The following is a 72,089-nucleotide window of genomic DNA, read 5'->3' on the forward strand; positions in this document are numbered from 1 at the left end:
TCATTTCCTCCACAGCAAACTGTTCCTCTTAGTGCAAATTAAATGCAGAAGAGTGTGCCACCTTATTTATTCCTCTACATTTTCAAAGATGAAGTCATCTCTGTAGAAATTAAAGCAAGTTTTGCAACTTGGGATGTCTATTTACCAAACTATTTTCCTAAATTTTTCCATTCCTTTCTTGGAAAATTTTCAAGGCCCTCAGTTCAAGGTCCTTTTGTTGCTCTCACAATCTCAGTTTGGAGTCAAGAAGATCCAATATAATAAGACGTCACACTTTCTGTTGTGTGTATCTCATACTGGTTGGGTGAAGGCAGTGTGTTTCCATGATGGTCAGATACTGAACCACGCTTGACAAGGAGTTGAGGAGAAAAGTCCCAGTGGGTTGGATTCAGGTGAGACTACAAAGAAGAAAGTACAGGAACTTCAAACTATATACTACAAAGACATGTCATCAAAGTATACACACTTTGAGCAAATCAAATTCCCCTCAACTTGCAGTATAAAGTCCCTCAAATTTTGTCAGGATGAGTTTGTGGTGAAGAATGATGATGTCATTGTAGTGACCTACCCCAAATCAGGTAAGAAACAAGGATGGGTCCAAGGGGAGGTGTTTGGGGAGAAAATCCCATAATGCTTGTCCTGCAGGGTTTTGCTTTTTTATTTTTATTAATGAATATATTTTTAGCTTTTAGCATTCACTTACAGAAAACTTTGGGTTCCAAAATTTTCTCCCCATCTTTCCCCTCTCTCTTCTCCAACATGACGTACATTGCAATTATTTCTTTCCCCAATCTTACCCTCTCTTCTATCACCCCTCCCTTCTCTTTTTCTGTAGGGTAAGACACAGTTCAATACTCTGCGGCCTATACATCTTTTTTCCAATTTGCATGTAAAAACCATTTTTAATATTAATTTTTCAAACTTTGTGTTCCACATCCTCTCCTTTCCTCCCTTTTCACCCACCTTCATTAGGAAGGCAGGAAACTTGATATAGGTGATACATAGTTAGTCATGCAAAACATGTCCAGAATAGTCATGGTGTGAAAGACTCACTATATTTCCCTTCATCTTATCCTGCCCCCCATTTGTTCTATTCTCTCTTTTGACCCTGCTCGTCCTGAAAAGTGCATTCTTCTGATTACTCCCTCTTCCCATTTGCCCTCCATTCTATTTCCCTCCCTTTCTAATCCCCCTCTCTCTTGCTTTCCAATACAGTAAGAAAGATTTTCATACCCAATTGTGTGTATATGCTATTACTTCCTTAAGTCAAATCTTATGAGAACAAGGTTCACTCATTCCCTGTTACCTACTCCCTCTACCCCACCACTGTTAAAATTTTTTCTTGCCCCTTTTATGTGAGACAATTTACCTTGGTGAACCTCTCTCTTTTTCCTTCTCCCATTACATTCCTCTCCCTCACCCTTTAATTTTATATTTTATATATCACCCTTCATATTCAAGTCACCCCATGCCCTCTGTCTACATATGTATGTACATATGTATAAATTTATGTGGATATAACATATAAACACACATATGTCTACATATACACTTATGTATGTATGTATGAATAAGGACCTTCACTGCACTAATTCTGCCTTAAAAGTTTGTCTGCTCTTTTGACCCACTATAATTATGGGAAGTTGAAAGTTCTCCACATTTCTTTTTCTTTCCTACATTTTGTTCCACTTCTCATCCACTTTCAGAACCTTATTCAGTTGCTAAGGACATCAACTATCTCCTCCAAAAGTCCTTTGTTTATATTTGTTGTTGTAGCTATCTATTCAATTTTCAGTTTTTCCCACTTTTTATGACCCCAGAGATCCTGAAGGAGTTTGTCATTTCCTTTTCCATCTCATTTTGGAGAGGAGGAAAGTGAGATAAACAGGGTTAGGCGAATTTCCCAGGGTAACACTGCTACAAAGTGTCTGTGACCAAATTTGAACTCACGAAAAGTACTGTTCCTGCCTCCAGGCCCAGCCCTTTACCCACTGCACCACTTAGCTAGCCATGTTTGTTTTAACTCTCAATACCCTTTGACAACTTAAAAGTATGGAGAGACACTTCTTTCTTCTCCTTATATCTTCTCCTTTTATCTCCCTATATCTTTACATGGGTTGGATGTTGTACTTTGTTACAGAAGACCAAAGTCCCACCACCATGCTGGGGTCAATTTTCAGTGTTTCTGACTGTGACTGAATAATCCAAAACAAGCTAGGAATACTCTAACACAGGTAGAGAACCAATAGACCATGTGAACATTTGGGGTGCATACTGTAAATTCATGCATCCTCCCTTTCCTTTGAGTTCTTTCAATTCTGGTTGGGTCACAGAGTACAGTGCTTTCTCAGATGTGGGTATGCCATACTAAGCAATCCTGTGCCAGTGTCCCCCATGTCACAAATTCCAGAGTTCTGAAGAGAGACCTTGAGAGTGTCCTTGTGTCACTTCTTCTGAGCACCATGTGAACACTTGACCTGTGTGAATTCTCTATAAAATATTCTTTTTGGCAATTGTACATTTTGCATTCAAACAACATGGTCAGCAGAGTTTGAATGCTTAGGAGTGGAGTTCCAGAACACATCTCAACGTCTGGCAGCTTCCCCTGTCATGTGATCTTCAGAATCTTCCCAAAACCAATCAAATGGAAGCAATTTAGTTTCCTGTCATAGCACTAGCATACTGTCTAGCTTTCATAGGCATGCACTGTTTGTTTCCAATGGTCACTTTTTTTCCTGAAATGAGAAGTTTTACAGCAGTTGTAAAGAAGTGGACAAAAAGCAGAAAGACATTCAATTTAGCAAACATGCATTCAGCCTGGCCATCTTTCTGGTACCCTGGTGGGGAGGACAGTTTTGGTGAAACTGAGTGAAATGAGCAGGAGCAGTAGAATAATTTATACGATATTAAAGCATGCTAACATTGTAGAGCATTGAGAGACTTGAGAACAGTGTTGAATGCAGTGACCACCATGACCCAAGGGAATCGTTTACAGACTTGGCTAGCAACCTCTGTTCAGGGGTCATGGACTCAGGAAGAAGGAGGAGGTGTCTATTTGGGGGCCAGAACTGTGTGGGAATTTGTTTAATGTGATTATGTATACATGTTGTAAAGGGTTTGTTTTGCTTTCTTTAAGTGTGGGTTAGAGAAGGTTTGAGGAAGGAAAAAAATGCTCATTAACTTCATAAATCATATCCAAATTAATTGGTGAATTCCATTGGAAAAAAACTTCCATCTCTTTAGAAAATTCCCATTTCTCCTCTTCATTACAATTGTTCCCCCTCTTTTGTTCAGAATTAAATTCATGGACATCTTCTTCATTTGTTGTATTTCCTTTGAAGCACTTTACTTAATGGGATTAGTCTTTTGTCTCTTCCCTTAGAATACTTTGAAGTTTTGCTATGCCAAAATCTAGGAGATTTATCCAACTGTGCCTTGATTTCTCTTTCCTATAGAGGAGAAAAAATCGTCCTGTTTACAAGTTACTTCTTTCCTCCAAAAATTCTCATAATGTCTACCAAAACAACTAGCTTTTCCTGCATTGTTTCTTCTATCTTTAGGAGAATAATATTGTCAAAAAGCAATTTAGCAAGTTATTTCCTTCTCTGTTCTTATTGTCTTATTATCTCACATCTCCCATTGATACTGTATCTTACCTTTCTGTCAATCCTAAGATCTGTTTCTCAATAGTCTTATCTATTTTCTTTCTCTTTGCTGGTGGTCTGTAGAATGTAGAGTTTAATGACAAACATTTTCTTTTTCTCATTCTTTTGTGGCTTTATCTGAAATGCCCCTAATGATGCTTCCCCCCTGTTCAACATTCGGTTGCTGCATCAACTCATATGTGTAAATATTCTCGGTATACCTTATTACTTCATGCTCACATTTTACACACACTATTTCCCTTAACTAACCAATATTCATATAGAGCCATGGTATGATCTTGAGTTTCCTCCAAAAAACTGTCAAAGTCATCCATGTGTTCCATTTTGACCTCTCCTATCATGGTCCTTCCTGCTTCTTGACTGAATTTTGAGAATTTTTATATGAACTCATGAAGCCATGTATTTTTCTATTAGTTCCTGTCTTGGCTTTGTATCCTCCACATTTATGGCTATTTCATCTACTATGCTTCTCTAATGCTACTACTATGGCATTTACCTTAAGGGTATATAGACTAAGTCTTTTTCCCTATCCTCTTTATTAGAAAGTCTTTTTAATTAGATTTATGAGACTCATGGCAAATACAGTCTGGCTTCCTTTGTTTAGGTACACTTCATCTCTGGACAGTAATCTGTTAGCCCTATGTTAAATGCTGTGATCCAGAGCACCAAATTTTATTCTTCTAAGCCAGGGATTCATTTTGCACATTAGTTTTTCTCTTTAGGTCCTCTTAACTTAAATTTTCAATCACAAAGGAAGGACAGCCAGTGCTCCTCTCATCTTTATATTCTTGCTTAAGATTTCCTAACAGTTGGACATGTTGTTTAGGTTCATTCTGGCAGAATTCCCAATTCCACTTGAACTCCCTTCACTGAGTAGCTATCACCGATTGGACAAGTCTTAGGATGTTCTCTGTCATGGTCCTAAATATGTGACCTAGGCTGGTACTCTGTTTTTGCTTTCAGTTTTCCAATCAAGTACTTCAACATATCTGAGCAGAGAATCCACAACTTTTATTAATCTTCTCTTCTGTGGCTTTCTGATGACAATATTGGGAAGACAACAATCTTCTTCTCCCATGGAGCATTCATTTCATGAGACTCAAAGTCATTTTTTCTCTCTCTTCACTCCTTCCTACCCTTCTCCATCTCCCATGGAAAACAGCCTCTGGACTTAAATGTCATATGCAAAAGAGCCCCTATTAACATACTTTCTCTTTTCTCATCTCTCCATTAGGAACCCATTGGGTCATGGAGACCCTCAGCCTGATTCAGTGTAAAGGGGACAGCACCTGGGTTCAATCTACCCCTATCTGGGAGCGGTTCCCGTGGATAGAAGTAGAACATTTACAGCATTTGATTTGCACAAAAGAAGAAAATGGACCCCGGTTTTACACCACCCACCTGCCCATCCAATTGTTCCCTAAATCATATTTCCACAGCAAGGCCAAGGTGAGCAAATTATAATTCTACTCACAGAGCTGGATACTGGTATGATAATATCTAGATGGCTAGAAGGTTCATGTCTGATTGGTCTCTTTCAAGGACTGAGAGTAAGTGGGGGCCACATCACTTGAGAAATGACATGCATTTTCTTCCCCCACCTTCCTATCTATCATATGTCAATATAGCCCTTTAATTCTGTTGGTCTTTTATTTAAGTCCACTCTGTAGCTCCTCACTGCTTATGGCTTAAAAACAGGAACATATTGTTGCCTACAAAGTTATCCACAATCTGCTTTTAGGCTTTGAATGCCACATTAACTCTCTCTACTCACTATCATACATTAATTCAACCTTCCAGACATCACTCCAAACAGCTTTGCAGAATGACTTGGGGAATTCATAGTGACATCAACAATGCATTTAAGGCACCTGGTTTCCTAGACCCCTCTGACATTTTTCATCTTCTAGGAAAATTAAACCATTTCCAATGTATCCTTATGTATCTTGTATGTTCACCGCTGTTTTTTATTTGTGTAATGACCATGTTGAAAAAAGAGCAAGAAAAAGAGCATGAAAAAAGTCTTTCAATGTACATTGAGATTATATCTATTCTTTCCATAGACAAAAATTTTCATCCATAGTGCATGGAAATTGTGTGGAATCAATGTGTTGTTTGGAACAGCTAAGCCACTCAGAGTTGATCATTGTTTGAAGTTGCTGTTAGTGTATAAAATGTTCTCCTGGTTTAGCTCACTTCCCTTAGAATTAGTTCATATAAGTCTCTAAACGTTTATTTCTGAAACTATTCTGTTTCTCATTCCCTATAGCTTAATAATATTCAGTTCACTCATCTACAATATCTGGTTTACTCATTCCAAAAAATGATAGACATCCTCTCAAATTTCCTAATCTCTGAGACTACAAAAAAAGAGCTGCTATAAATTTTGTACATAAAAGTTCTTTTCCTTATTATTTGATATCTTTGGGTTGTGCACCTAATAGTGATATTGCTGTATCAAGGTATATGAACAATTTCATTGTCCTTTGGCCATTGTTTCAATTTGCTTTCCTAAGTGGTAGAATCAATTCACAACTCCTCCAACATTAGCTCAGTTTTTCCACATCTATTGTATTATATTATTTTCTTTCTGTTATATTTTCTAGCCTGATACATATGAATTGTCATGAAAAAGTTGTTTTAATTTGGATTTTCCCAATCAATAGTGATTTGCAGTCTTTTCTTTGATTATTTATAACTTTGATATTTTCTTATGAAAACTGCTTATTTCTATCCTGTGAACATTTGTCACCTGGAGAATAAGTTGAATGCTTATAAATTTGACTCAATTCCTGTATTCAAGAATTGAGACTCTATTTGGAGAAATAAAGCAATTCCCTTTTCCTCCACTTTTCTGTCTTTTAATATTGGCTGCATTGTTTGGCATGTGTAAAACCCTTCTAAATTTAATAAACCAAGAATTATTTATCTTGCAGCCTGTATTGCTCATTATCCCTTCTTTGATTATAAATTCTTCACTTATTCATTCCCCTAGGAAGCAAAATTTTCCATCCTTATCTAATTACCATATGACTAAATTTCATGCCCATTGTGATCTTATCTTGGTATGCAGTGTGATTTGATTATGACATCATCTTTTATGTCTAAATCATGTACCCAATTTAACCTTACATTTCTATAGAATGTGAGATGTTGGTCTATATTTAGTTTCTGGCATAGTATTTTCCAGTTTTCCCAGCAGATTTTGTCAAATAGTGTAACTCCCAGATTTGATACTGGAAGTCTGTATCACCTTTTCTAAATGCCTTCTATAGTTCCCCTCAAAGGTAGTTCTGTGCTTGACTCCAAAGATCACTACTTTTAGAGAGTCCTGAATTAGTACTACTCTGTTGTGAGGTAGAGGGCAAAGACCCTGAAGCTGCCTTTCCTAGGATGATCATCACTCCAAGCTAGATCCATTGTTTTCTACTGATGCATGCTGTCAGTTGCTACTGGAGTACGTTGTTTGCTACTAGTGTAATGTCTTTGATGAAATGGTCAGTAGAAGTGGGTGGGAGGACAAAGAATGAGATAGAAATTATAGTGCAGCATACTCCTCTTAAGAATAATTTCTTTTGGTAACAGAGCTAAGGTCATGGAGCAAAGAGAGGTAAAGACCTGAGCTTTTCCAGATTTCTGTCCAAAAAACTTTAAAATAACCCTTCAAAAGAAACCAAGAAAAGGACAGACTGAAACAACTTTCCTGGCCAAGAAAACTTAAAAGGTCAGCAGCAGCAGACTATCTAACAAATATGAGAGTAAATCAAATTCCAGATTAGTTAACACCCCAGGAAGTGAGACGTAGGCTCATCCTTAGCAAGCCAACAGCAGGTTTTTGGGGAAACTGAATCAACAACAGTGGCCTCCAGAGTCCTTCGCCTACAGATATTACAAGTGTTGACTAACTCGGCAGAAGGAAACTCTAGCATTTCTCTTGATGACTGGGTGCATGACTCTGTTGCATTACTTATATATGGTCTTGGTGTGCATGACTCTGTCGCATTCCTTGTATGTGGTCTTGGTGTTATCCTAGGTTGTAGGTGAAAATACATACCTTCCTATCTGGGAAGATTTTATCATAACTCTTAAGAATTTTATCATTTTATAATAGTTGCTTCTGGACTGATGCTACAAGTGTAAATCCACTATGTTGGAATATCTTAAAAAATAAAATTCAACTTTGAGAAATAGAAATATACTCACGCTGGGAGAAGGGGGAAGACTGAGATAAAAATTAAGCTAATTATCACATGTAAATGTTGGGTTAATAGTGATACAAAATATCTTCTTTAGTGGAAGAAATGAAGCTGTAAGTTGTGGGGTGGGGGGCTAGTGCTTGAACCATACTCTCATCGGAATTGACTCAAAGAGGGAATAACACATTCACTTGGGTATAGAAATCTAGTTGCTTTATTGGAATGTTTGAAAGGAAGGAAATTATTTAAGAAGGGTGCTGATAGAAAGTGGTTTGATTGAGGGAAATTATAGTCTAAAGCAAAGTACTTTTGAGGATGGACAGGGTGAAAAGAGTGAAAGTTAAACAAATAGGAAAATGGGATGGAGGGGAAATATACAATAATGTGAAAAAATTTATGACAAGTTCCTCTGACAAAGTCTTCATTTCTCAGATATATAACTAAGTTAAACTGATAAGAATACAAGTTATTCCCTAAATGGCAAATGAAGTCATCAAAGTCAGGTATAATCATAAAAATGCTTCAAATCAGTATTCAAAAGAGAAATGGAAATTAAAACAACTTTCAGGTACCTCCCCATATCTATCAAATTGGCTAATATCATAGAATGTAATGGACTGATAGAATGAATATTGGAGGGGTGTGGAAAATTGAGATATTAATGGTTTAGCAACATGAGCAGATTTGTGAACTGATTCAAACATACCGGAGAGTGATTTGCAACTATGCTCAAAAGGCAATAACACTGTGCATGCCATTTGACCAAGAAATACCCCTACAAGGTCCCAAAGAGATTAAAAAACAAAAAAATGGGAAGCAACCCATGCATACAAAAAGATTCATTGGAGCTCTTTTTTTTTTTGTGGTGGCCAATAATTGGAAAATTAGGAAATGCCCATTATTTGGGGGACGGTTGTGGTATGGGATTGTGATGAAATACTATTGTGTTATAAGATATAATTAGCAAGATGCTCTTGGAAAAAAATGAAAGACTTACATGGACTATTGCAAATTGAAATTAACAGAACCCATAAAACATTTTACACAGCAATAACCACATTGTCTGATGATCAACTGTGAATGACATAGCTCTTCTCAGGAATACTGTGAAACAAGACAACTCCTAAGAACTTTCCAATGAAAAATACTATCCATCTCCATGGAAAGAAGTGATGGAGTCTGATTGGTGATGGGAGCATACCTTCCCCTTTGTTTTTCTTTTATTCTGTTTGATATCTTGTTTTCTTTTATAATAGGACTAATATGGAAATATGTTTGTCATGTCTGCATGTATAAAACCTGTATCAAACTGCCTGCATTAAAAGGATTAGGGAAGGAAATGAGGAATGTAAGGAGTATGTAACTGCAAATTTTTTAAGAAACAAACATCACAATTGTTTTTTACATGTAATTAGAGGAAAAGCTAAAAAAGAAGAGAAAGGTTTTTTTTAAGGGTTGTAAGAGTTTGTTTACAACTCTTGAGTTTCAAGCATCTGACTTAGGGTATTTGTTCTACATTTCTTCAATTGCATTTATTGCCTGCCTCTATCTTTTTATCTCGTATACCTAATTAGGGATAGGAATTGAACGAATGAAATGACTTAGACATTCATATCAATATTTTTTTCTTAATCTAATCAGAGTTTCAAACCTCATAAAGTGATATAAGGGAATAAATCATTTTCTTTACATCTTTATTTACACACATTCCATTGATTTAATTGAGATTTCTAATCCATCAGTGATTCAATGAGTTGGGGTAAGGCTACTCCCAGCCTTATATTTCAGCAAGGAAAAGTTCATATTTATTGCTGTTTTCAAAATTCATAACAATAGAAAGGAAATTTTGAATATAAAATGAAAACAGATAAGTTCAAGGCCAAGTGAATAATGAAAGATTTAATTTAATGGGATAATGTCAAATCTAACACCAATGGATATGCCTAGGGGAGTGTAAGAAAAGTCACCAGTTCCTTTAGAGATGAAAGAAACTAGGGGAAATAAGAAAAAGATTGGTAGAACCAGTTAGCCAGGAAGAGAGAAGGTGCTGTAGGTGGCGTCAGGGTGAAAATTAACTGGATAAGAAGAAAAGACAAGTGGATGGGCAAGATGAGGTCATTCACCACCCCATTAGGAGAAGGACAATTCTGAACCAGAAAAATAATAAAATGTAGTACACTGTGGCAGGACGTAGGATAGGAATGTATGCATGAGAAGTGGAGATGGTGATGGTAGAGTTCCTGTTGGAAGAGAGTAGTGGTAACCAGAAAGAAGGTGTTAAGTAAGCAGTTCAAAGCAACCAATCTGGTTTTTTTAAAAATTGGGTTGTATGAGAAGGTGTAATTGCTTTGGCTGCCTATAATAATCCTGATTTCTATTTCAGATAATTTATGTCATGCGGAATCCTAGAGATGTGGTTTCTCTTTGTCATTACTCCAAGGTGTTAAAATTATTTGAGCGTATAGACAATTTCTGTGAGATGTTGGAAATGTTCTCTCAAGGAAATGGTAAGCACGTCAAGAGAGAGCTAGAAGCTCTTCATCTTTAGAATAGGAGTCATTTTTGTTTCTAGTGCGTTTTTTTCAAGACAACACATGAGGGAGGCAACTACACGACTAGCCCCATTTTATTGATAGGTGAGCAGGCTCAGAAGTTTTTTTCTCCCTCTTGTTAGAGGCTCCTTTATATGGATTTGCCTTTCCCCCCCAACACACTCTATGTCAGGGTATATGCTTCTACGTATTCACCTGAGGTAATCCCCCCAGTCGCAGGTAGTCTAGCATATGTTCCCTTTGTTTCTCCCTTGGGGTTGATAAGCCATAGAGCCCTAGGTATGTAGAGCCCCTAAATCAGGAATGACTTGTCTAGAACATACATGGGACACATCTCTGGCTGAAAGATCATGCTCAACAGCCCTCAAAGCTGAAAGATTTCCTGGAGTTGCAGTAATTAATTCACTTAACTTTACCTAAAAGAAAAGCATGGTCCAGAAAAGGGGAGGGACTTAGAACCACAGAACCTCATTGTTGAGGGGGGACCTTCAAGTCCAAGTCACTCATTTTTCATGTGGATAGACCATGGTCTACTGATAGGAAGAGATTTTTCAAACTTGAAAAGCATTCATTAAATGCTTACTATGTGGCAGGCACTGTACTTAGCGCTGGAAATACTGAGAAAAGCAAAAAAAAAAAAAAAAAAGATACTCCTTGTTTTCAAGAGTCTTACAATCAAATAAGAGAGATAAAATGAAAACACCTATGTACAAGTGAACTATAGACAAGATAAATGGGCAACCAACATCCAGAAGGCACTGTCCCCTTAAAGAGGATCTGGAAAGCGTTCTTTTACAAGATGGTGTTTCAGCTAGGACCTGATGGAAGCCAGCAAATCCAGGGGACAGGGATGAGAAGGGGGAGAATTCCCAGCCTTGGGGACAGACTCTATAATAGCATGGAATAGAGAAATGAAAGGTCTTACCTGTGAGCTGCAAGGAGGCCAGTATCATTGCATCACAGAATATGTGAAGAGAAGTAACTCATAAATAACTTGGGAAGGTCGAAAGGGCGTAGGTTATGAAGCCAAATACAATGTTTCATGTTTGATCCTAGAGGAAATCATGAGCCAGGTACATATTGAATGGGGTGGTATTAGGTAGGATGATGGATTGTTGAAAACTGGACCTGATCAGGCTTCTGCTCTAAAAAGAGCCATTTCATAGATTTTCAATATTTGTTGCTGTCTAAAAATATTGTATTACGGTAGACCTGCAGAATCCGGTCCATGCCTCATGACTCTTAAATCCAAGGCTCTTTCTCCTAAAACATGGCAGACTTCAAGTTCTAACCCCTACTCTAGACCTCAAAAGTCACCTTGTCCTGTAAACTTTCAGTGAGGCTCCTTCCTTTAAGTAGAAGTCATCACATAATTAATGTGATCTCCCACATTACTAATTCTGTGCCTCTCTTGTGGAAATCCTCAATTTTTTTATTGCTACATATCTCTTCATTCAGTCCTCCCCCATCTGCAAACCAGAACCATGAGGGTAGTGTTGCCTCATTTTTCTTTCTATTTCTCAGATTTAACATGACATATCAAAATGTTACTCTGGTCATCTATATGCCTTTTATTAACTGAAAACTTGGACAAATAATTTTACCTTTCTGTCCCTCAGTTTCCTAATCTATAAAATGTGGTTAGATTGTATGATTTTAGAGATCCTATTCAGCTCTAGAGATACGTTCTCATCTTTGCATTTTGTCACAAAAAACCTGATCAGTGTCAGCCTCAAGCAAAACTTTATTTCTGAGTAGTCCCTGAGTCAATATTTGGTGAATGAATGAAATATTATTGAATGGGTAAATGAAAGAATGCACCTTCAAGGGACCTCTCTTTCCTTCTGCCTCTGCAGTCCCATATGGATCTTGGTTTGACCACATCTGTGGCTGGCTGTCCTTGAGAGAGAATGACAACTTCCTAATCTTAACTTATGAAGAACTTCTGCATGTAAGTGCTCAATCTTCCCTTTCATTCACCTCATCTTCATCTTTTCTTCCCCTTATCTTCATCTGTCTTTACCCTTGTCAACTTTTTTCTTCTACCCTTCCCATCAATTGGTCCATTCATTCTTCTTAGATTCTGCCCTCTCCTTTTCATATCTATCCTACTTTCTGTTTCCATTTCATTGCTCTTACGGACCTTTGACTTGTAAAACAAAGGACCAGAGAAACTGGTAAAGTACTCCTATTTCTCACAGATCAAATGAATTAGAAGAAATGAGGTAGAATGTTTTAACTTTTGAGTATAATTCCATAAATACAAAATACTTTAGAAGGAAACATAATAAACATAGAAGCTAATGAGAATCTGAATAAAGTTAATTTTAAAAAGTTCATTTTAGAGTAATCATTAAATAAATACAATCACTTAGGTACAATTTGATAGCTTTCTCACTGACATTCAACTTTTGTCAATCAACCAGAAGACTAATTCTATCATTAAGCTTTCCTCCTGAAGACAGACCCTTCTGAGGTTGACCAATATGCACAAAGTATATATATGTACACACATATGCATATATGTATATGCACACATATGTACATATATACACACATATGTCTGTGTGCATATATGTAAATTGCCAGTTCCTTCTGCCTAACCCTAACCCTAAGTTTTTAATCATTGTTGCAAGTAATTTTATTCAGTCTTCCCACCATTTCTAGTCAGCAAAAGCCCCTTTCTGCCTCTCCTTGATTCCTTTGGTCTTTTCCTTTCCTTTCTTTCTGGGAGTACTTATCTTTCATATTTTCTTTCTTTTCTCCACTTCCTTTTCTTCTCTTTCTTTGGAAATTATATGTTTTCCCTTTCTTCCTTCTCTTCTCAAAATATCCTACCATGATATATGCTTCATTCACTATGGTCATTCCTTCTAAATCTATCTTGCCCCTTAGCTGGGGCCTTAAGTCTTTCCACCCGTATGAATCCTATAAGGTCACCAGTCTTGCTCCAGTTCATATTTCCACTCTTCCCTATCCTACACTTAGCATTTACCAGTCAACTTCAGACTGTCTTCTACTCTCAAATCCCATGAGCCCTTGTCCATTTGTCACTTATTAATTGTCTGACATGAGCCAGGTTTCATTTTCACTTTTTCCTCCTAGACATTCATGGCATGTAATTCCAACTCATCTCTCATTACACCATCAGAATTCTTTCATTCTTTCATAACTGAGTCTTTAGGACACTCTTCACAGAGACTTTTCTCCTTAAGCTTTCCCCTTCCCTAGTCCATTACTGTCAAGCAAGAGACTGACCTTCATACTTTACTGGAAAATACAAGCCTTTTGCCATAAGCTTTCCTTTTTTCCCTCCTCTGCATCTCAAAAATCCCTCCGTATCATTTGGCTCAACCCCGCCCCCGCTTTACTTTACTCTCAAATGAAAAATTGGTGTTTCTTCTTGTCATGTACTTCCTTACTTATGCTCTTGGTATCATCTTCCTCAAAAGATAGCCTTTCTCATCTTAATTCTCCCTACCTACTGATCCATTCTTTGCATCCTACACTTAACTAGTCATTTAACCCCATTACCTGCAGTATCCTGACCTGTAATATAATAGGGAGAAGCAAATGGCAAGCCATTTTAGTATCTTTGTTAAGAAAACTCCAAATGGAGTCATCAAGAGTTAGATATCCTGGACCAACTTAACCATCAATAATGCTTCCTACAAGCACTCTAGGGATTCTCTACTAGCAAAAATATGAATTGATCCTACCATGCCATTGTTGAAATTCTGTTATGTGTGCCTGAGTAAACCTATGGTTAGCAATCTTACTTGCTTCAGAACTATATGTCAGCCAGAACTTCCAAAAGAACAGCCTTAAATTTCATTCCTTTATCTGTAATCTCATTTCCCTATAATGTGGCAATAAGGGGTAAACTGTAGCTAAGCTAGCCCATTCCATTTTTTTTCTATATTTAAATATGTACTTTCTTATTTTTAAAAATATTTATTTATATTCAGTTTTCAGCATCCAATTCCTCATGCATACCGCTTCCCCTACCATGCCATCCCTTCTACCATCCCCCCTCTCTCCTTTTGCATTCCCCTTTTCTTTTCTATATGGTAAGATCAACTTCCATACCCAATTGATTGTTCTTGTTATTCTTTCCTGAAACCAAATGTGTTGAAAGGAAGGTTCACTTATTTTCTCTCATGTTTCCCTCCTTCCCCCCTTTATAAAAGCTCTTTCTTGTCTCTTGTATGTGAGATGATTTATTACATTTTACCTTTCACTTTCTCTTTCTCCTAGTGCATTCCTCTCAACACTTAATTTTCTTTTTTAGATATCATCCCTTTATATTCAGCTCACCCTATGTTGTATGTCTCTGTCTGTTTTTGTGTACCTCTCTGTTTCTGTCTGTGTATATATATAAACAAATATTCCTTCAAAATCTCCTAACACTGAAAAAGGTCTCATGATTTATAAATATCACTTTTCCATGGAGGAATGTAAAGAGTTCAGGTTGAATAAGTCTCTTATGTTTTCTCCTTCCTGCTTACCTTCCAAACTTCTCTCTCTTTTTTTAATAGTTTATTGTTTTTATTAACACATGTACATTTACTTGTCTTCTGGCTTGCTGAAGCAGTAGATGGGACAACACTTGCCACAATAATGTCTGTCAAAATGGCTAGCCATAAAGGTTCCAGCACCACATTCAGCAGAAGGGCACTCTCATCGAAGGAGGCTAATCTTGTCATTCTCATCAACCTTATGGTACTTCAGAATAGCAAGCTTAACCTTCTTTCTTTCATGCTTGTTCTTTTTCTGACTGATGTAAGACTTCTTTCATTTCTTGTCACCACAAAGCGTCAGAACAAGATGAAGGGTAGATTCCTTCTGAATGTTGTAGTCAGACAAAGTGTATCCATCTTCTAGTTGCTTGCCAGCAAAAATCAATCTTTGTTGATCAGGAGGAATATTTTCCTTATCTTGTATCTTGGCTTTGACATTTTCAATAGTATCTGATGGTTTGACCTTAAGGATGATAGTCTTCCCCATCAAAGTCTTCACAAAAATCTGCATCGTGGCTCTAGGTCCACCTGAGGATAGAGGAAAAGTAAATGGGATGGTCAAAGTCAACCAGTAGGATGCAAGGAAGCTCTGCAATGGAGTGCAATGTGTGCACACTTTCTCATGCTTCTCTTGATTCTTGCATTTGAAAGTCAAATCTTCTATTCAACTCTTGTCATTTCAACAAGAACACTAGAAAGTCCTCTATTTTATTGAAATTCCATTTTCCCCTGAAGTATTATAGTCAATTTTGCTAGGTAGTACTTCTTAGTTTTAATACTACCTCCTTTGACCTTTGGAATATCACATTCCAGTACCTCTCATCCCTTGATGTAGAAGCTGTCAAATTCTTTGTTATCCTGATTATGTTCCCACAGTACTTGAGGTGTTTCTCTTGAAATGATTGTATTAGTTTTTCCTTGACCTGGGAACCCTGGAAATTGGCTATAATATTCCTAGGGGTTTTTTCCTTTTGGGATCTCTTTTAGCAAGGGTTTTTTGGAATCTTTCCATTTCTATTTCACACTTTTGTTCTAGAATATCAGTGCAGTTTTCCTTGATAATTTCTTGAAAGAAGACAGGCTTTTTTATTTGTAAATCATGGCTTTCTCCTGGATCCATTTTCCAGGTTAGTTGCTTATCCAATGAAATATTTCACATTCTCTTCTATTTTTACATTCTTTTCATTTTGTTTTATAATTTCTTGACTTCTCCTGAAGTCGTTAGCTTCCAATTGGTCCATTCAAATTTTTAATGAATTATTTTCCTCAGTGAGTTTTGAACCTCTGTTTGCATTTGTGCCATTATGCTTTTTAAGGTATTTTTCTCCTCATTGGCTTTTTGGATCTCTTTTTGACATCCGGGTTAATCTAATTTTAAGGGTATTATTTTCTGCAGCATTTTTAGGTTTCTTTTAGCAACCTGTTGACTCAGTTTTCATGATTTTCTTGCATCTCTCATTTCTCTTCCCAGTTTTTCCTCTACCTCTCTTACTTGATTTTCAAAAGCTTTTTTGCACTCTTCCATGGCCTGAGACAAATTGACATTATTCTAGGAGGTTTTGGATGTAGGGGCTTTGGCTTTGTTGTGTTTTTTTCTCATTGTATGTTTTCATCTTCCTTGTCACCAATGATGTAAGAAAATTCTTCATCAAGTGTGTTTCTTTATCTTGCTTTTGCTCATTTTTCCAATCCAATTACTTGACTTTTGTGCTTTTTGTTAAGTGAGGGGCTCTGGAAGCAACCTCCTTTACTGCACTGGCTGCTGCAGCTATGGCTTAGTCCATAGCAGTTGCTGGGAGTGGAAGTGGGACTAGGGCTGGATCACACTACTCTTTCAACCACTTCCCACTGACCATAGAAAGTGTCTAGTGTTTGTGGGTTTTGAATTCTGGAAACTGAAGCTGCTGGCAGTGATTCAGTCCCTAAGGCTGGTTCTAGCATCATACCAAACTGTAGTCTATTCTTAGTCAGGTATGATAGATCCTTCCTGTCAATTTTCCAGATTTTCTTTGGTTGGAAATTTGGTTCAGTCTGTCATTTTGTGCCTTCTGCTGTTCTAAAATTTTATTAGAGTATTAGAGTAATTGTTCACAATTGTTTTTGAGGGGTTTACATGAAGAGCTGTAGCAGGTCTCTCCTTCTACTCCACTCTTTGTAGCACTCCCTTTCTATACGGATTGCCTTTCCCTTATTTTGAAATTGGTCTGGCGTAGCAGGAAGGGGTAGTTGATGGTTTTGAATTTCTGTGCCCACAAGCACTCAAAGTTCTTACCTTTATGTGCTTAAGAAACTCTTTTTAATGAAGAAACTCTTCATTACTGATTTTCCTTTAACACCCTCAAATGTCTTCCTATACTTCTCTGTCTCACAGTCAGGCTCCTAGAAAAAGTTGCCAATCTTGTTTCTTCCATTTCTTCTACCATCATGCACAATTCTCCCTCATACAGGAGACACTTCCTGATCTCCCCAGATGGTAATGAGTCCTCTTCAAAATTATTCTTGTTTTTTTGTAATTTGATTACTAAAATGTATACAAAATGTTATACTGATTTCCTTCAGAATTTAAGTTCTATCATATTAAAGACCTTTTCATTTTTCATTGTATGCTCAGTGTTGAACACAATGGGTGCTTAATCAGTCTGTGATGATGGATTGTCTCCTTTTGTTTCTTTCATCCAGCTCATCTTAACTATTTACTTCTTCTTCCACTTCAGCTGCTCTTTCTCTTTCTCTTCTCCCTCTCTTCTTTCCTTTCCAATTGCCCCTTTTACTCATCTTCCTTTTCCCCTTTCCTTCTAATGCTAATCCTTTTTCCTTTCCTATTTATTTCCATTTCCTGTGTTCATCCTCCTCTTCCACTTTTCCTGTTCTTACTCCTATCACAACCTTATCCCCTGATTTCTTCTCGTTTTGGTTCTTCCCTGTTAATTGTTGTTTTTTTCTATCACTGTTTTCTCTTATGTTGTGGGGTCTTCCCATAGGATATGCGGAGAAATGTGGATAAGATTTGTCATTTCCTGGGAACAACGTTGAAGGAAGAAGAAATAAACTTCGTGATAAAGAATGCTTCCTTCTCTGTCATGAAAGACAATAAAATGTCCAACTATTCAATGATACCTGATTACATAATGGATCACAGCCAAGGAAGCATAATAAGAAAGGGTGAGTAGGAGCCCTAGAGACAAAGGAGCAAAGAGAGTGAGTGTCTTTCCACACTTTTGCTGAACACAGCAAGTCAGACAGGAGGGTCTGAATCCAACACTACAGGATAAAGGAAAAAGTAATCAACATCTTTATTATACCTACACTGCATATTAGAGAGCACAGTAATCCACCCATGGATGGGAGGCAAGGGTAATCCAGGAACCTCTCATGCATTTACTCTTTGAAGGAGATCTATTTGATTTTAGCAATTTTAGTTCCCAAACGTCTGAGCAGGCCATCCCAAGTATCAGTGCTGCCCCTGTGTTTCCTATGTTTGGATATAGGCATTTATATGCTTTATATTTATATAAATTTATTTTATATTTATGTATCTGTGTTATTTTATTTATTATATTATATTTATATACATTATTTATGTGTATTCACATATATATGTATATAAATACATATATAATTGATGAAATGAGCTCTGGTCACAATATTCTTAATCCTGGAAAATTCAAAATATGTCATCAACCTTAAGGCTTACTCTGAACTCCTGACATGAAATCCAATGAATCTAGGAAAGTTTGGCAATTGGCTTTGCTAATGCATTCCTGTGGAAGTATCTGAAGTCAAACTTTGGGACATCCATAGCTGAACTCTTTGTATATCCATAATTCTTATATTGAGCTTCCTCATTCTTGTCAATTGAGGTAATTAATAGACTGTCCTTTTTAATAATCATGCACAAATGGTCATATCAATTGCTATCATTCTCCAAACTAACTGGCCACTTGATTCAATAAGTCACTATTCCTTTTACTAGCATTCTGTTTAATGGAAGATGTTCCAAGTTTATACCATGACTTTATTATTTAGGCGAGTTTTAAAAAATTGAGCAAAATATTCCTGCTCATTTGAATCTTTTCCTGAGAAATGCATATCTTTCCTGTGCAAGCTGTCCAACATGGATGTCAGAACGTTGAATTTTCTGCAAGTTGTTGAAGTCAAACTCAATATCATGGAGACTTTCCAGGAAACTTCTGATCCTGTCCGTTTGTTCCCTCTACTCCTCTATTACTTCTGTTGCACATCCCAACCAAGAGTCAAAGCATTCCTCCTTTGCAGAATGGAGATAACTTAAAGAAAAGAACTCTTTGTAGCACTCCCTTTCTATAGATTTCTCAGTGTTATTAACTGGCATTTTGTCAGTTTGCATACAAGACCTAACTATTATACCTACAAACGATCTCTCTCTCTCTCTCTCTCTCTCTCTCTCTCTCTCTCTCTCTCTCTCTCTCTCTCTCTCTCTCTCTGCCACAAGACTACATCAGGCTCTATCTGGATGTACTGGAAGTGCTCTGGTTATAACAGATACCCAGTGGCAATCCATTTCCCTTCAGCCCAGAGACTGTCTCCAATCCCATTTCCATTGGCTACCTTCTTCTTTTTCCTTCCTGACTGGTCACTGAATTTTCATACATATTCTTGCAATAGGGCACATAGAATTTCCAAATATGTCTAAACATAGGCTATTTTCCTGTCATGAGGGATTGTTTCCATGGGTCAGCATTCACATTACATCTTAAGGACTACAGGGCCTTGCCATTAGTGCGGAATCTGAAAGAACAAGCAGTTCTTCTCATGTGATGTAGTTTCATACCTCTATTGTCTTCCCCAATGAGAGGATGAGTTCTTTCAGAAGAGTAGTAACTGTTGAAATATACACTGTACTACACCTGCAAATTCAAAGGAAAAACTTCAGTTTTATTTTGTGGTGTACACTCATGTCTATAGCATGGTTAATAAGAGATTTGTCAGGGTCAGAACTTATTAAGTATCTGTTGCTGCCAAGAAATAGGAAAAGCAATAAAAGATCTTTAGCCATTGCTTTCCTTGCTACCTCAAGTAACCATAGGTAGACCCAGTTCTCAAAACAGAAAACGAAAGGGAGAATGGAATATAGGAAGGAAGAGGGGGAAAGAAACATCTCAGATGTACGTCCACCAGGTGGCACCCATTTCCCAAAACCCTATTCATAGAAGCAATTGTGTAGCCTAGGAATTGCATGGCAAGTTCATCTATTTGAAGCCATGGCTCTTGAACTCCCGTTAAAAGATTCACTTTATCACTGAATTTCTTCATTTTTTGAAATTTCCTTTCCCATTATATTTTCATTTGTTTCATTAAATATTTCACAAATAAATAAAAAACCTTAAGAATAATTTTTTAAAAAAATAGATTTAAAAATTCACTCCTTCCCTTTCATTCTCCACCTATTCCTTGATAAGTGAAGCAATTTGATAGGGATTATATATGTGAAAAATATATGCCCATATTGTATATTTCAGTGATACAAAATAAGGTATTCTCAAAACACCCAAGAAAAAGAAGTTAAAAATAGTTTTCTTTAATCTGAATCCAGAGTTTATCACTTCTTTTTGAGAAAGTTGATAGGATTTTTAATTATTAGTCCTTTGGAATTGTCTGGGATCACTGTTTTGATCAAAAAAGCCATCATTCACAGCTGATCATCATGCAATATTGCTGTTACTTTGGGCAATACTCTCCTAGTTCTGCTTACTTCACTTTGATTCAGTTCATAAAAGTCTTCCAAGATTTTCTTCAACCACTGTGCAAATCATTTCTTATGGCACAAAAATATTCCAGTATATTAATTTACTACAACATATTGAACTATTCCCTGCCTCAAGGCATTCCCCTCCATTTCCAATGCTTTGCCACCACAAAAAGAGAACTACAAACATTTGAGTACATTTAGGTCCTTTGCCTTTTCCTTTAATCTCCTGGAGATGTAGAATTAGTAGTGGTGTTTCTGGGTCAAAAGATATAAATAGTCAGCTCATAGTCCTTTAAGAATAGTTTCAAATTGCTTTCTGGAATGGTTGGATCAATTTATAACTCAAGCAATAGTGCAATATTATTCCAATTGTCCTATATCCTCTTTAATTGTTGCCATGTCCCCTTTTTGTTTCATTTTAGTCGATCTAGCTGTAGGGTGATACCCCAGAGTCTAATGTGCATTTCTCTAATCAATAGTGATTTAGAGTATTTTCCACATGAAAATGGATAGTATTGATTTCTTCTTCTGCAAACTGCCTGTTCATTTCCTTAGGATACTTATCAACTGGGGAAGGTTGGATATTCTTATCAATTTGACTAAATTGTCTAGGTACTTGAGAAAGGAAGCTGCTATCAGAAAAACTTGCTGTAAAATTTTGTCCCAGTTTTGTGCTTTCTTCCTAAACTTGGCTGCGCTGCTTTTGTTTCTGGAAAAACATTTAAAAAATTTAATGTAGACTTACTAAAGTTGAACTGTTTACGTTCCTACATGGAAAGACAATATTTGTAACTCTTGAAACTTTTTCAGCATCTGGGTAGTTGGTGGGGTTACACATACACACTCTCTCACACACACATACACACACACACACAGAGACAGAGAGAGAGAGAGAGAGAGAGAGAGAGAGAGAGAGAGAGAGAGAGAGAGAGAGAGAGACAGAGAGAGACAGAGAGAGACAGAGACAGAGACAGAGAGAGACAGAGACAGAGAGACAGAGAGACAGAGAGAGAGACAGAGAGAGAGACAGAGAGACAGAGAGACAGAGACAGAGAACACAGGGTGAATTGAATAGGATGGGATCATATCTTAAAAAATGAAATTAAGGGGTGAGGGAGAAATATATTGGGAGCAGAAAAGGTGAAATGGAATGGGGGAAATTATCTCTCAAAAGAAGCAAGTAAAACTCTTTTCAGTGTAGGAAAAAATGGGGAAGGTGAGAAAAAACATGAAGCTTTCTCTCATCACATTTGACTAAAGGAAGGAATAAAGTGCATACTCATTTTGATATGAAAACCTGTCTTACAATACAGGAAAGTGGGGGAGAAGGGGATAAGCAGAGAAGGGGGGGATGATAGAAGTGAGGGCAGTGGGAGGAGGGAGCAATTAGAAGTCGACACTCTTGGATAGAGACAGGATCAAAAGAGAGAATAGAAGAAATAAGGGGCAAGATAGGATGGAGGGAAATATAGTTAGTCTTACACAGCATGGCTACTATGGAAGTCATTTGCAAAACTGCACAGATATGGCCTATATTGAATTGCTTTCCTTCCCAAAGGGGATGAGTGGGGTGGGAGGAAGGAAGAGAAGTTGGAACTCAAAGTTTTAGGAACAACTGTTGAGTATTGTTCTTGCATACAACTAGGAAATAAGAAATACAGGTAATGGGGTATAAAAAGTTATCTTGCTCTACAGGACAGAAGAGAAGAAGGGGATAAGAGAAGGGGGGGATGTTAGAAGGGAGGGCAAATTGGTGATATGGGTAATTAGAATGCTAGGCATTTTGCGGAGGGAGGAGGGGAGAAATGGGGAAAAAATTTGGAACCCAAAATTTTGTGGAAAGGAATGTTGAAAACTCAAATAAATCAATTTAAATACAAAAAAAATTTTTTTTGGACACCTCATATGAAGCATTCTGTCTTATTCCACAGTTTCATTATCTGTTCTCCCAGACCAATACTTGCTTTTAAAATTACTCAGTTTGGCTTAAAAAAATTTAATATGGTCCAATATATCCACATTAAATCCTGTAATGCTCTCTCTCTTGTTTAATCACCAATTCTTCCATTATGCACAGACATGAGAGGTAAAATTTTACACCCTCTTTCAATTAGATTGTACCCCCCTTCATGTCTAAATCCCATAACCACTTTCACCATATTTTGGTATTTATTTTGAAATGTTGATGTGTACCTAGTTTCTATCAAGCTCCATTCTAGTTTTTTCAGCACTTTTTTGTAAATAATAACTTCTTCCAAAAACTTGAATCTTTGGGTTTATCAAACAACAAATTACTGTTGTCATTTACTATTCTGAATTGTGTGCCTAATCTTTTCCACTCATCAATCTATCTATTTCTTAATCAGAACCAGATTGTTTTCATGATTACTACTTTGCAATACAGTTTGAGATCTGGTGTGGTCAAACCACGTTCCTTCTCAAGTTTTTTCAGATTCCCTACATATTCATGACCTTTTTTCTTAAAGTCACATTTTTTATTATTATTTTTATTAGCTCCATAAAATAATTTTCTTTAGTTTGATTCAACTGGCACAGAATCAATAAATTAATTTAAGTTAAATTTTCATTTTTATTATTTTGGCTCATTCTATCCCTGAACAATTAAAGTTTCTCCATTTGTTATATCCTGCTTTGTGTGAAAATCATTTTGTCATTGAGTTCATATGTCTTCTTGGTTTCTCTTGGCAGCTAAACTCCACAGTGTTTCATCTTGTCCACAGTTACAATCAATGGTATTTCTCTTGGTATCATTTCCTCGTAGACTTGGTTTGTAATGGGTAGAAATGCTGATGATTTACATAGGTTTGTTTTATATAGTAACAGAAGTTATTTATTATTTTAACTAGTTTTTGTAGATGAGTCTTTAACCCTACCATTACATCATCTGCTTTCCACAATGCCTGTTCTCATTCATTCTATTCTTTTTTCTTCTATGATTCCATTACCAGCATTTCTAGTACACATAGTATGCTAGAAAGAATAATAATGGTGATAATGGGCATCCTTGTGTCAACCCTGGTCTTATTGGGAAGGCTTCTAGCATATCAGTACTGAAAGTGTTAAGTAGGTAATACTTAGTGTTTTAAGGAAAGCCCCATCTATTCCTTTCTTTCTAGTGTTTTTAATAGAAATGAGTGGTGTTTATTTTTTTTTTTTACCAAAGCTTTTCATGCCTGAATTGAGAAAATCAAATGGTTTCTGTTGGTTTTGTTATTGATAGGATCAGTTGTACTGATAGTTTTCCTAATATTGAACTAGCCCTGATTTCCTTTTATATATCCTACCTGGTCATAGTGTATGATCTTGGAGATTAATTTCTGTAATCTTATCTCTAGTATTTGAGTTAAAAATGCAACCATTATTCATTATTTTAATTAGAGTGCATTTTTTTTTGTTGTCTGGTTTTACTACTTCTTTTTTAAGTATCTTGCACCATATTTTGTGTCACAAATGCAACTTCATTGTACTTCTTCCTTGCCTATTTTTCTCGACAGTTTGAATAGTATTGGACTTCTTAACATTAAATGTTTGGTAGAATTCACTGGTGGACCTATCTGATCCTAGAGAATTTTTTTTCTTAGGGCGCATATTGATTGCTTGTTCAATTTCTTTTTCTAAAGTAGGGCTCTTTAAGTACTTGATTTCTTCTTCCATTTGATCTGGGCAATTCATATTTTGTTAAATATCATCCATTTTAATTCCTTTAATTTCATCTTCATTGGTGGTGCATTCACTCTTCATTTTTGATAGTGGTAATTTTATTTTCTATTTAATGAATAACATCGACAAATGGTTTGCTGATTTTAAAATCTTTTCCCAGAAAGCCAGTTTGTAATTTGATGACTTTAAAAGATGATCTCTCCTTTGTTATTCAGGATTTTCAATTTGCCATAAAATTGGGAACTTGACATTAATTCTTTTTCTCTATATTTTAGTATCATGCTCAATTCACTCTTCTTTTCTTCCTCTATTTATTGCTGTATGCAATACATAAAGATATAAATTTCACCTTAAGTATTGCTTTGACTGTATCCCATAAATTTTATAAGTTTTCCCACTGATGTCATTATCTTTAATGACATTATTTATTGATTTTAGGATTTGTTCTTTGACCTACTCATTCTTTAGCATTAAATTATTTATTTAGTTTCCAAGAAATTTTAATCTACCTTTCTATGGCTATTTGTTGACTGTAATTTTCATTGTATTATGATTTGAAAAGAATGTATTTAATATTTTTTCTTTTTTCTCATTTGGTTGTAAGGATTCTATGCCATGATACATGGTCAGTTCTTATGGGAGTGCCATGTTCAGGTGAGGGAATGTATAATCATTTCTATTTCCATTCAGGTTTCTCCAGAGGTCAGTCATATCTGACATTTTCTGAAATTCTGTTCATCTGCTCAACTTCTTTGTTTATTTTATGGTTAAATTTATGTAGTCATAGAGAAAACTGTGGAAAGTTAAGGCCACTCATTAGTGCAGTTTTGCTGTCTAGTTCCTCCTGTAACTCACTTAACTTTTCCTTTTAGAATTTGGATGATATGGCATTTGTAATATATATGTTTAGTGTTGACTGTTTATGGTGTTATTCGTATTCACTGTCTATGGTACTGTTGAGTAAAATGTAGTTTCCCTCCTAGGACAGCTTGATGTTGCAGGAGATGGAGAATTGCGCTTGGAAACAAGTATACTCATCTTCCTGAGTTTAAACCTCACCTCAGATACTTAACAGCTGTGTGACCCTGGGCAGTTACTTCACCTTCTTTGCCTCAGTTTCCTCACCAGTAAAACCAGTTGGAGAAGGAAATGGCAAATTGCTCCAGTATCTTGATGACCCTAAATGGGGACAAGCATAGTTGCAGATGACTGAAAAAACTGAACAACATTTCTTTGAGTTAGGCATATTTTTGCTTTTACTTTGTTTGAGATCAAGACTGCCACTTCTGCTTTTTTTAAAATCTCATTTGAAACATAAGAGATTTTGCCTCAGCCCTCTATTTTGACTCTGCCTGTGTCTCTTGGTTTCAAGTGTGTTTTTTAAATAACATATTATCTGTGTTGGGTTTTTTTGACTGTTTTGACTCTGTTTGTATCTCTTGGATTCAAGAGTGTTTTTGTAAACAACATAATGTTGGATTCTGTTTTCAATACATTGTTCTCTTCACTGCAATTTTCTGGGTGGCCTCATCCCATGCATTTTAAGTATGAAGATTACTTTGTGTTTCCCTCCTTTCTGTTTTTCCTGTTCATCCAGCTCTCCGTGTCTCTGCTTGTATTTGTCTCTGTCTCTGTCTGTCTCTTTCTGTCTGTCTCTCTCTGTCTCTCTGTCTCTCTGCCTCTCTCTCTCTCTCTCTGCCTCTCTCTTCTTATGGTGTTTCCTGCCAAAAATCTTTCTGTTTTCTGATGACTGCACTGCCAGACTCCTGCCAATTTTGCATTCTGTCAAAAGTTCCCTTCAGTGTATTTTTCCTCTTTTACCAAGCTGTTGAATCTATCATAATTTTTTTATACCACTCATTTCTTTTCCCAGTTTTTTATTCTACATCTCTTATATGATTTTCAAAATACTTTTTGAGATCTTCTGAATTCATGTCTTCATTGTCTCTGCCACTACTGCACTCTTTTATGGTTAGACTTTATTTTTATTCTTTATACATCTTCATCAGTCTGTTTATTGACTTTTAACCAGTTTCAACCACCCCACCTGCCATTCAACATACCTTTCCTTCAAACCTTTAAAGTTACCTTGGAATGAAAAATATTATTCACCCAAATTTTGTGTTGGCTCTGCTGCTCCAGAATTAGTAGCCCCATTTTATGGAATGACCAATGGCAAAGCTCATTTGTCACTTAGATGTAGATTTCATAATAAAGGTTAATCCCCCAGTTCCCATGCATTGGTTCTTTCCTTCAATGATGAAAGAGGTAAGACTCCCTAGGTGTGAATGTGGTTGTTTGTCCTTTTGACCTTCAAGGGGACCATGACTTCAGGAAGGTGATGCCATGACTAGCAAGTGAAGTGGATTTCAGTAGGGGAGGGCTGTGCAAAGTCTCTGCCTCACTTTGTCCTCTGGAGCCATCTGGGACCATTGGTGAGATATTGATCAGGATGACTGAAAATGGCCCCTCTAGGAGTAGAATGAGTCTGAATTTAACCACCACCTAACTCCTTCTCTCCATGTCTGGCAGGAATCACTGGAGACTGGAAAAACCACTTTATAGTAGCTCAAAGTGAAGCCTTTGACAGTCTTTTCCAGGAGAGGATGACAGAGCTGGATCAAAGACTTTTCCCCTGGGATCAGTGTTGAGCAGATGACAGCTTCACGTTACCTTTAATTTTACACATGATATGTGTCTGGGCAACTTAACTTAATCATATGTCTAAACACTAGATTAACTGGATCTAAGTAGCCATGGCCAAGAAATATTTGACTGCTTCAATCATGAGACCAAAACTGAGGCTCTCCCTTAGTTTGAATAACAACAACTTCTATACCTGAGGGAAAGACAATAATTTTCTTTCCACTTCCTGGCCCTTTCATATCCCAAATCTAGTGTGCATCAAAGGAAGAACTGGCAAGAAAAGTGAAAACCATGATTGAGTTAGAGTCAGTTCTGGGAGGTCCACACTACAGGTCTTGATTGTTTTTACCTCTTTACCTAGTCTGTGGTCTGGTTGCCTGACAAGTGGTAAACATGTATGTTGTTGTAGCTTTTATTCAGTCATTTAAGTTCTGAATAACTTCTCAGGGTCTCATTTGGGATTTTCTTGGTAACGGTAGTGAAATGATTTGTCATTTTTTCTGGCTCATCTTATAGATGAGAAAAGTGAGTCAAACAGTGTTAAGCAACATTCTTGGGTCACATATCTAGTAACTGTTGGCAAGCAGATTTGAATTCAAATCTTCTTGAATCCATGCAAGGTGGTCTATACACTACAGCACTCAGTGGCCCATGTGTCTTTCAAAAAATAAGCCTTTTTTCAAATTACTTCTTGCTTAGTTTTATATTTGAGATTCTCCTGTGTGCCCACCCCAGGAGTCAAATCTAGAAAATCACATACTATTGGAATAGCAAAAATCTTCTAACAAAGCCAACTCAGTTGATCCCTCTTCCCTGCAACAGCCCTTTAGAAAATGAAGGAATTGGTAGCAATCCTTTGGCCCAAGAATGTATTCCACAGGACGCAAAGAATCAGAGGTGTGTTCAAAAAAAATGTAGATGTGATTTGGCTGCGATGGAATGATAGCCAAAATTAAAATAAAATGAAGAAGAAAAATAGACCTCTGGACAACATTTAATGGAAATAGAAAGTGGCATGTGTGTAGTATAGTGTTTGTTTGACTTCAGTAATTCACATTCTTTCATACTTCCACATCCATGGTGAAACAAGTCAATTCCATTTCATAATTTTTTTCTGCAAATCACGTCCATGATGGTCTTCTAATTTGTAAGAAGGCCTCCTCCAAATTCAAAACAATTGTAAACAAAAGGGAAAATTAGAAATGTATGACTTGAAAAAGAGTGAAATATCCAAAACTAGGACCATAATTTATATAACGATCAAAATAATCATGTAGAGGGAAAAATCTTAAAGCCCTTCATAACTCTCATTAATTCAGTGACTAGTGTTGCATGGACAATGCTGTCCACCTCTTGGCAGAGAGCAGATAGAGTAGAGATGCAGGAGAGTGGCAGCTCATATGTTTTTGACTCATTTTTTTGGGTTGACTCTACCAATAAGTTGGGGCATCTAGTGGAATGGGGACATCATGATTGATGAAGAGGATGTCCAGAAAATAGAGGAAAGAAAGAAAAGAGCATTAATCAGATATTTGAAAGTGAAAGAGGGAAATTCAGTAAAGGACCACAACAAATATGGCAGTTTAGTTATTGTTATGTTACATATACTCTTTGTAAATAGCAAAGTACATGTGATGGAAGTTAAGTTTCTTTGATTTTTCTCTAAATTTTGAAGTTAAGAACAATAAAAATGTGCATCAACACACATACTGTGGAACATAGAGGACTGATTATGAAACTGTGGATCTCCATTTCAGTCAGCATGCTTTAAAAAAAATAGGGCATTTAATTCTCAACTAGCTTTAGTTCTGAGCCAGAGTTGAAACCCAGAGCTCCCCAAGGTTTGATCTCCATGTGAATTAGATCCTATGAACACTGAAGTGGTCTTTCTCCTGGCTGTGAGTATACAAGAGGCTAGCAGGTGGTCCTCTCACTCTGCTCCTTTCTGCACCTTAATAAAAAGGCAACACACACTGTCTGAGAGAGAGAATTTGGGACCAAAAAGTCTTATGATTTTAGGGACTCACAGTCCCAACTTATCAGAGCACCCTGGTCCTCATGAGTTACCAGATACCTAGAGATCCTTACCCAGAACTAAGTTTCTCCTGCCCTCTGTTACTTTTGGATCTGAAAAATGGATTTTCAAGCAGAAATAATACCAACTGGCAGGGAGATGGGGTTAGCGATGGGAATGGGATTAAGAAGTGGGATTTTCTTAGGATAAAGTGTAATGTTAAGGTCATAGATAGGTCTAACATGCAAGCAAGGATAATATTTTTCTGTTCAGCTTTAGTTTCCCCTGCCATAAAACCCAGCACAGAGATGCGGTAGTCTCTAAGATCCCTCTCAACTTCAATTTGCTGGCCCTGTAAAATCAAAGAATCACTGAGGATAGGGATTACCGACTAAGAGGAAAGGATAGCAGAAGAAAAGCCATAGGACTACCAGGCAAGAAAAGAGCCAGAGGAAGGACACTAGAGTGCAGGGGTCCTCTACCTCGTGGAGTATTCACAGAATACATGGACCAGAATTTCTCCTCATGGTGGTGGTGGTGGTGGTGGTGGGGTTTGGAGTCTGTGCCATTTAAAGGAGACCTCTAATGAGTAGCTGGGGCCTGCACGGATGCAACATTATAAGAGGAGGGGCCAAGATCTTCCAGGAAAACAGGCTGTGGCAGAAAGTTCTCTTCAGAGATGATGAGGGACAGGAGAGTGGGAGTTATAAGTTTACTCTGGATCTACCTATGTCTCTCCAGGCAAATCTTGGCCCAATTCATGACTTCCCTCCCAGAGGCTGTTGCTCTGCTCCTCCCTAAGCATCTTTGGGATGACAGAATCATGGGTCATACCATGCGGAGGTAGAAATGGAAAGGAACACTGACATCTTTTTATTCAACTCTCTTTTACAGGTGAGGAAAACAAGGGTCAGAGACAGAACCAAACAAACTCTGAACTAGAGTGAATGTTGAAACCAATGTGTCTATCTCATTTTAGATGATCATGGATTTAGGACTGAAAGAGACTTTGGAGGCAATTGAGTACAACTCCTTCATTTTACAAATGCAGAAATTGAAGCATAGGGAGATTAAGTGACTTGCATAGTAGGATGAAACTAGTAAGTGTTTGAGGCTGGATTTGATCTTGGTTCTTCTTCCCTCCAAGTCCAGTACCTTATACACCTAATAACGATAACTTTGAGAACTCAGTTGAACCTCAGAAGAGAAGAGAATTCATTGCAGTAGTTGTGAGGGATGACACTGAAGTACAGTTGTCCTGTCTGCTAGCCCCACAAACCCTTTCACTCAGACATACTGCTACTTTGTCCCCCCATCCTCTCCCCGTTTAGACTAATAACCTATATCTGTGCATAGGGCTTCTTTTGGTGAGAGATGCTCTAGGGTGACTAGAATATTCTCTTTGATCTGCTCATTGTGAAAGCACAATTCAAATGACACCCACTCCAAAAAATTTTAGCTTCAGTGAGGAATGTGTCTTAGAGCATGAATTCCTTGAGACAAAGGACAGCCTTCCATTCAGATATCTATCTCCAGTTCTCAGCATAGCACTTAGAACCCAGTAAGTGCCTAATAAATATCTGTCCTCCCTTTCTTTTATTGATCCTGATCTCTCTCCTTTTTCATCTGTAACCCATTCTCTTCTTCCTTCTCCCTGTATACTTTCTCCCTCACTCTCCTCTCTGTCTTCCTCTGTCTCCCTCTGTCTCTCACTGTCAATGTCTGTCTGTCGCTCTCTCTGTGCCTGCCTGCCTGTCTGTCTGTCTATTTTTCTCCTCTTCAAATCAGAGCGCTTCCATTTCCTTTTTCCTCACCTTTGGTAAGCGTGGTTTCCCCACCCATTCGTGTTGTAGTTGCATGTCAGAGCGCATCAGGTCTTGCCCAAGACATGTCCATCCATTGTGCAGTCTTGGCACAGCTTTGTCCCAATGGGAAATGGAAACTTACATGCTGGGATATCTTTGAAGGTCCAGAGGATTGTTATGGATTGAACACACCCTCAAGAGATCTCTGTGTATCCAAGGCTCCTTGAGGCAGGGAAAAATGAGGCTACAAGTCCTGCATGCACCTTGCTACATCTCTCTCCAAGTGGTCAGACAGCCATTGCTCCAAGACTTGTAGAGATATGACTACCTGATCTCCTCTATGGTTGATTTAGTTTTTAATTTTTATCATCTGCTTTTTAGTATCTCCATCCAAGCTCTTCTTCCCCAGTGTCCACCCCTGTGCCCTCCAAGATTGAGAAAAACTAGAGTACAGGCAATAGCCTGTTCTACTCAATAGCCCTTCAAACAGATGAAGACAATTGTTCTCTCAAAATCTTCTCATCTTTGGGCTAAACATTCTCAGTTCTTCATACGTCATGGACTCAAGACGCTCTACAGCTTGTCCACGAGCTTCCTGAAGTTTCATTGTTGGTTGACGGGTAGGGTGGTCTACAAGTGAACTTAATACCAAATACATAGCCTGACCAGAGCAAAGGTCAGAGGGATTGTCACCTTCCTTGCTTCTGAACAACACTCTTTCCTTTGCAGCTGAGTATAGAATTGGCTTTCTGTGGGACATCGGTATCTCACAAGGAAACATGTATTGATATTTCTGTCCACTGAGACTCCCATATTTTTCCCTTAGGGCACAAATGGTTCTTTTGGGATGCAGATTCCCCATATATACTTTGCACTTGATTTTTCAAAACCCAAATAGAAAATATTCAATCACACAGTCCTCTCAGTTCCAGATAAGTAAGGACTCTGTTCTGGAAATACATGGTAGGGGGAATTGGGGAGTGCTGGCACAGGACCTTTGGATGATGCCACAGTGACTCACCTGTACTAATACAGTAGCACCACTCCTCATAGAAGGTGGATTTCACTGAGCACCAGGCACAGACACTATGCACAGTTGTGCAATGCTCATATATCATATTCTCATAGATGAATGGAAAGACACATGACTGGAGGACATTTTTCTGGAGAAAGGATCTGAGCTGGTTGAAATGGGGGAAAGTGAGGGGAACAGGCCAGGAGCCAAAGGCATCTAGTTCTCAATTATCCATGACTAAAAATTCCTTAGCCCTCTTTGTCTTCATACCTCACCTGCAGACTACTATGTTAGCTTAACCATGAATATGTATAAACCCAGAAATAGTCCAGATGTGCCAGGATCTGAGACCTTTAGTGAAATACAGAGAGTATGGAAAATGTTGTGGGGCTAAGTTCTCACTACCATCTCTCCTAGATGAAGAAAATGAGGTCCAGAAGTAAAAGAGGGAACTTAGAACCACAGAGAAATCTCAGGAATTGGAAGTTGCTGGATGGCCATCAGTTAGGAGATCTGAGTGTGAATCTCACATCTGATATTTACCAGGTTTGACTCAGTTCAAATCATTGAACCTTTGTAGGAAGGTAAATTGTGACCAAAATTCCTGTTTCAACTTTATACTCCTTTTAAGGGTACTTTCAGAGCTGTAAAAAGCCTTAGAAAGTATCGTCTGATTCAGGGTTTCCAACTGCCGCTTCTGTGCTTTTTTCTCTCACACACATACACCTTACTCATTTTAGCCCTAATATCTACCTCCACACCTTGAGAACAGCTGCATTGGTTTGAACTCTCTGTAGAGAAACCTCTGGAGTGCTCATGGAGACCAGCAAATTGGGCTAACACCCTGGCACAGACTTGCTTCACTATTATACCTCAAAACTCCACCAAGAGCAAATCAGATAGAACTTTTCCAGGACAACCCTTCCCTTCCCCGTTCATCCTAATTTGAAAGGGAGCATAGCAGAGTTTAATAAATACTGGATTTGTTGTCAGGAGATTTGGGTTCAAATCTTAGGTCTGCCTCTTGCTATGTGTATAATCTTGAATGCATTGCACTCCTTCTACAGACCTCAGCTTTCTCATCTATAAATAAGGTTAGTCTCGATCATCTTGAAGGTCTCTCCCAGCTCAAAATATTGTGAGTTTTTCCTCTTTGGACAAATAACTGAACCTACCAGTTCCAGTCACTAATATCCAGGGAGGTTTGTAGTCAGCTCATAGGAGACTTAAATTTTCAGTGGTAGCTTTTATTCTTCAGCAATTGGCAAATATTACACACCAGGGTTGGATTTACTGTTCTATTGATTGTCTAGACTTAAGACAGTGATAAAGAAAATGTTAATTCAAGTGAAACTAAAAAGTTTAGAGGCAAAGGCAGGAAAGATGGAGGGAGGTAATAGTAGCAATAGGATTATTGATTAGTTACTATTCATGGTAGGTAGAATGATGGCACAGGCTCAGCATCAGAAGGGAGGGTAGCATTAGTATTTGAGGCAAGGACTTCATTAGCCATTGGGATAAATCTTTCCTCAAGAGTCACCTGAGTCGAATGGCAAGACATAAGTCAGAATGGCTGGAGATGACCCCAGATGCAGTGGGAGACCTTGGTCTTTGTAAGCTAAGGTCTTCCCCACGTGTTAGCTTGCTGGACAGAACAGAAACCCTGGGAATCACTCTTTCCTTCTTGATACTCAATTCTTGTTTCAGGATGCCACTCTCCTCCTTCTTAATTGATTCTTCTTTCAAAGTCTCCTTTCCACCCAAACACCAGTGTAATGCTGGGTTTTGTCCTGGGACTTCTTTTCTCCATATATATTTTCAGACTAGGAGATCGCATCAGCTCCCATGGACTTAATTACTATCTTCAAGCTTTATGAATCTCACATCCCCTTGTCCTTCTCCAAATAATCTGCTAACCTCTAATTTCACATCTGCAGCTGCCTTTTAGAAACTTCAAACTGAAAGTGCAGTTTAAATTCAGTATATCCAAACCCAGACCTACTTAGTTTTCCTACTTCCTACCTTCCATATTACTGTAGATAGCAACAACATCCAGCCAGCTTTTCAGATACCCAACCTAACCATCATCCTGTATTACTCTCTCTCTCTCTCTCTCTCTCTCTCTCTCTCTCTCTCTCTCTCTCTTTGTCTCTCTGTCACTCTCTGACACATACACACACAGGCACACATCCATACCCAGTCTATTGCCAAGGTCTACAGTTTTCCCTTTTATAACATCTCCCCTATACATTCCTTTTATCCCCTGAAACTGCCATCACCCTGGTCCACTTGACCTTAACCTCAAGATATCATTATTGCAATATCCTGCTGTTGAGTCAGCTTGCTTCATTCCAATTTCTGCTTAAGCCAGCAACTAAACTGATTTTTCTCAAGTAGCTCTATAGTCGTGTTACATACGCTGCCTCACACTCAATGCCAGTAAATACCAGTGATTTTCTACTACCTTCATAGTCACAAAAAACATTGTTTGACATTGAAAGCTCTTTGTAACCTAATTCTCTCCTACGTTTCCAGCCTTCTCACATATTTTGTCCCAACATGTCCTCTTCTTTCTAGTGACACTAAACAGACATTCCCTCTCTCTGCTTCAGGTATTTTCTCCTGATGTCTCCAATGCTTTTTCTGCTCTGGTGCCTGACCTTCTTTTAAATACCAACTAAAATCTCATTCTTCACAAGAAACCTTCTCTAATCCATCTTCATTGCCTTCTTTTAGTGAATTACCTCTATTAATCTTGTATAGACCATGATTTTTTTGTTTGCCTGCTGTGTCCCCCATTGGATTGTAAGGTCCCTGGGGTCAAGGACAGCCTTTTCCCTCTTTTGATATCCCAGGTCCTTATCATAATGTGTTACACAAATTGGAGCTTAATAAGAGTTCATTAATTTATTGAATGAGTAAATGGGCCCCAGAGGAAGGAGAGTTATGAAGAACAGGATAGGGTGTGATGTGTGAAGTGAAATATTAGATGCTCATAGGTCCAGTTTGGCTGGACCATCAGCAGGAAAATGGAGCCTAGGACTTAAAAGTGTAAAATGTCTGCCATAGACCTAGGAAAGGAACAAAATGAATAAAAAAGTATTTAAGTGCTTTCTCTGTGCTAGGCATTGGGCTAAGCTCTGAGGATGAAAAGAACTGAATCACACTGACATCAAACAACTTATGTATTAAGGTATGATGATAGCACATTGGAATGGTAAGGGAATTTGAAGACCTTCCCTACCCCTTAATAAGCCCATGTGATCTGCTTTTGACTTTGTCCCTCTCCAAAGCCTGAGTCCCATGAAGCCAATAGTGGAAGGAGTTTGCTAAATGGGTGGAGGAGGAAGAGCAGAGCAGTGTGTGTCGCCGAGCTGGGAGAGAGAGGGAGAGAGCTGAGGCAGAGCACCTAAGGTGAGTGCTGGAGGGTGGAATTTTGCCTAGAAGAGCTTGTTTGTGGGGCGACTTAATGGAGGGAAGTCTTGGGGATGATCGTGTTCCATGTCTTAGTAATGTGTACAAACTTCCTTGTTGTCATGGTGGAATTGGCTTTCTGGTATCTGAATATATATTTTGGTTCCATCTTTAAGGAAGGGAGTTTATATATTTTTTTAGATTTACCCAGGAAATACGCAGGCATGTCCATAGTGGCTGCTGTGGGTATCGTATTAGTGTTACAAATGGCCATGAGGACGGGATGTCAAAATATAAAATCTCTACTGTGAGACAGGGAGGCTTTAGGGAAGGAAATGAGTATCCTGGGATGGGAGGATTTACCTTATTCAAGACTGGCGAGAGAACAGGCTAAAACAATGGACTTTGTGAAAAATTGGAAGGGACACTAAAAAGGGAGAACTCAGAGATTTAGAAAGTTGTTTGCAAAAGGATTCCTATAGAACTTTAATAAGTGCCTTATGGTTGCTCCTTCTTGTTACATTTTCTTGCTTGTCTTGACACATATTTAAAAGTCAAATGTTTTATTCAGCCTTGGTGTTTTCAATAAGAATGCTTGAATGTTCAACATTTCATTGAAGTTGCATTTTTTCCCCCTGAAGTGTTATACTCAATTTTGCCTGGTAGGTGATTCTTGGTTTTAATCCTATCTCCTTTCACCCATAGAATATCATATTCCAAGCCTTCTGATCCCTTAAGGTAGAAGGCAATAAATCCTATGTTGTTCTGATTGTGTTTCTACAATACTTCAATTGTTTCTTTCTGACTACTTGTAATATTTTCATTTGACCTGGGAACGCTGGAATTTAGCTCCAATATTCTTAGGAGTTGTCCTTTCAGGAGGCCATTGCTAGATTCTTTCCATTTCTATTTTACCCTCTGGTTCTGAAATATCAAGGCAGCTTTCCTTGATGACTTTTTGAAAGATGCTGTCTAGGCTCTTTTTTCCCTCATGGCTTACAGGTTATCCAATAATTTTTAAATTATTCCTTCCTGGATCCACTTTCCACATCACTGGTTTGTCCAATGAGATATTGTTCCTTATCTTCTATATTTTGAATTTTTGTTCTTGTGTTTATAATTTCTTGATTTTTTTATGAAGTCAGTAGTTTCTATTTACTCCATTCTAATTGTTTTTTTAATTTGCACCATTAACATCTTCTCCATCACTTTCTTTTATGAAATAATTGTTTCATTTGTTTTCAGTGTTCTATAATCACTTCCATATATCTTAGATTTTCTCCCTATCTTCTTCTCCTTCCACCCTCCCTCCTCATTCCCTTCCTGAGGTAGCTTGCAATCATGTTTGGGTTCTACATGTACATTCCTTTGAAATACAATTTCACCTTGATCATGTTGAATACAAGAATTAAAATGAATGGGAGAAACCATAAAGCAAAACAAAGCAAATCATAATACAAGAGAAAATGGTCTGCTTCATTCTGTGATCCAATTCCATGGTTCTTTCTCTGGATGTTGAAGGCGTTTTGTTTCAAAACTCCATTGGAAATTTTTTAGGTCCTTGCATTGCCATGAAAGACTAAGTCCACCAGAAAAATTGGTCGCACACTGTGGTGGTTGCTGTTGACATAGTTGTCCTGGTTCTGCTCCTTTCAGTCAGAATCAGTTCATATAAGTCTTTCCAGGCCTCTCTGAAGTCTTCCTGTTCATCATTTCTTATAACACAATAGTGTTCCATTACATTCATGTACCATAACTTGTTCAGCCATTCCTCAACTGATATGCATCCCCTTGATTTTCAGTTCTTGGCCACCACAAAGAGAGCTGCTGTAAATATTTTGTACATGTTGTACACTTGTGGAATAAGTTAGGTACTCAAGACATGGCAGTCAAAGAATATAGCAATCTACTGTTTGACAAACCCAAGGACACCAGCTTCTGGGATAAGAACTCACTCTTTGACAAAAATTCCTGGGAAAACTGGGTAACAGTGTGGTGGAAACTAGGCATAGATCAAAGCCTGACACTGTATACAAGAAAATAAGTGCAAATGGGTTCGTGATCTAAGTATAAAGATTGATACTATACACAAATTAGTGGAGCGAGGAATAATGTGTTTGTCAGATTGATGGGGAATGGAGAAATTTTTGAGTAAACAAGTGATAGAAAACATAATGAAGTGCAACATGAATAATTTTGATTGCATTAATTGAAAAGTCTTTTGGACAAAGGAACCCAATGCAACCAAGATTAGAAGGAAAGGAGGATACTGGAAAAGAATTTTTGCAGTTAGTGTCTATGCTAAACTACTCCATTCTAATTTTCAAAGAATTATTTTCTCCAGTAATTTTTTGGACTTCTTTTTCCATTTGATCCATTCTTCTTTTTAAGGCATTCTTCTCTTCATTGCATTTCTGGACCTCTTTTGCCTTTTGGGTTAGTGTTCTTTTAAAGCTGTAACTTTCTTCAGCATTGTTTGGATTTCTTTTAGCCAGGTGTTGAATCTTTTTTCATTATTTTCTTGAATCTCTCTCATTTCTCTTCCCAATGTTTCCTCTACTTCTCTCACTTGATTTCCAAAATCCTTTTTGAGTTTTTCCATGACCTGAGACCAATTCATATTTTTCTTAGAGTCTTTGAATTCAGGAGCGTTGTCTATGTTATCTTCTTCTGACTCTATGTGTTAATCTTCCTTGTCCCAATGATGTAAGAAAATACATGTTCACTGAGAAAGTAAGAATCTATAGTCTGTTTCTTTTCCCTCCATTGTTCATCTTTCCAGCCAAATACTTGACTTTTGAGGTTGAAGTAGATGACTCCAGAGGCAGCATCCTTTTCAGTAGTGGCTGCAGCTGTCCTGGGCCTGGGACCCTGATAGGGCCTGGGGCTTGCCCCTGGATGGGACTGAGGTCAGGACTGGTCTGAAATCACAGTCATCCCTGAGGTAGGTGAGAGACCCTCCCCTACAACATTTAAAGCTGCCTTTAGCATTTGTGAGTTGAGAAGTCAGGTATCCACAGCAGCCACCAGTGATCCAATCACCTAAGTCCTGCTCCCACTTCATCCATTTTGGTACGGCAAAAACTGAGTTGTGCTATGCTCCCGTGCTAGTGTTATAGACACTTCCCCTCCATGTTCCAGAATGTCTGGGAATGGAAATTTCTATCACTCTGTCATTTTGAGTCTTCTGATGCTCTAGAATTTGTTTAGAGTCATTTTTACAAGATTTTGAGGAGTTTTGTAGGAGAACTGTAGCTGGTCCCTGTTTCTACTCCACCATCTTGGCTCTCTACCATAGAATCATTTTGAAATGGCATTTGAAGCACTTTTGGGGAGAGCTTAGATGTGTCCCAGCCCCTACTTGGTCATGAAATTTATTTTTGGGTCTCTGTACCATTTTCTCTTGTCTAACATGAGCAGATGACCATTTTACAGTCACTTAGTGGAGATGTCTCATGCTTCACACAACTGGTCACCCTTCTGATATATTGTTGTGACTGTCTAATGCTGTGCATCATTTAAACCAATGGAATTGTTCCATATTTGGTATAACTGTTCAGGTATGTCTAGATATTTAACCTCAATAAAGGTAGGGCCCTGGAGGGAAGAGCACATCTCAGATCTTGAGGAAGATCTGAGGTGCACTTAATTAGGCATGATCATGCACCATTTAGTAAAGAGCCTATGGCTCAGAATTCTGCCTCAGTTTCTCTAATTGTAGATTGGATGCTTTTTTATCACCACATCATTCTTCAGCATGTCCCATATCTCTTTACTTGATTTTCTCTATCATCCATTAGATCTCATCCATATTTCTTTTGAACCCCTCAAATCCTGTTGACCCCATATTTTGACTCGATGCACACTAAGTGCACATTCCTTCTCCTCCCTTGCAAAGTTTAGTCAGAAGTACTGATTTCTCCCTTTTGTTGACATTATTTCCTTTACAGGAACTAGTTCCTCTAGGTATGACTTGAACTGAGGAGAAATAGTCCTTTCATTGGCTCCTCTGCATTTTGAAGAATGAAGTTACCTGTATAACTAATCAAGAAGTTATTTGAAGACATAATTTTTGTACTATTTACATAACCTTGTTCATCTTTCTCTTGTAAAATTTCCTGGGTACTCAAAGTTCATAGTACCTTAGTTGCTCTGACAAACTCAGTTTGGGGTCACTTTGCTAGGACACATGGCAATAAGATATCACACTTTCTGCCCTGTGGATGGAATACTGGTTGGCTTAAGACAGTGTTTCCAAGTGTTGTCAGAGACTGAGCTACTCTTAACAAGATGCTGAGGACAGAAGTCTCAGAAAGGAGGATTCAGGTGACAATAATAAGAAGAAAGTTCAGAAATCTCAAACAGCATGCTACACAGACATGTTATCAGAATACATAAAGTTTGAGGGTGTTGAGATTACAATTGCCCAATCTGCAAGGAAAGACACAGGGGCAGACTTCTAAACCAATGGCACTTTTTTGCAAGATCCATGGTCCCCTCTAATGAAGTGGACCTCAGATCTTCCTCAGGATCTCAGATGTCCCCTTCTTCCAGCACTTTGTTTATGTAGTTTGATACCCAAATATGCACAAGACTCATGGTGGTAGCCCTTCATCTTGTGGGTCAAAAACAAAATATACACAGGAGGGGTCACAGGTTGAACTAAGCATGGGGCCTCTCCATGGACTAAGAGGTCATATGAGGGTCACCTGTTCATGTTGGACAAGAGAGGATGCTCTAGAGGTACAATAATAAGTTGGAGACTTTGCCAGAACTGAAAGCAGCCCGCCTATGCCAGCTTTGAACATGGAATTTGAGGAAAACCGGATGGAAACATCTTTGTTAGGATTCTTGTGGTTTCTCAAGTGAGCCTCATAAACAAGTAGTGACCATAACATTCAAGTTTGAGGCCCATTTTAAAGGCCTGTCTTATCTCATTATCCCTATATATATAAACTATCTAACTGATTAATATTGATTCAAATACAATGGGGCTTCAAATGAATCATTTTTCACAAGGCAATGTTATTTCCTATTAATTTCAGTATAGAGGATCTCAGATCTTGTCTGGAAGAGTTTGTGGTCAAGAATAACGATGTCACTATAGTGACCTATCCCAAGTCAGATAAGAAAGAAGGATGGGTCAAGGGAAAGTGTTTTGGGTGAAAAGCCCATAATGGCTGTCCTGCAGTGTTAATCTGGGTTGTAAAATGTTAGAATTGGAAAAGCTTTTGAAGACTATTTATCCTAAGTGTTCAATTTTCCACAAGTGACTCATTTGAAGTGAGAAGTAAGTTCATGTTGAGGGAGCAAGAGAGATATTTAATTTAAAAAATATTTGTTAAGCACTGACCATATTCCTGCTCTTGCATTAGGTAGGAGAATTTCAGCATAATCTGAGATTTTCATGATTTTATACTGAGTGAAATGAGAAGAATCCGGAGAAGAGTTCATACGATATTGAAATATTGTAAGTTCAAACAACTTTGAAAGATGCAAGAACTCATTTGAATGAAGTGACTAACAATTATCGAGAAGATTCAATTATAAATTTGGCTTCCTAGCTCCTGGCAGAAGTGATGGATGCATGGTGATGAATGAGCACTGAGGATTTTCTAGACCTCCCATTCTCTCCCTCCCACAGATGGCATGTGATCTTATACATTTTTATTAAACACCTTTTCACATTAGTCATGTTGCAATGAAGAATTAAGATGAGTGAGAGAAACCATGAGAAAAATTCAAACAAAAGAAAACATAACACAAGACAAAATATTCTGCTTCATTATGCATTCCAATCCATAGCTCTTTCGCTAGATGTGGATGACATTTTGCCTCAAGAACTGTGTGGGAATATGTTGAAGGTCATTACATGTACATGTAATGAGGGGTTTGTTTTCCTTTTTCTTTTAGGTGGGAATGACAGGAAGTTTGAGGAAGAAAAACAAATTCTTTTAAAGAATTTAAAAGAAAATACACGTTTTTCTAAAAAAGCAGTTCTAAATTTAAAGGTGAATTCAATGCAAAACTTCTTCCATCTCTTCAGAAAAATCCCATTTTTACTCTTCATTGAAATTATTTCACTTTTTCTCTTCAGAATTAACTTCATGAGCATCTTCCACACCTCCTGGCCTTATTTCCTGTAAAGCATTTAACTCATGGTATCAATCATACATCTCTCTCCTCTGAATGTTTTGAAATCTCCTATGAAAAAATCAAGATACTTATAGAACAGTGCCCAGATTTCCTCTTCTTATTCCACAAAAACTCTAGGATAAAATAGTCACTTCCCTCCTCCCCTGTTTCCCATTGTCTCTACCAAGGCACCTAGTTCTTCCCAGTTAGTTAGAACTGGATCCAGATTAGAATTACCCCTCTTGTTCTTTCATCTTTTGAAGGGTGGAATTACCGAAGGGCAATGTGATATGTTATTAATTATTTGGCTCTTGGGAGAGAGACAACCAAACAATGACAGATATTTGACATTCCCTGTCACCACTATATCATGTCTTTGTGTCAGTCTTGGGATCTATTTCCTAAAATTCTCATGTATTTCATCTCCCTTTTCAGGTGGTCTGTAACACATAGATTTTAGTGACAAATCCATGTGGTTTCTACTTCCGTTGGCCTTCTTCAAAATCCCTTCATCATGCTTCCCATAATCCCACCTGTGATTGCTATGTCTTCCTAGAAGTCAACACTGTCATCCCTAGATGTTACCCAAACTGTTTCTTTTGAATGAGGTATACTCATGCCAAGCCATGGTATTATTTTGCTTTTCTTCTCAACAAATCTCAGGGACATCAGTGAGGTCCATTTTGTTCTCTCCTATCATGGCATCGAATCCCTCCCATTTCTTGATTGAACCTTAAATATTTGTGTGTGCTGTCATGAGACCCCACCATTTACTGGGAACTCCAATCTTACATTTTCTCTCCTCTGGATTTATGGCCTTCTCAGCTGCTATGCTTCTCTAGGGTTACACACACAGCATTTAACTTAAGGGATATATGGAGGAAATCTTTCTCTATGCCTATTTTTCTAGTATAGTATCTTTTTAATTAAAAATCATGAGATTACATTTTAACTCCCATTGTTTAAATATTGCTCCATCTGTGACCAATAGCATGTTAAGCCTCTATCATATGTCATTATCCAGAAGTTCAAATGTCATTCTTGCGCCACAGCAGTTCACCGTGAAATTATTTTTTTCTCTTTATTTTCTCTTCGCTTTAATGTGAAACAGGAAAGGAAGGACTGCCACTGTTCCTGTCATCTTCAGCTTCTTCCTGAAGACTCATAAATGTTTTTTGTAGTTTAACTGATATCATAAATCAAGACTCTTCTTAGCGGTCTTTCTTTTTTCTTTCTGCTCTTTATTTATTTTAATATATAGTTTATTTTTCAATTCTTAACATTCACTTTCACAATATTTTAATTTCAAAAATTTTTTCCCCATCTCTCCATACCCTCAACCCCCAGAAAGCATACACCTCATCCACCCCTTCCTCTGGTCTGTCCTCCCTTCTAATACTCACCCTTCTTCCATCCCCCTTCCCCTCTATTTTCCTGTAGGACAAAATAGATTTCTATATTCCATTGTCTGTATAGCTTAATTTTCAGCTGCATGCTAAAAACAATTTTTAACGTTCTTCCTTAAAACTTTGAGTTCCACATTCTCTGCCTTCCTCCTCACCACCCTCATTGAGAAATCAAGCAATTCAATATAGGTCATACATGTGTAACAATGCAAAGTATTTCCATAATAGTTTCTCTTTATAGAGCTATCTGAAAGAGTCTGTGTTAGAGTTTAGGTGGGTATGTGCTCTCACTAGTCCATCTTGGCTCCACCCCCATGAAATTGTGAAGGATGGAAAATATTGCTCAGATTGCTCCCTACAGGTATTTAATTGATGTTCCTAAACCTCAGGTATGACCTTATCACCCAATACTTTCTTTTAACTCCAGTGTGAATCATAAAATCCATTAGGTAACTTTCAAAGCCCTTCATAAACCATAATTTTCATCATTCTCTCTTTCCAAGCTTCTCATCACATTCCATCCTTCCCCACACCAACCATTCCTCCTCAAATCTTGTCTAGTACTTTTCAATCCCAGAACACTTGCCTCATTGTTGTTCATTGAAGAAGATCCTCAATCTGTCATCCCTTCTTATACTCTGTGTTTGGAAAGTTCTTCACCCTCAACTCTTCCCCAACTTCTTTCCAGTACCAGATAAAAGTCACCTTTCTACACTCTACTTTTGACATCCTAGGAAATGAAAGCTTGGCAAGAAATTTTTCTTCAAAGATTTAATTTTCAAATTACCTGTTTTTCTTCTAAATTGAACTGCATTAGATTTGTTTGTGTAAACTCTTAATTTTTTATAATTTTAATTGTCTCATTTGTTTTTTGTGATCCTTTCTGCATTGTATTTGGTAATGGTATCTTTCCCTGCCCAAAGATCTAAGAGGTAATTTCTTCCTTGCTCTTTTATTTGTTTAGAATGCCACTTTTTCAGTGTACCTCATGTATACTTCTGGAATTTATGTTTGCAGATGATATAAAATGTTGTTCTTCATCTAACTTTTGCCAAAAGTTTCTCTTTTTTACAGTTAATTCATTTATTTTAAGTTTTCAATATTCACTTCCATAAGTTTTAAATATTTTCCTCTCCCTTCTCTCTTCCCTCCCCAAGACAGCATACAATCTGATATAGGCTTTACATGTACATTGCCATTAACCATATTTTCACATTAGTTATGTTGTACAGAACAATTAGAATGAATGGAAGGAACCACGAGAAAGAACAACAAAACAAAACAAAAAGAAATGAGCCTGCCTATTCTCCTCGCTGTTAGAAGGCACTGGGGATGGGGATCCAGGCACTTGGTGACTCCGCTACCCTGGGCTTCAGCAACTCCTGCTTGTGTGCTGGGGTGGAGCTTGCTGCTGGCTTGCCTGGATGCCTCCCTTCCTGTACTGGTTCTGTTCAGCCAAAGTAAGAGTGACTTTCACTCTTAACCCTTCTAACCTCCCGAAATGAAAAAAAAACAAAACTGCTACATCCCATCTGCTGGCTCCACTGTTCCAGGATTTTTCCTGGGTCAGTATTTTTTGGATTGTTCAATGTCAGTAAAGGAAAGTGGGAGTGACTTATTGCTTAGTAAACCATTTTGATTCCTGGAAGTCCCCGAGTTCTGTTAATCATTGTTGTGGGGCCCTGGACCATCTGATGTGCTTGCTGATCAGTGTTTTTCTATCTCTTTTTTCTGCACTATGCCTCATATCGAATCATGAGGCTCTTAGTCACCCATGAATTGGGATCTCACGTTACTCATTCCCCAGGTCTTGTCCTCTGAGGTCACTGAAACTTGGAATTTTGCCAGAAAACTTCTGAGCTATACGTGGCCTGGGCTCTACTTTCCATGAAGGATGAAGGTAGCTTTGCATTGTTCATTCCATGTTTCCTGACTTGTCTGGAAGTCATTATTTCATGGCTGGGAAAGGCCTGGTGTGGCAGGGGATGACACAGGAGGAACTGGGATGGGCACTGGTCAAAGGAAGGACTGTCAAGGCAATGCAGTCCTTGTAGTTTGAAAATCCAGGAAAACAAACTTAATTTACTACAGAAACTGGTAAGAGAATAAAAAGAAGGCAGACTAAGGCAACCAATTCAGACAGGCAAGTTATACCACCAAAGACCAAACTCTTTGATAGCCAGGGCCTCCTGATACTCAGTGGAATGGTTCCCTGCAATTTTCTTGATAAAGATTGCCTGGGGTGTTTCTACACATATCCCAATTGTACTTCTAACAAATGTGGAGCTGAATGCTGCTGTGACAGAAAATGGCTTTATGAGCAGACTGAAATATAAGGAGGGGAGAATATTCATAATAAGCATGCTGGGTAATCTGAAGCATTTGAGTGAGCTGCTCTATTTCCTTATATCTCTGAAATTCTGCTGCATACTCAGGACTCAAGCATGATAAACAGGTGACAAAAGATTCGAAAAAATGTCATTGTATGTGAATGTTTTGTACCAGGTGTTTGAAAATTCATTGTTCTATGTAGATTTTAGGTGGACTTTAAGCCTTAAGTGCATTGTGGATAAGTAAGCAAGCTGAGTAGTTGGGAACTGTGCTTGACTGTACAAGGAGAAATGAACTTTTACTTTTAATATTATTAAAATGGAACAAATTTAAATAGTGGCACAAAGTCTTTTAACACATTTATTTGGAAAATGATCAGAAGAACCCTCAGTATCCCTGCTTGTAGATTTAGCTTTGAAGAATCTGCCATCCAAAGGACTCTAAACTTGAAGAATTCACTAAGAACTGTACATGCTGCTAGTTTCTGGAATGGTAATTTGCAAGGCTGTTGAGGTTTAGTAGATTTTTAAACAATCTACAAGTCCACTTCCTGTCCTTTCTTGGAAGTGAGAATGCTATGGAACCTACAGGTCCTTCTTATGTCACTGCTACGCTTTGCAGGGGACCTGACTAGGAATAAAAGCAAAGGCTAAAACTGCACAAATGCTAATTTCCATTCTGTATGGATTGTGATAAAGAGGTCAGTGTTAACATGCTAAAAAGTTGAATTGAAATTAGAAATGTAAGTATCCAGATTTTGTGTTTTCAGTTACCTATTTTGATGTGACTAGCTTGATTGCACTTTTGCATAATTGATTAAGTTGTATTATCTTTTGTAGTTTTATTTGATTTTCTACAAATCTAGCATCTGTTAATTATTAGCTGTGCTTGCAATGAATATCACACTGGTAGAACCTATTATTAGAGAATCTAGTTGTAATCCCCAAGTCCTTGATGAGACTTTGAGTATTAGGGCCCCACAGCCCATAGTAGTTTTGCTGCGTTGATTGAAGACCTGTTCAATTTCGTTGGAAAAATTCTTGTTAGCGATTGTGTTTAGATGTCTTTGCTTCTTTATTATTCTATTGAGCATTTTGTTTATATAAGTAATTTAGGTATTATTCAGATAGGTATTATAACTTATCAGTAGTACATTAAATATTAAAATATCTTAATGCCATGTACTACATTCATCAGGAGGGAGGTGTTGAGTTCTGCCTAGTTGAAAGCTTCAGAAAACTTGCCATTTCATTGTGGAGACAAAGTGATGAGAGCTATAGTGATTCACAGAAAAGGGAATTATTTTGGAGGGTAAACTTGTTGCCAGGATGATCTAATTCAAAATTGACTTAAACTTTGGAATCTAATTGTGTTCATTATCTCATTCATGTGTGTACTCCATAGTGTATGGATTCTACTCACTCTCTCATGCACTTCTTATGGTCTATCTTCCACATAGCTCCTAAGCTCTATGCCATTAACACACAGGGAAGAAAGAGATAGTATGATAGCTGTGTGTGTACTTAGTTACCACTACTTCTCGATATGTGAAACATTTTCTTGGGCCCAACACTGAGCCTTTGCACCTTTGTCGCTGTTTTACAAATATTTTTCCTTTCTAAAAAGATAAAGTAGCAATGTTCCAGCTGAATTTTAGCCATAGCATGACATTTTGATTTTGTCTAAATTTTCAAGGCTTTGCAAATAAATTTAATGATCTAGAAAATCAGAATACCACTGTGTGAACCAATACTACTTGATCAGTTAGGTTTTTCACTTTTACTTTGCTAAGGTCATTGTGTTCTGTTGTAAAGTTTGTGTGTAATATATTCGTTTTTTGCTAACACTTACTGGAATTACAAGAAAATAAACCAGACTTCTCACCCAAAAAAAGCCCCAGAAATAATGCTAACAGCTACTGAAATTATAAGAATATATAACCCCCCAAAACAGATAGAGGCATTGTACACTGAGATCCCAAATCCAGGTGACTTAAACAGGTCACACTGGCAAGTTGTATCTGAATAGGCATTAACATTTCTTTGGTAATTACAACATAGTTCCTACAAAATAATTACATTTCTCAAACACATAGCAACATCATTCTTTGGGGGTGCATTTTGGGGAGTGAGCAACCAGCTTCTCCTTCCTTAATTCAAAACGAAATGTCCAAATAAAGTCCACTTAGTGGTGCGTCCTTCCCACACTGCCCTTGCAGGCCCTCTCAGGTGTAGGCCCTAATGAGCCAAGTCCCATTCTTTTTTTTTTTTTTTTTTTATTAATTTTTTTATTTTTTTTTAATGTTTAACAATCACTGCCATACAATTGCGATTTTATCCCTCCCCACCCACCCCCCACTACCTCCCTCCCTCCCCACGACTGCATACAATTCTGTATAGATTCTACATATACTTTCCTATTGAGTATATTTTCACTATCGTCATGCTATGTAGTCAGACTAAGATAAATGAAAGAATCCGTATAACAAATCAGAACATGAAACACAAACAGATACACATACACAAACATGATCTGCTACATTATGTGAGTGACTTCCATATTTCTCTCTCTGAGTGTGGAAGGCTTTTTGCCTTGAGGTCCACCATTGGGATTTTTTTTTTTTTTTCAGAAGTTCTTGTGTTATTACAAAAATCTAAGTCTACCAGAAAAAACTCTCACACACTGTGGTTGTTGCTGTGCATAAAGTTCTCCTGGTTCTGCTCCTTTCACTCAGCATCAGGTCATATAAGTCCTTCCAGGCCTCTCTGAAGTCTTCTTGTTCATCATTTCTTATGGCACAATAGTACTCCATTACATTCATATACCATAATTTATTCAGCCATTCCCCAATTGATGGACATCCCCTTGACTTCCAGTTTTTGGCAACTACATAGAGTGCTGCTATAAATATTTTTGTACATGTGGGACCCTTTCCCATTTTTATGATCTCTTGGGGATATAGTCCTAGTAGCGATATTGCTGGGTCAAAGGGTATGCACATTTTTGTAGCCCTTTGGGCATAGTTCCAAATTGCTCTCCAGAATGGTTGGATGCGCTCACAGCTCCACCAACAATGAATTAGTGTTCCAACTCTCCCACATCCTCTCCAGCATTTATCATTTTCTTGTTCTGTCATGTTTGCCAATCTTATAGGTGTGATGTGGTACCTCAGAGTTGTTTTGATTTGCATCTCTCTAACCAATAGTGATTTAGAGCATTTTTTCATATGATTATAGATAGCTTTAATTTCTTCCTCTGAAAATTGCCTGTTCATATCCTTTGACCATTTATCAATTGGGGAATGACTTGTATGATTATACATTTGGGTCAGTTCTCTATATATTCTAGAAATGAGGCCTTTATCCCCGAGCTTAGCTGTAAAAATTTTTTCCCAATTTACTACATCCCTCCGGATTTTGGTTGCATTGGGTTTGGTTGTGCAAAAACTTCTCAGTTTAATGTACTCAAAGTTATCCATTTTGCATTTCATAATGCATTCTATCTCTTCTTTAGTAAAGAATTCTTCCCTTCTCCATAGATCTGATAAATACACTATTCCTTGCTTCTCCAGTTTATTCATGGTATCAATCTTTATACCTAAATCATGTACCCATTTGGACTTTATTCTTGTGTACGGTGTCAGGTATGGGTCTATGCCTAATTTCCGCCACACTGTTATCCAGTTTTCCCAGCAATTTTTGTCAAACAATGAGTTCTTATCCCAGAAGCTGGGGTCCTTGGGTTTATCAAACAGAAGGTTGCTATATTCCTTGCCTACTGCATCTTGAGTGCCAAGTCTATTCCACTTGTCTACCTCTCTGTTTCTTAGCCAATACCAAGTGGTTTTGATAATTGCTGCTTTATAGTACAGTTTAAGGTCTGGTAGTGCTAGGCCACCTTCCCAAGCATTTCTTTTCATTAGTCCCTTTGATATTCTGGACCTTTTGTTTTTCCAAATGAATTTTGATATTATTTTATCCAGCTCTAGAAAGTAATTGTCTGATAGTTTAATTGGTATGGCACTAAATAAGTATATTAATTTGGGTAGAATTGTCATTTTTATTATATTAGCACGGCCTACCCATGAGCAACTAATGTTTTTCCACTTACTTAAATCTGAGTTTATTTGTGCAAAAAGTGTCTTGTAATTGTGTTCATATAGTCCCTGGGTTTGTTTTGGCAGGTAGACTCCTAAGTATTTTATACTGTCTACCCTAACTTTAAATGGGATTTCTCTTTCTATCTCTTGCTGTTGAACTTTGTTGCTAATATATAGGAATGCAGAGGATTTGTGTGGGTTTATTTTGTACCCTGCAACTTTGCCAAAGTTGTTTATTAATTCAAGTAATTTTTTACTTGAATCTCTGGGATTCTCTAGGTAAATCATCATATCATCTGCAAAGAGTGATAACTTAGTTTCTTCTTTGGCTATTCTAATTCCTTGAATATCTTTATCTTGTCTAATTGCTACAGCTAACATTTCTAGTACCATATTGAATAATAGTGGTGATAATGGACAACCTTGTTTCACCCCTGATCTTATTGGGAATGCATCTAGCTTATCCCCATTGCATATAATGCTTGCTGAAGGTTTTAGATAGATACTGCTTATTATTTTATGGAAAGTTCCCTTTATTCCTACGTTCTCCAATGTTTTTAGTAGGAATGGATGTTGTATTTTGTCAAAAGCTTTTTCTGCATCTATTGAGATAATCATGTGGTTTTTGTTAGCTTTGTTGTTGATGTGGTCGATAATGCTAATAGTTTTCCTAATATTGAACCAGCCCTGTAGTCCTGGTATGAATCCTACCTGATCATAATGTATTAATCTCGTGATTAGATGCTGTATTTGTTTTGCTAAAATCTTATTTAAAATTTTTGCATCTATATTCATTAGGGAAATTGGTCTATGATTTTCTTTCTCTGTTTTGTCTCTTCCTGGTTTGGGTATCAAAACCATATTTGTATCATAGAAAGAATTTGGGAGGACTCCTTCTTCCCCAATTTTCAAGAATAGTGTATGTAGTATTGGAATTAACTGTTCTTTAAATGTTTGATAGAATTCACTTGTGAATCCATCTGGCCCTGGAGATTTTTTCCTAGGGAGTTCATTGATGGCTTGTTCAATTTCTTTTTCTGAGATGGGGTTGTTTAAGTATTCAACTTCCTCTTCTGTTAATCTGGGCAATTTGTATTTTTTAAAATATTCATCCATCTCGTTTAGATTATCGAATTTGTGGGCATAAAGTTGGGCAAAGTAGTTTCTAATTATTGTTTTAATTTCCTCCTCATTGGAGGTGAGTTCACCCCTTTCATTTTTAATGTTAGTAATTTGGTTTTCTTCTTTCTTTTTTTTGATCAGATTAACCAAAGGTTTATCAATTTTATTAGTTTTTTCATAAAACCAACTATTGGTTTTATTTATTAATTCAATAGTTTTCTTTATTTCAATTTTATTAATCTCTCCTTTGGTTTTCAGTATTTCTAATTTGGTATTTACTTGGGGATTTTCAATTTGCTCTTTTTCTAGCTTTTTCAACTGCAAGCCTAAGTCATTGATCTCCTCTTTCTCTATTTTATTTATGTAAGCATTCAGAGATATAAAACTTCCCCTAATAACTGCTTTTGCAGTGTCCCATAAGTTTTGGTACGTTGTCTCACTATTGTCATTCTCTTGAATGAAGTTGTTGATTGTTTCTATGATTTCTTCTTTAACCCAATCCTTCTTTAGAATTAGATTATTTAGTTTCCAATTGATTTTTGGTTTCTCTTTCCATGGCCTTTTATTACATGTAATTTTTAATGCATTATGATCTGAAAAGGATGCATTGATTATCTCTACCTTTCTGCACTGGATTGTGAGATTTTTATGTCCTAGTACATGGTCAATTTTTGTAAATGTTCCATGTACCGCTGAGAAAAAGGTATATTCCTTTCTATTCCCATTTAATTTTCTCCAAAGATCTATCATATCTACCTTATCCAGAGTTTTATTTACCTCCTTAACCTCTTTCTTGTTTATTTTAAGGTTGGATTTATCTAGTTCAGAGAGGGGGAGGTTGAGGTCCCCCACTAGTATAGTTTTGCTATCAATTTCTTCCTTCAACTCCCCCAACCTCTCCTCTAAGAATCTGGATGCTATACCACTTGGAGCATACATGTTTAGTAATGATATTGCTTCATTGTCTATGGTGCCTTTTAGTAGGATATAGTTTCCATCCTTATCCCTTTTGATTAGATCTATTTCTGCTTTTGCTTTGTCTGAGATTAGGATTGCTACTCCTGCCTTTCTTACATGAGCTGAAGCACAATATATTCTGCTCCATCCTTTGACCTTTATCCTATGTGTATCCCCCCGTTTCAAATGTGTTTCTTGTAAGCAGCATATTGTTGGATTATGGCTTTTAATCCATTCTGCTATCCGTCTCCGTTTTATGGGAGAGTTCATCCCATTCACATTCACAGTTATGATTACAATCTGTGTATTTTCCTCCACCCTCTTTCCCACCATTTATGCTTTTAACTCTCCCGTATCCCTTCCCCTCCTCAATAGTATTCACTTTTCTCCCCCTCCTCCTGCAGCCTTTCCCTCCTTCTTTTAGCCCCCCTCCCTTTTGGTCCCCTTTACTCTTATTGCTTCTTTCCTCCCTTTTAGCCACCCTCCCCTTTCTTCCCCCTTCCCCTCCTACTACCTATATAGCTAGTTAGGATTATCTGCTTAAGGTTATTGTTCCCTCCTTTGAACAAATCAGATGAGAGTACCTCTCAAACAATGCTCATCTCCCTCCCCTCCTTCCCTCTACTATGGTTTTGTACTTCTTCCTGTGATATAATTTGCCATTTTCTGCTTCCCCCTTTCCACACCTCCTATTACATTCCCTTCTCATACTTAAATCATATTTTTGACATGACATCATTTACTTTATGCCCGTTCCCTCTACATATATCCCTTTTATCATAATAGCTGCACAGTTCTCAAGATTAACAGGTATCATCTTCCCTTACAGGGAGGTAAACAGATTGCCCTAATTGAGTTGCAAGTTTTTGTTTTTGTTTTTTCCCCTCTGTTTACCTTTTTATGATTCTCTGGAGACCTGCATTTGAAGATCAAATTGTCTATTGAGTTCTGGTGTTTTGGTCAGGAAGCTCTGGAAATCCCTTATTTCGTTGAATGACTTTCTCCTTGCCTGAAATGTTATGCTGAACTTTGCTGGGTAGTTGATCCTCGGTTGGAGTCCCAACTCCTTTGCCTTACGGAATATTGGGTTCCAATTCTTTCGATCTTTTAATGTAGAAGCTGCAAGGTCCTGTGTGATCCTGACTGTGTGACCTTGATATTTAAATTGTTTCTTTCTGGCTGCTTGTAGTATTTTCTCCTTCACTTGATAGCTCTGGAATTTGGCAACTATATTTCTTGGGGTTTTGAGTTTGGGATCCCTTTCCGGTGGGGAACGGTGGATTCTTTCGATGACTATTTTGCCCTCTGAGTCTAGTACTTCTGGGCAGTTTTCCTTGATGATTTCCTGGAAGATATTGTCCAGACTCTTTTCTTCATCATGGGTTTCTGGCAGGCCAATAATTCTTAGATTTTCTCTCCTGGATCTATTTTCCAGGTCAGTTGTTTTTCCAATTAAATATTTTAGATTTTCTTCCATCTTTTCATTCTTTAGATTTTGTTTGACTGACTCTTGTTGCCTCATTGAGTCATTAGTTTCTACTTGCCCAATTCTAATCTTGATCGTATTGTTTTCTTCAGTTAGCTTTCGCATCTCCTTTTCCATCTGGCCAATTTTTCCCTTTAAGGAGCTATTTTCTCCATTTAATTTTTGTACTTCTTTTTCCATTCGACCAATTTTCCCAGTTAGGTTTTGGGTTTCCTTTTCCATCTGATCAATTTTCCCTATTAGGTTTTGAGTTTCCTTTTCCGTTTGATTGACTCTTCCTTTTAGGGAATTATTCTCTCCAGTTAATTTTTGAACTTCCTTTTCCATTTCTTCAATTTTCTTTTTCAGATTGATGTTCTCATCAGTGAATTCTTTTTTTATGGTTTTAAAATCATTGGCCAGTTTTTCTTTTATATCCTTCTTCAGACGTTCCAGGTAATCTAGTTGTGCTTGCGAGAAATTCATAGTCCCATCTGAGGTTTCAGATGGAAGTACAGTCTCAGCTCTGACCTCTTTGGTGTTTGTGTTTTGGTCCTTATCCCCATAGAAAGATTCTATGGTTTTTTCACTTTTCGTCTGCTTTTTCCGATTCATGATGTTGGCTGAGTGTTGTAGCTTTTGGTTCTTTCAGTCAGAAGATACAGATCTTTTAAGTTGAGTTGATGTTTGTCTAGGCTAAAAGCAGGCTTTTTTTTTTGTTGTTGTTGTTGTTTTCCAGATCAACCCTGGGTTTAGCTTGATAGGTGTGTGGGAGGTGTGGTCTGGTCTCAGGCTATCTCCTCAGCTGGCCTGAGGCAAAGGCAAGGTCCAGGGGGATGGTGATCCCAGCTTCCCTATTGTCTTCCCTTTTCCCCTGGAGGGCTGGGGCACGCCTAGAGGCTAATGCGTGTTCCCGCCCCTCCTGGGGCTCGTCTCCCGGGCTGAGGCTTGCTTGGGTCTCAGTGCGAATTTTTCTCTGCCCTGGGTCGTCTGTCCCTCCAGACAGCCTCCACCACGGTAGGAAGAATCCCCCTTTGCCACCTCTCCAGCCTCTGGTGTTACGAGACCACTCGCCCCTTTCTGCTGCTCCCACTGATCCAGGATCAATCTGGGGAAGAATTTTATGGTTCCCTCACGGTCATCGGGGGGGGAGGGGAGAGCACTTACTGATCACTCCGGCATCCCAGCTTCTGGATGTTCAAGTAGTGACCCACTGAAGTCCCGTCTTTAGGCTGAAGATTTCAAAGGCTGTTGCGCTGATATCGTTGGCTCGGCCTGGCTTATCTCCTGCTCCACTGGTCTCGCCCACCACTCTCGGGCCCCTCGGGTCGCCTCCGCCCTGCTGCGCTGACCGCGCTGCGCTGTGCGCCGGGGTCTTACCCCCGCGGAACAGATCCCTCCCGTGGACCTTCCAGTCCAGCCTGGGCTCCGAATCTGTCAAAGTCCATCTCCCACTGGATTCTACACCTCCAAAGTCTGGTCAGACTCTCCCCCCAGAAATATCCAAAGGAGTTTTTCCAGGAGCTTAGGTGAGTCGTTGCTTTCACTCCGCCATCTTGGCTCCGCCCCGCCAAGTCCCATTCTTAACAATCCTCCAGAGCCCTCTTCAAATTCATCAGGGGAAGCTGGGCAACAAAGCCCCTTATGATGCCCTTTCTCACTGAAGAGCTTCCCATTTTTAATCATTCGTTATGTCTCTATGGTTGATTTTTCCTACCAGTTTCCACTTATCTTTATTCTGACCCCCTTAAAACCTACTGATTCTAACTTTTGCTAGATATTGGACTAAGCTCATGCTCCCTCTCCTCACTCACAAACTTTAAACAGAAATGGTCACTTATCCCCTTTGTTTTCATTATTTCCTCCACAGCAAACTATTCCTTTTAGTGCAAATTAAATGCAGAAGAGTGGGCCACCTTATTCATTCCTCTACATTTTCAAAGATGAAGTTATCTCTGTAAAAACTAAAGGAAGTTTTGCAACTTGGAATGTTTATTTATCAATCTATTTACCTAAACTTGTCCATCCCTTTCTTGGAAAATTTTCAAGGCACTCAGTTCATGGTCCTTTTGTTGCTCTTACAATCTCAGTTTGGGGTCAGCAAGATCCAATATAATAAGATGTCACACTTTCTGTTGTGTGTATCTCATACTGGCTGGGTGAAGGCAGTGCATTTCCAAAGGTTGTCTGAGACAGGACCACCCTTAACAGGGAGTTTAGGACAAGAGTCCCAGCAGGTTGGATTCAGGAGTGACTGTAAAGAAGAATATACAGGAACTTCAAATCATATACTACAAAAGACATGTCTTCAAAGTACGTAAATTTTGAGGGAATCAAATTCCCCTCAGTTTACAATGTAGAGTGGCTCAAATTTTGTCGGGATGAGTTTGTGGTGAAGAACGATGATGTCATTGTAGTGACCTACCCCAAATCAGGTAAGAAACAAGGACGGGTCGAAGGGGAGGTGTTTGGGGAGAAAATCCCATAATGGTTGTCCTGCAGGGTTTTGGTTTCTTCTTTTTACTATTGAATATATTTTTAGTTTTTAACATTCACTTCCACAAAATTTTGAGTTCCAAATTCTTCTCCCCGTCTTTTGCCTCTCTTCTCCCCAAGATGGTGTGTATTCTGGTTATCCCTTTCTTCAGTTTTCTCTCTCTTCTATCACCCCTCCCTTCTCTTTTTCTGCAGGACAAGACACAGTTCTATACCGTGTTGCACATATACCTTTTTTGTCCCATTTGCATGTAAAAACTATTTTTAACATTCAGTTTTCAGACTTTAGGGTCCACATTCTCTCCCTTCCTCCCTTTTCTTCCACCTTCGTTGAGAAGGCAGGAAAGGTGATATAGGATATACATATCCAGTCATGCAAAACATGTCCAAAAGAGTCATGGTGTGAAAGACTCACTATATTTTCCTTCATCTTATCCTGCTCCCTATTTATTCTATTCTGTCTTTTGACCCTGCTCCTCCTGAAAAGGGTATGCTTGTGATTATTCCCTCTTCCTATTTGTCTACCATTCTATTTCCCTCCCTTTCTAATCCTCCTCCATCCTACTTTCATAGAGTGTAAGAAAGATTTTCATACCCAATTGTGTGTGTATGCTGTTACCTCCTTAAGGCAAATCTTATGAGAACAGGGTTCACTCATTTACTCTTACCTGTTCCTTCTACCCCTCCACTGTTGAAGCTTTTTCTTGCCTCTTTTATGTGAGGAAATTTACCCTACTGAACCTCTCCCTTTTTCTTTCACCCATTACGTTCCCCTCTCTCACGTTTTAATTTATATCATGTATACATATCATCCTTCATAACCAAGTCATCCTGTGCCCTCTGTATACATATGTCTGTATATGTATTTATTTATATATATAACATACACACACATATATCTACATACACACATATGTATGTATGTATATATGTACAGGGACCTTCACTGCTCTAATTCTATCTTACAAGTTTGTCCTGTGTTTTGATCCACTATAATTATGGGATATTGGAAGTTCTCCACATTTCTTTTTCTTTCCTGCATTATTATGTTCCATTTCTCATCCTCTTTCAGAACCTTATTCAGATGCTAAGAACATGAACTATCTCCTCCAAAAGTCCTTTGTTTGTATTTGTTGTTGTAGCTATCTATTCAATTTTCACTTGTGTCCAATATTTTATGACCCCAGAGATACTGGAGGAGTTTGTCATCTCCTTTTCCATCTCATTTAGAGGAAAGTGAGGCAAACAGGGTTAGGTGAATTGCCCAGGGTAACACTGCAACAAAATGTCTGTGACCAGATTAGAACTCAGGAAAAGTACTGTTCCTGACTCCAGGCCCAGCCCTTTACCCTCTGCACCACTTAGCTAGCCATGTTTGTTTTAACTCTCAATACCCTTTGACAGTTTAAAAGTCTGGAGAGACACTTCTTTCTTCTCCTTATACAGTCTCCCTTTCTCTCCCTATACCTTTACGTGGGTTGGATGTTGTACTTTGTTCTCATACAAGACCAAAGTCCCACCACCATGCTGGAGTCAATTTTCAGTGTTTCTGACTATGACTGAATAGACCAACACAAGCTCAGAATACTCTACCACAGGTCAGGTACCAATAGACCATGTGAACATTTGGGGTGCATACTATAAATTTATGCATCCTCCCTTTCTTTTGAGCTCTTTCAATTCTGGTTGGGTCATAGAGAACAGTATCTTCTCAGATGTGGGTATGCCATGCTGAGGAATCCTGTACCAGTGTCCACTACATCACTTGGAATTTATTCCAAAGTTCTTAAGAGAGACCTTGAGAGTGTCCTTGTATCACTTCTTCTGACCACCATGTGAACACTTCACCTGTGTGAATTCTCTATCAAATATTCTTTTTGGCAATTGTACATTTTGCATTGAAACAACATGACCAGCAGAGTTTGAATGCTTAGGAATGGAGTTCCAGAACACATCTCAATGTCTGGCAGCTTCCCCTGTCATGTGATCTTCAGAATCTTCCCAAAACCAATCAAAGGGAAACAATTCACTTTCCTGACATAGCACTAGCATACTGTCCAGCTTTCACAGGCATACACTATTTGTCTTCAGTGGTCAATTTTTCCTGAAATAACAATTTTTAAGGCAGATGTCAATAAATTTACAAAAAGGAGAAAGACATTCAATTTAGCATGGCCATCTTCCTGGTACCTGGTGGGGAGGACAGTTTTGGTGAAACCTGGGAAAGTTGTGTGGCCAGACGCAGAGTGGAATGAGCAGGAGCAGGAGAATAATTCATACGATATTAAAGCATGGTAACATTGTACAACATTGGGAGACTTCAGAACAACGTTGAATGCAGTGACCACCATGATCCAAGGGAATCAATTACAGACTTGGCTAGCAACCTCTGTTCAGGAGTCATGGACTCAGGAAGAAGAAGGAGATGTCCATTTGGGAGCCAGAACTGTGTGGGAATTCGTTTAATGTGATTACGTATACATCTTGTAAAGGGTTTGTTTTTCTTTCTTTAAGTTAGAGGTGTGTGGAAGAAAAAACCAATGCTCACTAACTTGAAAAATCATATCTAAATTAACTGGTGAATTTCATTGGAAAAAATCTTCCATCTCTTCAGAAAAATCCCATTTTTCCTCTTCAATACAGTTCTTCCCCTTCTTTTATTCAGAATTAAATTCATGGACACCTTCTTCATTTCTTGTATTTCCTTTGAAGCATTTTACTACATGGGATTATTCTTATGTCTCTTCCCTTAGAATACTTTGAAGTCTGCTATGTCAAAATCTAGGAGTTTTGTCCAACTGTGCCTTGATTTCTCTTTCCCATAGATGAAAAAATCCTCTTGGTTAGAATAGTCACTGCTTTCCTCCAAAGATTCTCGTAATGTCTACCAAAACAACTACTTTTTCCCAGTTAGTGAGAGCTGGGTCCAGGATAGAGTTTCTCCCCATTGTTTCTTCTATCTTTACAAGGATAAAATTGTCAAAAAGTAATTTAGTAAGTTATTCCCTTCTCTGCTCTTCTTAGAAAGACACCGAAAGCTGTTTGATTATCTCCCATCTTGCATTATTACTATATCTTACATTTCTATCAGTCTTAGGATCTGTTTCTCAACAGTCTCATCTATTTTCTTTCTCTTTGCACATTTTCTGTAGAATGTAGACTTTAAGGACAAAGAATTTCTTTTTCTCATTCTTTTGTGGCTTGATCTCAAATGCTCCTGATAATGCTTCCCCCTGTCTGATATTTGGTTGCTGCATCAACTTGTATGTGTAAACATTCTCAGCATACCATACAACTTCATCCTCAGATTTTACACACACTGTTTCCCCTAACTAACCTCTATTCATATAGAGCCATAGTATGATGTTGGGTTTCTGCCCAAAAAGTGTCCAAGTCATCCGTGTGTTCCATTTTGACCTCTCCTATCATGGTCCTTAATACTTCCTGACTGAACTTTGAAAATTTTTATATGGACTCATGAGTCCATGGATTTTGCTGATAGTTTCTATTTTGGAGTTTGTATCCTCTGCATTTATGGTTATTTCAGCTGCTATGATTCTCTAATGCTACTCCTATCACATTTACCTTAAGGGCATATAGACTTAGTCTTTTTCCCCATCCTCTTCATTAGAAAATCATCTTAATTAGATTTATGAGACTTATGGCAAATACAGTCTTCCTCCTTTCGTTTAGGTATACTCCATCTCTGGACAGTAGACTGTTAACCCTATATTAAGTACTGTGATCGAGAGCAACAAATTTTGTTGTTCTAAGCCAGGAATTCATTTTGCACGTTACTTTTTCTCTTTAGGACCTCTTAACTTAAACATTCAATCACAAAGGAAGGACAGCCAGTGCTCCTCTCATCTTTATATTCTTACTTAAGATTTCCTAACAGTTGGACATCTTATTTAGGTTCCTTCTGGCAGAATTGCCCAATTCCACTTGAATTCCCTTCACTGAGTAGCTATCATCGATTGGATAAGTCTTAGGATGTTCTCTGTCATGGTCCTCAATATGTGACCCAGGCAGGTACTGTTTGCTTTTGCTTTCAGTTTTCTAGTCAGGCGTTTCACCATGTCTGAGCAGAGAATCCACAACTTTTATTAACCTTCTCTTCTTCCTCTCCCCCTTTGCATATTACATGATATATCCTGTGGCTTTCTGATGACAATATTGGGAAGACAACAACCTTCTTCCCTCGTGGAGCATTTATTTCTCGAGACTCAAATTCATTTTTTTCCCTCTTCACCCCTTCCTAATCCTCTCCATCTCCCATGGAAAACAGCCTCTGGACTTAGACATCACATGTAAAAGAGCCCTTATAACACACTTTCTCTTTTTTCCTGTTTCCATTAGGAACCAATTGGATCATTGAGATACTCAGCCTGATTCATTGTAAAGGGGACAACACCTGGGTTCAATCTACCCCTATCTGGGAGCGGTTTCCATGGATAGAAACGGAAACTGGCCGGCATTTGCTTTGCACAAAGGAAGAAAATGGACCCCGGTTTTGCACCAGTCACCTCCCCATCCAGTTCTTCCCCAAATCCTATTTCCACAGTAAGGCCAAGGTGAACAAAAAGAAATCAAATGCATTTTCTTTCCCCACCTTCTTATCTATCATATGCCAACATAGCCCTTAATTCTGTTGGCCTTTTTTTAATTCCACTCTGTAGCTCCTCACTGCTTATGGCTCAAAAACAGAAACATGTTGTTGCCTGAAAAGTTATCCACAATCTGTTTTTAGGCTTTGAATGCCACATTAACTCTATCTACTCACTATCATAATTTAATTCAACCTTTCAGACATCATTCGAAATAGCTTTCCAGAATGATTTGAGGAATTCATACTGATATCCACAATGCATTTAAGGCCCTTGATTTGCCAGACCCCTCTGACATTTTTTGTCTTCTAGGAAAATTAAACCATTTCCAAAGTATCCTTATGTATCTTGCATGTTCACAGCTATTTTTTATTTGTATAATTGCCATATTGAAAAAGAGAAAGAGAAAGAACATGAAAAAAGTGTTTCAATCTACATTCACATTCCATCTATTCTTTCCATAGATTTGGATAAAAATATTCTTCCGTAGTCCATGGAAATTGTCTGGAATCAATGTGTTGATTGGAACAGCTAAGTCTCTCAAAGTTGATCATTGTATAAATTTGCTGTTAGTGTATAAAATGTTCTCCTTGTTCAGCTCACTTCACTTCGAATCAATTCATTTAAGTCTCTAAAGGTTTTTTTCTGAAAATATTCTGCTTATCATTTCCTATGGCTTAGTAATATTCCATTGCACTCATCTACCACCCGTGGTTTAGTCATTCCAAAATTGATAGACATCCTCTCAAATTTCCTAATCTCTGAGACTACAAAAAAAGAGCTGCTATAAATTTTGTACATAAAGATCCTTTACTTATTACTTGATCTCTTTGGGATTTGGGTCTAATTGTGGTATTGCTGTGTCAAAGCATATGTACAAAGCATGATGCACAAATTGGCCATTGTTTCAATTTGCTTTCCAAAGTGGTTGAATCAGTTTAAAACTCCTCCAGCAGGAGCTCAGTTTTTCCACACCTGTAGTAATATATTATTTTTCTTCTCTTTTATATTTTCTAGCCTGATATGTATGAATATGCATGAAAAGGTTGTTTTAATTTGGACTTTTGGAATCAGTAGCAAGTTGCAGTCTTTTTTTGATTATTTGTATCTTTGATGTCTTCTTAAGAAAACTGCTTGTTTCTACCCTGTGAACATTTGTCACCTAGAGAATGAGCTGAATGCTTATAAATTTGACTCAGTTCTTCCTGTATTCAGCAATTGAGACTCTATTTGGACAAACAAAGTAATTCCCTTTTCCTCCATTTTTCTGTCTTCTAATATTGGCTGCATTGTTTGGTATGTGTAAAACCCTTCTAAATTTAATAAAACCAGAATTACTTATTTTACAATCTGTATTGCTCATTATCCCTTCTTTGATTATAAATTCTTCACTTATCCATTCACCTAGGAAACAAAATTTTCCATCCTTATTGAATTAGCATATGTCTAAATTTCATGCCCGTTAGGACCTTATCTTGGTATACACAGTGTGAATTGATTATGGCATCATTCTTTATGTCTAAATCATGTACCCATTTTAACCTTATATTTCTACAGAGCGTGAGATGTTCATCTATACCTAGTTTCCAGCATAGTATTTTCCAGTTTTACCAGCAGATTTTGTCAAATACTGTAACTCCCAGATTTGATACTGGAAGTCTGTATTACCTTTTGTAAACTACTTGTCTAGTTACTCTGAAGGGTAGTTCTCTGTTTGGCTCCAAAGATCAATACCTTTAGAGAGTCCTGAATTACTACTACTCTGCTGTGAGGTAAATGGCAAAGACCCTGAAGCTGCCTTTCCTAGGATGATCATCACTCCAAGCTAGATCCATTGTTTTCTACTGATGCATGCTATCAGTTGCTATTGGAGTACATTATTTGGTACTAATCTAATGTCTTTGATGAAATGGTCATTAGAAGTGGGTGAGATGACAAAGAATGAGATAGAAATTCTAGTGCCACATAATCCTCTTAAGAATAATTTCTTTTGTGACAGAGCTAAGATCACGGAGCAAAGGCAGGCACTGACCTGAGCTTTCCCAGATTTCTGTCCAAAACAACTTTAAAATAACTCTTAAAAACAAACCAAGAAAAGGATAGAGTGAAACAACTTTTCTGGCCAAGAAAACTTGAAAGGTCAGCAACAGCAGAGTATTTAACAAATAGGAGAGTGAAGCAGAGTCCAGATTAGGTAACACCCCAGGAAGAGAGCAGCAGGCTCATCCTTAGCAAGCCAACAGAAGATCTTTGGGGAAACTGAATCAACAACAGTGGTCTTCAGAGTTCTTAGGCCACAGATATTACAAGGGTGGGATAACTAATCAGAAGGAAACTCTAGCATTCCCCTTGAAGACAGTGGGTGCCTGACTCTGTTACATTGCTTATATGTAGTCTTGCCACTTTCCTAGGTTGTAGGTGAAAATACATACCTTCCTATTTGGGAAAATGATATCATAAGTCTTAAGAATTTTATCATTTTATGTCAGTTACATGGAGTACAGATGACATGATGCCATAATTGTGAATTGACTATGATGGAATATCTTAGAAAAATAAAATTAACCTGTGAGAAATAGAAATTTGCTAGGAGAAGGGGGAAGACTGAGATAAAAATTGTGCTAATTATCTCATGTAAATATTGGGCTTAGAGTGATACCAAATATCTTCTTTAGTGGAAGAAATTATGCTCTAAGATGGGAGCTAGTACTTGAACCATACTGTCATTGGAATTTGCTCAAAGAGGGAATAACACATTCAGTTGGGTATAAAAATCTAATTGCCTTATTGGAAAGTTTGAAAGGAAGGAAATTATTTAAGAAGGGTGCTGATAGAAAGATGGTGGATTGAGGAAAGTGATAGTCTGAAGCAAAACACTTTTGAGGATGAACAGGGTGAAAAGAGAAAAAGTTAAACAAATAGGAAAATGGGATCAAGGGGAAATATACAATAATGTGAAATAATTTATGACAAGTTCCTCTGACAAAGTCTTCACTTCTCAGATATATATTTAAGTTAAACTGATAAAAATACAAGTCATTCTCTAAATGACGAAGTAATCAAAGCTAGGTATAATCATAAAAATGCCTTAAATAAGTATTCAAAAGAGAAATGGAAATTAAAACAACTTTCAGGTACCTCCCCATACCTATCAGATTGGCTAATGTCATAGAATATAAGGATATGATATAATAAATGTTGGAGGGGTATGGAAAATGGAGATACTAATGGCTTAGAAACATGAGTAGATTTGTGGACTGATTGAAACATATTGGAGAGTGATTTGCAACTATGCCCAAAGGGCAATAACACTGTGCATGCCATTTGACCAGGAAATACCCCCACAATGTCCCAAAGAGATTAAAAAAGAAAGAAATGGGGGAACAACCTATACATACAAAAAGATTCATTGAAGCTGTTTTTTTGTGGTGGCAAATAACTGGAAAATTAGGGAATTCCCATTAATTGGGGGATAGTTGTATCAGCTGTGGTATGGGATAGTGATGGAATACTATTGTGTTATAAGATATAATGAGCAGGATGCTCTTGACACAAAAATGAAAGACTTACATGAACTTTTGCAAATTGAAATGAACAGAAGTTGTAAAACATTTCACACAGCAATAAACATATTGTATGATGATCAACTGTAAATGACATAGCTCTTCTCAGGAATGCAATGAAACAAGGCAATTCCTAAGGACTTTCCAATGAAAAATACTATCTATATCCATGGAAAGAACTGATGGAGTCTGAATGGTGATGGAAGCAAACCTTTCTACACTTCCTTTGTTTTTCTTTCATTTTCTTTGATCTCTTGTTTTCTTTCATAATATGCCTAATATGGGAATATATTTGTCATGTCTGCACATATAAAACCTGTATCAAACTGCTTGCATTCTCAAGGAGTAGGGAGGGAAAGGAGGGATGTAAACAGTATGGAAAAAAAATCATAATTTTTTTTACATGTAATTAGAGGAAAAGCTAAAAAAGAAAAGGAAGGTTGTTTTTCAGGTTGAAAGAGCTTGTTTCCAACTCTTGAGCTTCAAATATTTGACTCAGAGTATTGGTTCTACCTTTGTTTGACTGCAATTATTGCCTGCCTCCATCTTTTAATCTAGTATGCCTAATTAGGGATAGAAGTTGAAGGAACAAAATGATTTAGACATTAATATCAATATTTTTTCTTAATCTAATCATAGAGTTTCATATCTCATAAACTGATATAAGGGAATAAATCATTTTCTTTGCATCTTTATTTACACATGTTCTCTTGATTTAATTAAGATTTCTAATCCATTACTGATTCAATGAATTGTGGTGAGATTACTCCCAGTCTTATATTTCAGAAAGGAATAGTTCATGTTTATTGCTGTTTGCCAAATTCATAATAATGGAGAGGAAATTTTAAACATAAAAGGAAAAAAAATAAGTTCAAGGCCAAGTGAATACTGAAAGATTCAGTTTAATGGGATAATGTCAAATCCAACATTAATGGATGTGCCTAGGGTGCTGTAAGAAAAGTCATCAATTCCTTCAAGGATGAAAGAAACTAGAGGAAATAAGGAAAATATTGGGAGAACCAGTTAGTCAGGAAGAGAGAAGGTGCTGTAGGTGGGGTCAGAGTGAAAAAAAAGTGGATAAGGAGAAAAGACAAGTGGATGGGCAAGATGAGGTCATTGGCCACCCCATTAAAGGAAGGAAAATTCTGAACCAGATTAATAATTAAATATAGTACACTGTACCAGGATTTAGGGTAGGAGTGTATGCATGAGAAGTGGAGACAGAGGTGGTAGAGTTCCTATTGGAAGAGACTAGTAGTAACCAGAAAGAAGGTGTTAAGTAAGTAGTTAAAAGGAACCAATCTGGTTTCTTTTTTTTTTTAAATTGGGTGGTATGAGAAGATGCAGTTGCTTTAGCAGTCTATAATAATCCTGATTTCTCTTTCAGATAATTTATGTCATGCGGAATCCTAGAGATGTGGTTGTTTCTCTTTATCATTTTTCAAAAGTGTTAAAACTATTGGAGCCCACAGACAATTTTTCCAAGATGTTGGAGATGTTCTCTCAAGGAAATGGTGAGCACATCAAGGGCTAGAAGCTCTTCATCTTTAGAATAAGAGCCATTTTTGTTTCTAGTGGGTTTTTTTCAAGACAACACATGGGGGAGGCAACTACAAGACTGGCCCCATTTTCTTGATAGGTAAGCAGACCCAGAGGTTCTTTTCTCCCTCTTCTTAGAGGCTCCTTTGTATGGCTTTCCCTTTTCTCCCCAACACACTCTATATCAGGTTATGCTTCTATGTATGCCCCTGAGGTAATCTGTCCAGTCATAGGTAGCCTAGCACATATTCCCATTGTTTCTCCCTAGGGATTGGTAAGTCATGGACAACTAGGAATATGGAGCCCCTAAATCAGGAATGACTTGTCTAGAACCTACATGGGACACATCTCTGGCTGAAAGATAATAGTCAATCGACCTTGAAGCTGAAAGATTTCCTGGAGTTGGAATAATCAATTCACTTAACTTTACCTAAAAGTATGGTCCAGAGAAGGGGAAGGACTTCGCACCACAGAACCTCAGTGTTGCGGGGGACCTTCAAGTCCAAGTCACTCATTTTTCATGTGGAAAGACCATGGTCTACCCATGGGAAGAGATCTTTCAAATTTGACAAGCATTTATTAAATGCTTACTATGTTCCAGGCACTCTACTTAACACTAAAAGAAAATGATAATCCTTGTTTTCAAGAGTCTTACAATCAAATGAGAGAGATAACATGAAAACACCTATGTACAAGTAAACCATAGACAAGGTAAATGGGAGATGATCAACATACGGAAGGCACTGTCCCCTTCAGGAAGATCTGGAAAGGCTTCTTTTAGAAGGTGATATTTCAGCTGGGACCTGATGGAAGCCAACAAATCCAGAAGCAGAGATGAGAAGGGGGAGAATTCCCAGCCTTGGGGACAGCATCTAAAAGGGCATGGAATAGGGAGATGGAAGGTCTTGCCTGTGAACCGCAAGGAGGCCAGTGTCACTGCATCTCAGAATATGTGAGTGGAAGTAAGTCATAAATAACCTGGAAAGGAAGGAAGGGGCTAGGCTATGAAGCCAAACACAGGGTTTTATGTTTGATCCTAGAGGAAATCATGAACCAGTTACATATTGAACGGGGTGATATTAGGTAGGATGATGGATTGTTGAAAACTGGACCTGATCAGACTTCTGCTTTAAAAGAATCATTTTGTAGCTTTTCAGTATTTGTTGCCTTCCAAAGCTACTATATTATGGCAGACCTGCAGAATCAGGCCCATGCCTCATGACTCTTAAATCTAGGGCTCTCTCTCCTGAAACATGGCAAACTTCAAATTCTATCCCCTGCTCTAGACATCAAAAGTCACCTTGTCCAGGAAATTTCAGTGAGGCTCTTTCCCTTAAGTAGAAGTCATCACATAATTAATGCTGTCTCCAACATTACTAATTCTATGCCTCTCTTGTGTAAATCCTCAATTTTTTTTATCATTATTACATATCTTATCACTCAGTCCTGCCCTCCTTTCCAACACAGATCCAGAAGGGTAGGGTTGTCCCTTATTTATCTTTCCATTTCCCAGATTTAACATGACATATCAAAATGTCACTCTGGTCATCTATATGCCTTTTGTTGACTCTGAAAACTTGGACAAATAATTTTACCTATCTGTCCCTCAGTTCCCTAATCTATAAAATATGACTAGACTGTATGGCTTTGGAGATCCTTTTTAGCTCTCGAGATATGTTCTAATCTTTATATTTTGTCACAAAAACCTGATCGGTGTCAGCCTCAAGCAAAACTTTGTGGCTGAGTAGCCCCTGAGTCAATATTTGGTGAATGAATGAGATCTTATTGCATGTGTAAATGAAGAAACATGCATGGTCAAGGGACCTCTCTTTTCTTCTGCCTCTGCAGTCATATATGGATGTTGGTTTGACCATATCTGTGGTTGGCTGTCCTTGAGAGAGAATGACAACTTTCTAATCTTGACTTATGAGGAACTTCTGCATGTAAGTGCTCAATCTTCCCTTTCATTCACCTCATCTTCATCTTTTCTTCCCTTCATCTTCATCTTCGTTACCCTTGTCAAGGTTTTTTCTTCTACTCTTCCCTTCAATTGGTCAATTCACTGTCCTTAGATTCTGCCCTCTCCTTTTCATATCTATCCTACTTTCTCTTTCCATCTCACTGCTCTTATGTACCTTTGACTTGTAAAACACAAGAACAGAGAAAGTTTTGGTAAAGTACTACTTGTTTTTCTTTCACATCCAATGACATGGAAGAAAGGAGGTAGAATGTTTTGATTTGACTATAATTCCACAAATACAAAACACTTTAGAAAGAAACATAATAAACATACAGGCGAATGAGAAGTAGAATAAAGTTAATTTAGAAAATTTCATTTCAGAGTAAGCATTAAATAAATACAATAACTTAGGTACAATTTGATAGATTTCTCACTAATGGTCAATCAAAGAGAAGACTAATTCATTCATTAAGCCCTTCTCTTGAAGATAGACCCTTCTGGGGTTGACCAACATGCACAATATATACACACATATGCATATATGTATATGTATATGCACACATATCTACATTTATACACACATACGTGTATGTGTGTATATATGTAAATTTCCACTTCCCTGTGTCTAAATTTTTAATCATTGCTGCAGGTAATTTTGCTCAGTCTTCCCATCATTTCTAATCAGCACAAATGCCTTTTTGCCTCTCCTGGACAACTTTGGTCTTTTACTTTCCTTTCTTTCTGGGAGTACTTATCTTTCACATTTTCTTTCTTTTTTCTACTTCCTTTTCTTCACTTTCTTTGGAAATTATATATTTTCCCCTTCTTACTTTCTCCCTTCTTCCTTCTATTCTCAAGTTCCTTAATTCACCCAAAATATCTCCTCACAATATATTCCTCATTCACTATGCCTCATTCCTTCTAAATCTATCCTCCCTCCTAGTTGGGGACTTCAGTCTTTCCACCTATATGAACTCTCTGAGGTCACCAGTCTTGCTTCAGTTTGTATTTCTACTCTTCCCTATCCTGAACTTATCGTTTACCAGTTGACATTAGACTGCCTTCTTCTCTCAAATCCCATGAGCCCTTATCCTGTTATCCCTTAGGGATTGCCAGACGTGAGCCAGGTTTCATTTTCATCTTTTGCCTCCTACACATTCATGGTATGTAATTTCAACTCATCTCTCATTACAGCACCAGAATTCTTTTATTCTTTCATAACTGATTCTTTAGGACACTCTTCATAGAGACTTTTCTCCTTAACTTTCCCCTTCACCAATCCCTTACTGTCAAGCAAGACTTAGCTTTGTACTTTACTGGAAAAATGCAATCCATTTACCATAAGCTTTCCTTTTTTCCCTTCTCTGCATCTCAAAAATCCCTTGGCATCATTCCCCCTCCCCTTTTCTTTAATCTCAGATGAAGACTTGGTGTTTCTTCTTGCCATGTACTTCCTTACTTATGTCCTTGGTATCATCTTCGTCAACAGATGGCCTTTCTCATCTTAATTCTCCCTACCTACAGATTCATTCTTCACTTCCTACACTTAACCAGTCATTTAACCCTGTTACCTGAAATTTCCTCATCTGTAAAATAATAGGGAGAAACAAATGGCAAGCTACTTTAGTATCTTTGTTAAGAAAATTCCAAATGGGTTCATGAAGAGTCAGACAACCTGGACCAACTGAACCATCAATAATGCTTCCTACAAGCATTCTAGAGATTCTCTACTAGCGAAAAATGAATTGATTCTACCATGCCACTGTTGAAATTTTCCTATGGGAGCCTGAGTAACCCCATGGTTAGCAATCTTGCTTGCCTTCAGAACTATGTGCAAGCCAGAACTTCCAAAAGGACAACCAGTTGCCTTTTAATTTCATTGCTTTTTTTCTTATCTCATTTCCCTCTAATGTGGCAATAAGGGAGAAACTGTGGCTAAGCTAGCCCATCCCATTTATTTTTTATGCTTAAATATGTGTACTTTCTTTTTTTAAAAAAAATTCATTTATATTCAATTTTCAGCATTCAATTCCTCATACATACCTCTTCCCCTAACATGCCATCTCTTCTGTTATCCCCCCTCTCCTTTTGCATTCCCCTCTGCTTTCCTGTATGGTAAGATCAACTTTCATACCCAATTGATTGTTCTTGTTATTCTCTCTTCAAGCCAAATCTGATGAAAGGAAGGTTCACTTATTTTCTCTCACCTTTCCCTCCTTTCTCCCTTTATAAAAGCTCTATCTTGCCTCTTTTATGTGAGATGATTTACAACATTTTACCTTTCACTTTCTCTTTCTCCTAGTACATTCCCTTAAACTTAATTTTCTTTTTTAGATATTAACCCTTCATATTCAAGTCACCCTATGCCCTATGTCTCTGTTTCTGTATAACTCTCTGTCTCTGTCTGTACATATACATACATACATATATATACATATATATATATATGTATGAGTATACACATACACACACTCCCTTGAAATATTCTAATACTGAAAAAGGTCTTATGAGTTACAAATATCACTTTTCCATGGAGGAATGCAAACAGTTCAGGTTTAATAAGTCCCTTATGGTTTCTCTTTCCTGCTTACCTTTTCATGCTTCTCTCTCTAATTTTTTTTTAATAGTTGAGTTTATTTTATTGACACATATACATTTACTTGTCTTCTGGCTTGTTGTAGCAGTAGATTAGACAACACTTGTCACAATAATGCCTGTCAAAATGGCTAACCAGAAAGACTGCAAGATCACATTCATCAGAAGGGCACTCTCATCAAAGGCAACTAATCTTAGCATTCTCGTGAACCTTATGGTAGTTCAGAACAGCAAACTTAACTTTCTTTCTTTCATGTTTGTTCTTTTTGGGAGTGGTGTAAGACTTATTTCTCTTCTTGGAACCACCATGAAGCCTCAGAACAACATAAAGGGTAGATTTCTTCTGAATACTGTAGTCACACAAAGTACTTTCATCTTCCAGTTACTTGCCAGCAAAAATAAATCTTTGTTGATCAGGGGGAATACCTTCATTATCTTGTACATTGGGTTTGACATTTTCAATAGTATCCAGTGGTTTGACCTCAAGGGTGATGATCTTCTCCGTCAAAGTTTTTATGAAAATCTGCATCATGGCACTAGGTCCATCTGAGGACAGAGGAAAGGTAAAAGGGATGGTAAAAGGCAGCATCTGGGAAGCAAGGAGGCTCTGCCATGGAGTGGGATGCGTGCACACTTTCTCATGCTTCTCTTGTTTCTTTTATTTGAAAGTCAAATTTTCTATTCAACTCTTCTCTTTTCAACAAGAATGCTAGGAAGTCCTCTATTTTATTGAAATTCCATTTCCCCCTGAAGTATTATAGTCAGTTTTCCTGGGTAGTGTTTCTTGGTTTTAACACTACCTCCTTTGACCTTTGGAATATTATATTCCAATTCCTCTCATCCTTTGGTGTAGAAGCTATTAAATTCTCTGTTATCTTGATTGTGTTCTCATAGTATTTGAGGCGTTTCTTTTGAACTGGTTGCATTAGTTTCTCCTTGAATTTGGAACCCTTCAATTTGACTGTTGTATTCCTAGGGGTTTTTCCTTTTGGGATTTCTTTCAGCAGGGTTTTAGTGCAATCTTTCCATTTCTATTTCACCATCTGGTTCCAGAATATCAGTGCAGTTTTCCTTGATAATTTCTTGAAAGACAGTAGGTAGGCTTTTTTTTTTTTTTTTGGTAAATTATGACTTTCTCTTGGATCTATTTTCCAGGTTAGTTGTTTATCTAATGAAATATTTTATGTTGCCTTCTATTTTTTTCATTCTTTCGGTTTTCTTTTATAATTTCATGACTTCTCCTGAAGTCATTAGCTTCCATTTGGTCCATTCAGATTTTTAATGAATAATTTTCGTTAATGAGCTTTTGAACCTCTTTTTGCATTTGACCCATTATGCATTTTAAAGCATTTTTCTCCTCATTGGCTTTTTGGATCTCTTTTTGTCATTTGGGTTAATCTAATTTTAAAAATATTATTTTCTTCAGCATTATGGGGGCTTCTTTTAGCAAGCTGTTGACTCAGTTTTCGTGATTTTGTTGTATCACTCTCATTTCTCTCCCCAATTTTTCTTCTCCTTCTTTTACTTAATTTTCAAAATCTTTTCTGAACTCTTCTATGGCCTGAGAAAAATGCACATTTTTCTTGGAGGTTTTAGATGCAGGAGATTTAACTTTGTTGTCTTTTTCTCTGGTTGTATGTTTTGATCTTTCTTGTCACCAGTGACGTGAGAAAATTCTTCACCAAGTGTGTTTCTTTATCTTGCTTTTGCTCATTTTCCCATCCAATTACTTGACTTTTGTGCTTTTTGTCAAGTGAGGGGCTCTGGAAGCAACTTCCTTTTCTGCACTGGCTGCTGCACCTGTGGCTTAGTCCATGGCAGCTGCTGGGACTGGAAGGGGGGCTAGGGATGGACCACACTCCCCTTTCAGCCATGTGAGAGACCCTTTCCACTGACATTAGAAGCCGTCTGGTGTTTGTTGGTTTTGACGTCTGGAAACTGATGCTGCTGAGAGTGATTCAATCCCTCAGGCTGGTTCCAGCTCCATCCATGTTGGTGGTGCTGATACCGAACTGTGCTCCACTCTCAGCCAGGTATGATAGACGCTTCCTGTCAAAGTTCCAGATTTTCTTGAGTTGGAAATTTGGTTCAGTCTGTCATTTTGTGGCTTCTGCTGCTGTAAAATTTGTTTAGAATAATTTTTCACAGTTTTTCTGAGGGGCTTGGATATAGAGCTCTAGCAGATTTCTCTGACTCCACCATCTTGCCTCTGCCCCTAGACCATCCTTGTTAAAGAAAAGTCCTTCTATAAGGATTGTCTTTCCTTAATTTGAAATTGGCCTGGCATAGCAGGAAGGGGTAGTTGATGGTTTTGAATTTCTGTTCCCAGAAGCACTCAAAGTTCTTACCTTTATGTACTTAAGAAACTCTTTTTAATGAAGAAACTCTTCATTATTGAGGGAAAGTCCTGAATTCAGATTTTCTTTTAACACCCTCAAATATCTTCCTATAGTTTACTGTCTCACAGTCAGGCTCCTAGAAAATGTTGCTAATCTTGTTTCCTCCATTTCTTCTACCATCATGCAGAATTCTCTCTCACACAGGAGATACATCCTGATCTCCCCAAATGGTAATGAGT

The 72,089-nt window shown here is 37.7% G+C and overlaps 2 protein-coding genes and 2 pseudogenes across 3 annotated transcripts in view; 2 read left to right on the top strand and 2 right to left on the bottom strand.

Annotated features, from left to right (window-relative positions):
• Positions 1 to 210: 210 nt before the first annotated feature.
• LOC140503328 (sulfotransferase 2A1-like) lies at positions 211 to 27,010 on the top strand. Its single transcript, XM_072607214.1, has 6 exons — positions 211 to 578; positions 4,900 to 5,114; positions 10,245 to 10,368; positions 12,270 to 12,364; positions 17,915 to 18,095; positions 26,875 to 27,010. Exons 1-6 carry the CDS (start codon positions 446 to 448, stop codon positions 26,991 to 26,993), a joined length of 867 nt encoding a protein of 288 aa, XP_072463315.1. The 5' UTR covers positions 211 to 445; the 3' UTR covers positions 26,994 to 27,010.
• Positions 14,980 to 15,459, bottom strand: LOC140503332 (ubiquitin-ribosomal protein eS31 fusion protein-like; annotated as a pseudogene).
• Positions 27,011 to 44,525: 17,515 nt separating the features above from the next.
• Positions 44,526 to 72,089, top strand: part of LOC140503327 (sulfotransferase 2A1-like) — a 32,233-nt gene continuing 4,669 nt past the window's right edge. Inside the window, exons 1-4 of one of the 2 annotated variants that reach the window (XM_072607213.1) lie at positions 44,526 to 44,677; positions 59,607 to 59,821; positions 64,805 to 64,931; positions 66,805 to 66,899. In XM_072607213.1, coding sequence (XP_072463314.1) covers positions 44,665 to 44,677; positions 59,607 to 59,821; positions 64,805 to 64,931; positions 66,805 to 66,899 — 450 coding nt within the window. In that variant the 5' untranslated portion in view covers positions 44,526 to 44,664. Of the gene's footprint in view, positions 44,678 to 54,860; positions 55,187 to 59,606; positions 59,822 to 64,804; positions 64,932 to 66,804; positions 66,900 to 72,089 lie in introns of those variants that run through there. The other variant, XM_072607212.1, reaches the window with a different exon arrangement.
• On the bottom strand, positions 69,464 to 70,597 carry LOC140503329 (ubiquitin-ribosomal protein eS31 fusion protein-like; annotated as a pseudogene).

This window comes from Notamacropus eugenii, chromosome 5 (genome assembly GCF_028372415.1).
Source record: "Notamacropus eugenii isolate mMacEug1 chromosome 5, mMacEug1.pri_v2, whole genome shotgun sequence".
NCBI classification, from domain to species: Eukaryota; Metazoa; Chordata; class Mammalia; order Diprotodontia; family Macropodidae; genus Notamacropus; species Notamacropus eugenii.

Excerpts from the sequence above, each read along its gene's own strand:
- LOC140503328 (XM_072607214.1), top strand. The coding sequence starts at position 446 with ATGTCATCAAAGTATACACACTTTGAGCAAATCAAATTCCCCTCAACT. Across the intron at positions 12,365-17,914 it reads CTTATGAAGAACTTCTGCAT|GATATGCGGAGAAATGTGGA; the intron begins GTAAGTGCTCAA and ends GTCTTCCCATAG. Across the intron at positions 18,096-26,874 it reads AGGAAGCATAATAAGAAAGG|GAATCACTGGAGACTGGAAA; the intron begins GTGAGTAGGAGC and ends CATGTCTGGCAG.